This window comes from Phacochoerus africanus, chromosome 12, assembly GCF_016906955.1.
Source record: "Phacochoerus africanus isolate WHEZ1 chromosome 12, ROS_Pafr_v1, whole genome shotgun sequence".
Taxonomy (NCBI): Eukaryota; Metazoa; Chordata; class Mammalia; order Artiodactyla; family Suidae; genus Phacochoerus; species Phacochoerus africanus.
The window spans coordinates 2,175,240-2,247,328 of NC_062555.1; the positions used below are offsets into that span (position 1 = coordinate 2,175,240).

The following is a 72,089-nucleotide window of genomic DNA, read 5'->3' on the forward strand; positions in this document are numbered from 1 at the left end:
ACTGACATCACCCCCTCAGTTACATGCTAGTGTTATCATGTGCTCTATGTCCAGATTGTGAGTACCTGCAGGACACCATTTCTATTATCTTTCTGAGAGATGCCTAGTTAGTTTACCTCACATATTTACAATTTTTGGACATTATTTCTTCTTGATGTCTTAGATCATCTCAGTTTCCTTTTGCCTTGAGTGTATCTTTTAAAATTTCTTTCAGTGAAAGAAAACCCTGCATTCTGGCTTTCATTGTAGCTATTGAGTAGTCCACTGATAGCCATTTCTTTGAAGGTTATTTGGCTTACATCTCTGTTTTTATAGTTTTGCCTTAACATTGTTAATTTCTGTAGTTCATAATGTACCTAGGTATCTATTAAGGTTTTTTTTTTCTCTTATTCTACCTGGTATTTGTCTTATAGGTGTATAGTCTGGCCTCTTCCATCAGTTCTGGAAATTTTTTGGCTACTTTCTTTTCTTAGACATTGCCTCAACCTCTTTTCTCAGCATTAGATTCTAAGTAACTTATTCAAATATAATCATCCAATCACTAATTCTGTCTTCACTTGCTCTTCAATCTTCTGTTAAACCCTCACACTTAGTTTTAATGTCTGGTATAAGGTCATGGACAAACAGTACAGTCCTACCAAGATAAATTATGGCTTCACCTTAATGTCTGGTAAATTTTCTAGTTCTTCTTTTGAAAATGTTTGTTTTTAAAAATAATTCCCCGCTCTTTATTAATACATTCAATTATATCTATACTCTGTTTCTGTGGAAAAAACCTAAACACGCAAGATGGGGAAATTAAAAGCAGGGCTGGGACAGATCTTGAGTCAAAAAAATACCTGGGGTGCAAGATTTAAGAAGATATGCTCACAATGCAATGCAGAATCAACCTGAAAATGAATGAATGGCTCTTACATTATGTGCTTATTTAACTATAGTCTTATCCTACTCTTAGCACTAATGAAAGTAAGGAATAGAAAATGGAAATCATTGGCAAGTTAAGTTTGAATTACTTGTCAATGGGAATGAAATGGGATATTAAAACAATCATCACGGTTTTATAAAATTTCCAAACTTTTATGTTATGTGTGAATACTCCATGAATTCTCTGCCAATACATTTTTAGTATTATCATTTCTCCTCTGTGGTTCTAATAGCAAGAGAACACATGTCTGTGTGGCAAACAGTGGTAAAATTTGGCTACTTCCTTTTGTATGCCTTTTCCTTCACTAGCACCACATGATCTAAAAAGTAAGGACTGACAAGATGTTTCTACCTGGGAGCAATATAGATCTTAGAAAGTGGTTGTATATCTAATATAGTGTTCATAATTTGATTCTGAAATTAAGGAAAGCAACAGACACATTTCAAATGAAGTCATCAGTTTTAACTGGGAAAAAAAGTCAGTTTCCCTCGTGCCTCAGCAGTTAATGAAACCAACTAATATCCATAAGAACACAGGTTCAATATATATAAAGTAAGTGTGTATATATATATATATATATATATATATATATATATATATATAAAGTGTGTGTGTATATATATATATATATAATATAGATAAAGTAAGTATATAAAGATCTATATACTGGCTGATTTAAGTGATTGCTTTCCAATTGTGATTTCCCCAACTCTGTTTCTTCTTCTTTTTTATTTAGAGAATCCCATTCAGTATTTCTTTTAGAATGGGTTTAGTATTGCTGTACTCTTTTAGTTTTTGTTTGTGGAGAAATTCTTTATTTCTCCTTCTATTTTAAATGATATTCTTGCCAGGTATAGTATTTCAGGCTGCAAATTTTTCCCTTTTTGACCGTTGAATATATCTTGCCACTCTCTTCTGGCCTGTAGTGTTTCTGTAGAGAAATCAGATGACAGTTTTATGGTGGTTCAGTTGTAAGTAATTCCTTATTTTTCTCTTGCTGCATTTAGAATCCTCTCTTTTCTTTATCTTTTGCCATTTTTATTATGTCTTCATGTGGGCCTATTTGGGTTCAACTTGTTTGGGACCCTCTGTGTTTCCTGAATCTTGATATCTGTTTCCTTTAGATTTAGAAACTTTTAAGACATAATTTCTTCCAATATATATTCAATCAACTTTTTTTCTCCCCTTTCTGGAATCCCTATTATGTGTATATTGGCACAATTTTTATTATCCCATAGATCTCTTATATTGTTTTCATGTTTTTTTCATTTGGTTTTCTATCTGCTGTTCTGATTGGGTGATTTCCATTATTCTATCTTCCAAATCATGAATTAGTATCTCTGCATTATTAATTCTGCTCTTTAGTGCCTTTAACTCAGTTTGCCTCTGCAAATTAATTTTCTATTTTTCTATGTTCCTACTTATATTTTCTAATTATTTTCTAAAGTAATTTGCCTTACTGTTTACATCCAGTCTTAATTCCTTCATATTCATCCTTAATTACTATCTCCATTTATAACTCAGTGTCTATTACATTGAAGAGGTCTGTTTTGTTGCTTGCTGCTTCAGGTAAATTCTCCTGCTTTTTTAACTGGGAATGGTTCCAGAGCTTCTTTATTTTCTGTGAGTTTAGGGAAACCAAATATTCTAGTCTGGGCAGGCTATTTCTATGCAAAACACCCCTTTGTATTTTGTGGGGTGGGTTACTATTTATTTTTGGTGTTGTATTTTGGATACTTGTTGTCTCTTTCTTCAGTGTGAGCAGTATATCCCCTTGATAGAGTGCTGAGTGTGTTTCCAGGGAGAAGGAAACATAGGGCTAGGAAACATGGGCAGGGCTAGTTGTCAATGCCTTGTTGCTGGGCTCTTGGCAGTAGCAAAGACCTAAAGGAAGGTGGCACAGGCTACTCCTAGTTTCAGGGCCCTGGGAAGTTGTAGTGAAACTCAGGAAAATTTGGGCTTTGCCTGGAGCATTTGGCAGTGGCAGTGGCATGGTGTGTGAGTTGCAGGTGAATGAGAGCAACAAGGGGTGGTGCTTGGTCACAATGCCCCTCTATGGTGCCCTCTGAAGTGATTGGCACTGCAAGTGGTACCTGTTCACAGACCCCAAGTGGTGGCAGCCACACCTACCTCTAGTGTTAGAGATAATTGTAGTGGTTTTTCCCTTCCACCTGCAGACCACTCAAAAAGTACCCTGTCCTATTTAGCCCAGGCAGGAGTTGCTGCACAGGCTGCTTCTAGTTGCAAGGTCCTGGGAAGTGACCATAATCAAGCATGTGTGGGGCTTCCAGGAAAATTTAGCAGTGGCAACAGCTGGGTGGGTGGGTTCAAGGAAGTGAGACCGTCAATGGGTGGTGCTCAGTTGTAGTACCCTCCTTTTTGCCAAACTCTGAGGTGTCTTGGGCTACAGGTGGAGCCTGTTCATAGACCCCTAGTGGTGGCAGGCCATGCCCCTGCTCTGGGTTCTGAGATAACTGCTGTGGTTTCTTCCCACCACCCATAGATCACGCAAGAGGCACCACATTATGCCTAGCCCCCTGCAGCCCTTAACCCACACAAGACAGGAAAGCAGGAGTTGCAATACTCATATCAGACAAAATAGACTTTAAAAAGAAGGCCATAGGAAAGACCAAAAAAGGACGTTATTTAATGATAAAGGGATCCATTCAAGAAGAGTATGTTAACAACCATCAATATATATCCCCATCATATAGGAGCACCTAGATACATACAACAAATACTAACAGATTTAAAATGAGAATTTGATAGGAATACAATAATAGTAGGAGACTTTAGCACCCCACTCACATCAATAGACAGATCCTCTAGAATATCAATAAGGCAACTGAGATCCTAAATGACACAATAGAAAAGTTAGATTTCACTAACATTTTTAGGACATTACATCCAAAAAAAAATCAGAATGTTTATTCTTTTCAGGTGCACTTGGAAAATTCTCAAGGATTGACCACATACTGGTATACAAAACTAACCTCAAAAAATTTTAGAGTATAAGTATTATTTTAAGTATCTTCTCTGACCACAATGGCATGGCTAGAAGTCAACCACAGGAAAAGAAATGAGAAAAAATGACTACACAGAGATTAAAAACATGCTACCAATAGGTCAATGATGAAATTTTAAAGGAATTTTAAAATACCTTGAGACAAATGATAATGAAGAAAAAAATCATTCAAATCTATGGGATGCCACAAAATCAGCACTTAGAGGAAAGTTCATAGCCATACAGGCCTTCCTAAAAAAAGAAAAAAAAAATCTCAAATTTCCAAATTAACCCACCACCTAAATAAATTAGAAAAAGAAGAACATGATTTCCCATTGTGTTGCAGCAGAAATGAATCTGACTAGTTACCATGAGAATGTGGTTAGATTCCTGGTTTTGCTCAGTGGGTTAAGGATCTGGCATTGCCATGAGCTGTGTTGTAGGTCACAGAAATGGCTCAGATCCTGCATTACTTTTTTTGTGGCATAGGCTAGCAGCTATGGCACCAATTTGACCCCTAGCCTGGGAACTTCCATATGCCACAGGTGTGGCTCTATAAAGAAAAAAAAAAGAAAGAAAGAAAAGAAAAGGAAAAAAAAATCCTAAAGTCAAAAGGAGGAATGAAATCATAAAGATCAGAGAGGAAATCAATAAAATAGAGATTCAAAAGACAATAGAAAAAAATCAATAGAAAAAAAAAAAAAACAAGAGCTGGTTCTTTGAAAATGTAAATAAAATTCACACTCCTCTGGTCAGACTCACCAAGAAGAGAAGGGAGAAAACCCAAATAAACAAAATAAGAAATGAAATATGAAAAATCTCAACAGATGCTACCAAAATACAAAAAAAAGAAAGAGAGAATACTATGAACAAATATACCAATAAGTTTTACAACCAAGAAGAAATGGACAACTTTCTAGAGACTTATAGCCCACCAAAACTGAATCAAGAAACAATAGATCAACTTAACAAACCAATCACTAGAGATTAAATTGAATACATAATAAAAACAAACCCTCCAAACAAAAGTTTGGGGCCAGATGGTGTCACAGGTGATTTCTACCAAAAACGCAAAGAAGATTTTATACCCATTATTCTTAAACTTTTTGAAAAGGATGAAGAAGAAGGAGCACACCCAAAGACATGCTATGAAGCCACAATCACCCTTATACCAAAACCAGACAAAGATACTACCAAAAAAGGAAATCAGAAGCCAATATCTTTCATTAATATAGACAAAAAATTCTCAGCAAAAATTTATCCAATTGAATCCAACAACATAAAAATGATTATACACCACAACCAAGTGGGATTCATCCCAGGTTCACAAGGCTGGTTCGACATATACAAATCAAACAATGTCATACACCATATTAACAAAAGAAAAGTCAAAAACCACACGATCATCTCAATAGATGCAGAAAAATCATTGGCCAAAGTCCAATCTTTTTTCATGATAAAAACATTTTACCAAACAGGGTATAGAAGGCACTTACTTTAACATAATAAAAGCCATTTATGACAAACACACAGCAAATATACTTAAAGGAGAAAACTGAAAGCCTTCCTGCTAAATCTGGAACAAGACAAGGATGCACACTCTCACCACTTTTATTCAACATAATATTGGAAGTCCTAGCCACAGCAATCAGATGAATAAGAGAAATAAAATGTATCCAAATTTTAAGAGAGGAGGTAAAATTGTCACTGTGTGCATTTGACATGATACTATATATAGAAAACCCTTAGCACTCCACACAAAAACCACTCAACTGATCAATGAATTCTACAAAGTATCAGGATACAAGATTAACCTTCAGAAATTTGTTGTATTTCTATATACTAACAATGAAATATTAGAAAAGGAATGTAAAACAACAATAGCTTTTAAAATAACACCCCCCAAAAATTCAAATTCAAATACTTGGGAATAAACCTGACTGAGGAGAGGAAAGTCTTATATGCTGAGAACAATAAAACATTAATCAAGGAAATTAAAGAGGATTCAAAAAAAAAGGGAAAGATATTCCATGATCCTGGAGTGGAAAAATTAATATCATAATAATGGTCATACTACCAAAAGGAATCTATAGATTCAATGCAGTCCCTATCAAATTACCCATGACATTTTTCATAGAAATACAAAAAGCAACCCAAAAAATTTTTATGGAACCTTAAAAGACACAGAATTGCCACAGCAATCCTTATGAACAAAAACCAAGCAGGAGACATAACTCTGAGAATTCAGGCAATATTAGAAAGCCACGGTAATCAAGACAATGTGGTACTGGTACCAAAACAGGCATATAAACGAGTGGAACAGAATAAAGAACCCAGAAATAAACCCAATCACCTTTGGTCAATTAATCTTTGACAAAGGGGGAAAGAACATAAGATAGGAAAAGGACAATCTTATCAGTAAGTTGTGCTGGGAAAACTAGACAGCTGCATGTAAATCAATGAAAATGGAACACATCCACCCATGCTCAAAAGTAAACTCAAAATGGCTTAAAGACATAAATGTAAAACAAGACATAATCACTCTCCTAGAAGAGAACATAGGCAAAACATTTTCTGACATCAACCTTACAAATGTTTTCTTAGGTCAATCTCACAAACAAATATTAACAAAGGCAAAATTAAACTAATAAGACCTAATCAAACTGACAGTTTTGCAAAGCAAAGGAAACCATAAAAAAAATACAACCTGTGGAATGGGATAAAATAATTTCAAAAGATGAAACTGACAAGGGCTTAATCTCTAAAATATACAAACAACTTAACAACAACAACAAAAAAAAAACTAATGACACAATTGAAAAATGGACAAAAGGACTGAATAGACATTTCTCCAAAGAAGATATACAGATGGACAACGGGCACATGAAAAAACATTCAACATCACTGATGATTATAGAAATGCAAATCCCAACTACTCTGAGCAGTTCCTATTGTGGTGCAGTGGGAAAAAATCCAACTAGGAACCATGAGGTTACATGTTCAATCCCTGGCCTCACTCACTGAGCTAACTATCTGGCTTTGCCATGAACTCTGGTGAAGTTCACAAAGCAGCTTGGATCCCATGTTTCTGTGGTTGTGGTGTAGGCTGGCAGCTGTAGCTCTGATTTGACCCCTAGCATGGGAACCTCCAAATACCGCAGGTGTGGCTCTAAAAAGAAAAGAAAAACAAAACAAAACAAAAAAACAAAACAAAAAATACTATGAGTTACCAACTCACTGGTCAGAATTGTCATCATTAACAACTCAACAAATAACAAATGCTGAATATAGTGTGGAGAAAAGGGAAATCCCCTACACTGTTGGGGTGTATAAATTGGTTTATCCACTATGGAAAACAGTAGGGCGGGACCTCAGAAAATTAAATATAGAACTACCCTATGATCCAGCAATCTCACTTTTGGGTATATATCTGGGCAAAACTTTCCTTGAAAAATATACATGGCCCCGTGTAGTCATTGCAGCACTATTTACAATAGCCAAGACATGGAAACAATGTGTCCATTGACAGATGATTGGATTAATAAGATGTGATATATATACATAATGGACTACTACTCAGCCATAAAAAAGAACAAAATAATGCCATTTTCAGCAACATGGATGGAAGTAGATACTCTCATACTAAGTGAAGCAAGTCAGAAAGAGAAAGACGAATACCATATGATATCACATATATGGAATCTAATATATGGCACAAATGAACATTTCTACAGAAAAGAAACTCATGGACTTGGAGAAAAGACTTGGGGTTCGGGGGGAAGGGGAGGGAGTGGGAGGGAATGGAATTTTGGGGCTTATATATTCAACTATTTCATTTGCAGTGATCAGCAAAGATATCCTGATATATAGCCCAGGGATCATTATCTAGTCACTTGTGATGGAACATGTGAGAACATTATGCTCCATCATGTTCCATATGTAGTGACCTATATATGACTAGGTCACTTTGCTGTATAGTAGAAATTGAAAAAAAAAAAAACACTGTAAATCAACTATAATGGGAAAAAATCATAAAAATAAATTCTAACAGTGTTTTAGTGGTTAGTTGGATAAAACACAGAGCAAAAGTTGAACTAATTTGTAATGGGGAATCTGCCTTGGTTTGATGTAGGTAAAGTGACCAAAGTCTTATGGAGACTGGAATGTTAGAGTGGATTTCTCATTCAAGATCTATTCACTCACATTGGGAGTGTGCAAAAGACATACCATTCACCAGCAAGGTACAAAATACATTTGAGAAAGGAGCTCCAGCATTCTTAAAAACATCCATGATTGCTCTTCTCTATAGTTTAGATCTTACAAGGGCTGCAGCTGCTAAACTGGGTATTGTAAATACAGTGATATGAATTGGATCTCAGAGTGGCAGGAGCCACCTGGCTGTGCTCAACTCTCAAAAGTAGAGTGGTCGTTGGAATTCCATTGTGACTTGACAGTTTAAGGATATGGTGTTGTCACCACTCTGGCTCTGGTTACAGATTGGGAATGAGTTTTATCCCTGGCCCAGGAACTTCTACATGCCACAGGTACGGCCAAAGAAAACAAACAGACAAACAAACCCAAAAAACTGAGGTGGTCCTAGTTACTGCAATGAACAGCAGAGTCAGAATAATTTGATTCATACACATCTATGACATTGGTTAATTTATCATAGTTTTCTTAGATGTAAAATAGGAAACATTAAATTTTTACTTGATCTACATAAGCAGAAAAGATTCAGATCAAACCAAAGTCTAAGTAACATTATTAAAATGCATAGTCACAGCTCCTTAATTCCCAGACTTGAGCCAGTTCACAGACCTGGAATCCTTTCAATGAATTGTTCCCTGAAGCACCCTAGTTAAATACCCCAAGTTTATATTTGTAATATTTACCCTGACCTTTATTAAATGGAGATAGTTTTTCTGGGGTACCTGCACTTGGGAAAGGAAATTATCACAGTTTTCTGGAACTACTGAGCACTTACACTGACCTGGTATTGATTCCAGTAGAGACCCAAACTATCACTATGGCCTTCCAGTCAGAGTAGAACTTTATGGAGGGCAAGTGAACAATAGAGTTTTAGCTCAAGTCTGTCTCACAGTGAGTCCAGTGGGTCCCTGAACCCATCCTGTGCTTGTTTTATATCAGTTCCAGAAGACACAACTGGAATATATATACTTAGCAATTGTTCACTGAACATTGGAGTGAGTGGTATTATGGTGGAAAAGTCCAAATGGAAACCATTTGAACTGACCATGCATGGGAATATGGTGTGTCAAAAGCAGCACCATATTCCTAAAGGCATTGCTGAGATTAGTGCCACCTGCAAGGACTTAACAGATGCAGGGATGGTAATTCTAACTATATTCCCATTCATCTCTCTTTTTTTGACTGGTGCAGAAGACAGAAGTTGAAGGAAAATAATGATTATCATAAGCTTAACCAAGTGCTGACTTCAGTTGCAGCTGATGAGCCGGATGTGGTTTCATTGCTTAAGCAAAAGACCGCATCCCCTGGAGCCTGGTCTGGATGCAATGATCTTCACACTTGTCTTTGAGATCTACCAGGAACCATTTGTTTTCAGTTAGCAAGACCAGAAATACACTTTCACTCTCTCACCTCAGGGGTGTATAAATTCTCTGACTCCATGTACTGATTTAGTTTGCAGAGCTCTTACTCACCTATCCCTCCTAAAAAGATAATACTTTTCCATTACACTGATGGCAAGATGCTGACTGGTGCCAGTGAGCAAGAAGTAGCAACTACTCCAGTTTATTGGTAAAGTTCTTTCCAATCATAGGATGGGAAATAAATCCAGGTAAATTTCAGGGGCCTTCTACCTCTGGAACTTCTATAGGGTCTGTGATGTGGAGCATGTTAATGTCTCTTCTAAAATGAATAACAATTATGCATGTATGTGTGTGTGTGTATTCACTTGGTTGCACAGCAGAAATTAGCACAATATTGTAAACTAACTATACATTAATTAAAAAAAAATAACAAAAATTCTACATCTGGTGTCTTCTACAACAAAGAAAGAAGCATAACATCCAGAAGGCCTTTCTGGATTTTGGAGGCAACATATTCCATATTTGAATGTGTTCCTACTGCCCATGTACTAAGGGACCCTAGAATCTTCTGGTTTGGAGTGGAGAACACAGCATGAGAAGGTTCTGCAACAGGTCAAGGCTACTGTGCAAGCTACTCTATCACTTGGTCCATATGTTCCTGTAGAACCAATGGTACTCAATGTGTCTGTGGCAGATAAGAGTGCTCTTTGAAACCTTTGGCCAAGCCCTTTAAGGTGATTACAGTTCAAGCCCTTAGGATTTTGGAGAAAGCCCCTTTCATCCTCTGTGGATATATACTCTTCTTTTTAACAGTGACTCTTTGCCTGCCACTGGGCCTCAGTAGACAATGAACACTTGACCATTATCAAGCAAGTTACCATAAACCTGAGTTACCTATTAGGAACTGGTATTATATGATCAAAAAATTAAAATAGGAATTCTTCTTGTGGCCCATTGGATATGAACCTGACTAGTATTCACATCCTTGGCTCATTCAGAGGGTTAAGGATCCAGAATTGTATTGAGCTCTGGTGTGATCACAGATTCATAGATGTAGCTCAGATGTGGGTTTGCTATGGCTGTGGCATAGGCCTGCAGTTGTAGCTCTGATTTGCTCCCTAGCCTAGGAACTTCCATATGCCTCATGTGGGGCTCCCAAAAAATGTTAAAAAGATTTTCCTTAAAGACACATATGTATTAAAATTAAAATAAAAACATAATGTTAGATGTTTATTCTTATAATTACTACATTTTATATTTCTTTAGTTTATTTCTAATTTGAAATTTCTACTTGCATGATGCTACTACAGGCAAAAAAATTTGTTTGACATTATTGGTAGATCAATATTGATAGGAATAGATTTTTTGTGTTTGTTTTCTTTTACTGAAAGTTTCTAATGTTTCTATTTGAAATCTTTAAATTATTTTTAACATTCTGTTAATGTGTAGCTGAAGCATAATAAAATGCACATTGCAAAATAGAAAGAGATTGTTACACTTTTAAAGTCTATGAATAATATACAGTATAGAGAATAATAGAGACATCTGAATAATAGATCCCCAAACTCTTTAAGTATCACTTTGTAAATCTATTGAAATTTCATTACATCTTTATATCATGAGCTTTGTTTTTTGCTCTAGTTCTCTTTCATTGTCAGAAGTCTAGACTGGATTTTTGACAAAGGGATGGAATGATTTCCATTGTTGAAGAGGATAATTTGGAATGATGAAGTGCTACTCATGTTTCTTAATATTCCCTTGGCCAAAGTAACCACATAGATAAATCAAGAGCCAGTCTAGAAAAGATGATTAAAAAACTGGATACAAGAAGAAATCATGTATGTGGGCCTTTATGATATAGATATAACATGATTTTCTAATGAATCCATAAATTTACATTATAATAAAAATAATATTTATTAAAATATTTCTCAACATGAACTTTATTTGCTTTTTTTTGCTTAGAAAAACAGTACAGCTATAAACATTATAATACACATAAGTTATTTGTATTAATACTTTTTTACACTTATATCCCTATACATTTAGCCATTTTTTTCCTGTGAGGGAGTCACTTAGTAGTGAGTCTGCAGCATCTAAGAGTGTTTTGTTTCTTTAATAATGTTATGGTAGTGTATATAAAGGCATTAATAAAATATAAAAATGGCATAATTTCAATCATAGAACATATTGCCTATCACATCATCTGGTTTAATTACACATTTCTATACACTAGCTTACTGTTGGGGGTATTCATCTTTATTTTATTTATTTATTTTTTTAATTTTTATTTTTAATTTATTGTCTTTTCGTCTTTTCTAGGGCCTCTCCTGCAGCATATGGAGTTCCCAGGCTAGGGATCTAATCGGAGCTGTAGACACAGGCCTATGCCAGAGCCACAACATTGCTGGATCTGAGCCACATCTGCAACGTACACCACAGATCATGGAAATGCCAGATTGTTAACCCACTGAGAAAGGCCAGGGATCAATCCCACAACCTCATGGTTCCTAGTTAGATTCATTAACCACTGCACCACGACGGGAACTCCAGAGTGGGGAGGATTCATCTTTAAATTAAAACATTGCCAAATAAACGAACACTTCAGCCTTAAATCTTAGGACATAAGGCTCTACTAAAAGGAAACTATATCAGTACCTTATTAAAAATTTTAAAACATTACTGAAAAGTATATTTCAATTAGGACTACATACTAAATAAATACTTGAAAGAATAATTTGTATTTTCCAAATGTCTCACAATGCCAATAATTTTGGAAGAAATTTCCTCATTGCCTTTCTCACATCTTTGTTCTGCAGATTAAAGATTTGGGTCAAAACTGTATAAAAATAAAGGGCAATTTAACTATTCCTTCATGATGATTTGACTTAGGTTTTAAATATGTGACAGTGGCTGATCCATAGAATATAAGTACAACTATGATATGGGAAGAGCAAGTGGAAAAGGCTTTGGTTCACCCTGTTTTTGATGACAACTTCAAGATAGTGGAAATAATTCTGATATATAACCCAAGAATCAACATAAAAGGAAGAGTGACAAATAATGCAGCAAATATATATACCACCATCTCATTCACAAATATGTCTCCACAAGCCAGCTTCAATAATGGGGGTATATCACAGAAGTGATTGATTTGGTTAGAACCACAAAATGGCAGAGAGAAAAAATCTGGCATGTTTTTCCTATCTCAACTGGAGCTCCACTGATCCATGAGGCAACCACCAGCTTGAAACAGATCTTGGAGTTCATGATTAGAGGGTAGTGTAGAAGGTTATAAATGGCCACATAGCAGTCATAGGCCATCACAGATAGAAGAAAACACTCTGTGACTCCCAGCATAAGGAAGAAGCACATTTGTGTAGCACAGGTTAAAAAATAAATATTTCCTTTCTGGGTCCAAGGCTCCATAAGCATCCTGGGAAGAGTGACAGATACATAACAGATTTCTAGGAAGGAAAAATTCCTGAGGAAAAAATATATGGGGGTCTGAAGAGTGGCATCTACTTTTGTTATTAGAATAATGATGCTACTCCCCAATGGGCTAATCAAATAGATGACTAAGAAAACCACAAAAAGAAACCAGTGAAATTGGGGTCTATCAGCAAAGCCCAAGATAACAAATTCCATCATTATAGTAAGATTTGTTTTGGTAATTTTCAAACTATTTTCTCTCTGTGCATTTATATTTCTTGACTTCATTTTCTTCTTTTATAATTGGATCAAGACATGGGCTTTCATTGTAGTAAATTCTTAGTTACTTTGTCACCTTGTGTTCTGTGATTCTGGGAGATATGTGAAAGCAGAAGCTATAAACTCATCTGCAGAAAAAATAAATTCAATAAATAAATTGCTTAAATTATGTTCCATGTTAGATCTGCAATTTAATTATGCCAGTATGAGTCCTTTTCCTAGATATTTTAATTTAAATTGTGGTATGAGAAGAGAGTATGCAGATGACTTATTTTTTTTGGTCAAAACTCAAATTCAACAATTACTTGGCCACGTTCATGGTTTTCTTTATCAATTATCTGGTCCATAGCATAATATCTGTCCTATAATATCTAATGCAATGTCCTACTGACTATTTACATATCTGTTCTAACCTTGACATTAAATGCAGTGATTCAATCTGTGAAGAACACAGCACAAGGCTCTGTCTAATATGTTACTCCACAGATGCTTCTGAATTAAATTTAAAATAAAAATTACAATTAAATCTAGAAGTGAGAAAGGATTATTATAAATACATAAAAGTCATTTTTTTTTTACTTTTCATCACCCTGTAATTTTCCAGTAATATTATTTTTAATTTTTTGTATTAAACTATATCACATTGCTGAAAAAAACACAACTTTTGGCCTTTACCTAATTTTTATTCTAATAATATTTGGGATAATGTTTTATTTCAAGCCAAAATTAAATGTTCCTAGGGAAAAGTAAAATCAATAAATTGAAGTAAGTACTAGAGAAACAAACTTCCAGCTGGAAATGCAGCTATGTGCCTGTCAGAGAGACAAGCCATATCATTAATTCAGTGTGCCACAGTGGGAACACCAGAACCTGTGAATTTTTAGATTCAAATAATCTTCTACAGATCATAAATGGTGAAAGTCCATCAGAAAAAAAAAAACCCTGACAATTATAAGTATTCTACATGGTTAGTTTCATGCTCTGTTATTACTTTTATCTCTAAATACTTAATCTTTTATTTCCCTAACCAAGATTACTTGATAAATAATCCCTATTTTTGAAAACTTAATGGAAATAAAGAATGATTGGATAAAATATCCATGTTCCCAAATAAACTTGGTAATTTCTACCTAATTACATATTAATTCTTGAGTAATCTTAGAACATGATTACTTAGAAAGTATCCTAATATATTCTAACTATAAACTTGATCTACCATTTGAAAGTTCACTGATTTCATTAATACAAAATTTAGTTCAGTAAACTAACCAAACAGTGACAGAAATGAAGGGACTTTTTCCTAGTAATTACATTCCATAGAGCTTTTTTACTCCCTTATTCCTGAGTCTGTAGATCAGAGGGATCAGTATGTGGATCACCACTGTGTAAAACATGGAAGCTCCTTTGTCCTTATTGAGGGAGTAGCTGGAAGTAGGTCTCAGATAAGTATAGATGGTGGTGGAATAGAACAGAATCATAGCGGACAGGTGAGAGGCACAGGTTGAGAGGGCTTTGTGCCTCCCCTCCTATGAATGCATATGAAATATGGAGAAGATAATGTAAGAGTAGGAGGTGAGGATCACCAGCAGAGTCCCAACCATATTCACATCAGCAAAAGTGGAAAAGATGCTTTCATTCAGGTGTGTGTCAGAACATGACAGTTTAAAAAATGGAGTGATCTCACAGAAGTGATGGATGACATTGGAACTGCAGAATGGCAAGCTGCTTACATAACTTGTATTAAACTTGGAATTAAACAGTCCAGCAGTAAGAGCCCCTCCTGGCATTTTTTTTAATGCAAACTGTCTTGGACATATTCAGGGTGTAAAGTAGAGGTTTGCATATGGCCACATAATAGTCATAGGCCATTCATCCAAAAAGGATGCATTCTGTTGTGGCAAAGTCTATAAAGAAGAACATCTGCAGGAAGCACCCAGCAAAGGAGATGCTTTTCTTTTTTGATAATAAGTCTACTAGCATCTTTGGGGCGATGCTGGATGAGTAACAAATGTCCACAAGGACAGGTTAGTGAGGAAGAAATATATGGGTTTGTGAAGGTAAGAATCCATCCTGATTAATAGGATCATTCCAACATTCCCCCAAACTGTAAGTGCCTAAATCACACACATACAAAATGCATAAATAGGGTAATCTGTAGCTCCAATGTGTCTGATAATTCCAACAGTAATTAAAATATCATTTGTTCTGGCCATTTATTACAAATATCATGTGCTTAAGTTTACATTGGGTGTAAATATTTTATCATCTAAAGTTAATAAGAAAGGTAGAAACGTTAATGATTTTAATCACATAGAAAAAAATTCTAGGATATTAGAGCATAGTAAATAGAATGACTGAAGTAAGAATAAAATTAGTGGCCAAATGAATAAGCATTGGGATTTATTAAGCAATTGTCTGTATTGAATCTGGGTTGTGGGACTCTCAAATCACTGATGTAAGCCCACATATTTCCCTTTTGTGTCTGCAAATGCAAAATATATGTTCTATTATTTCTCTTCTACCCCACATCCAAAATTCAAAGTAGAAATAGCCTTGAAATCTTTCTCATTCTCCCAACAGGTATGTGTATTTAACTCAAATGCATTTATTCTCTTCAAGACCATTCTTTATACTCCCCAACTCCAAACTCCGTGCATTGCCACTCCAAAGTCAAAAGCAGCAAAAATAGCCCATTTCAGATAACTGATATTTTGACATCCATCATGGTTTTCAGAATATTTTTGTAATGTTTTTAACAGTGAACCAAACAACTGTACTCATTACAAAATACACTATCAAATTAATGCCACAGTATCAGTAGCAGACACTGTACCTGTGCGAGGCAGTGAATGACAGCACCAGATATTCAAAATATCTTCCCAGGTCTTACTTGTGTAGCCTTTTATTTTCTTTTTTATTAGAATCAATTATAAATCAGTTGATGTGTAAAAAAATGGAGAAGAAAATTTTCATTTGTTCAATGAAATGAAAATACTGAAAAATCATAATATATTTTTGTAAAAACTTGAGACACCTTCTGAGTAAATACACATGCTGCCCTTTTATTTTGTTTTCCTTAAAGATGATTGGTAAACCAAGGGGACTAGATTAAAGGTTTTAATTGAAGAATCAATATTCTAAATATGGAAATTGCAGTCTCAAAAGGATATAAATACAATCAAATGGAATCAAGCATTGTGTGGGACTTGCAACATAAAGGAGTTCTTAATCTCTAAGGGAATCTCAGTTACTTCAAAGATTTTGGCCAAAATTTTAAAAATAATAATAATTTCAATTGGCTATTTACTTGCACCTTTCTTTGTAACTATCTTCTTCCAAAAAGGTACATAGCCCACTACCAAGTTTTTATCCTCCCCTGTGTGTGCACCTCTGTGTGTGTTTTTATGTGTATGTGTGTATACCCCTCCCTTGTCTGGGTAAATTAAACCTCCAATCCAGCTCATGAGAAGGGGATGCTAATTACATCTATTGTTTAAAAAAATGATAAACTGAGTAATTAAGACAATATGTAAGAAAATCTAAGTTTTTAAATATCATTTCAGAAGTAATGTTGGTTGGATTGTCTGTGATTCTGATCTTACAAGGAGATGAAACTCCTTGTAGCAGTGGGTGAGGAGAACATTCCTAGAAGGGGGGTCAGCATTGACAGAGGATTTCTCCCTAAGCTTCAATGCTGCAGTCCCTCCATACACATAACACAGGGAAATAGGGGTCATTCAGGAGGAGATGCAGTTTCCAACTCGGCCTGGGGCAGGAGAGGGATGGCCGCAACAGCCAACATAGACTATGAGAAATGTTTCAAAAATGCCTTCATCTTTAAGGGATAACTGTCATAATTCTGCTTCATGGAATTATTTATCCCTTGGGTAAGTGTCCTGTCCTCAGAGATTGGAAATGTCACCCAAAAAGCAGAAGCTAACATACCAAACCTGTGGTACTGATAATATGCTTGAGGTGGAAAATGAAACAATGGGAGAAGTGTGACTGTAGCAATATATCCCATGAAAACCAATTTGAACTACATCTGAAATTATAGGTACTTCAAAGTGGGATAATCTTGCTATTATAAGAAGAGTTATCGAGAAATATTTGGGATAAAATTAGGAATACCTGATGTTCTAGAGACTGTTCCTGGGGCAGTAGTAGCAGCTTTCTGCCAGATTTAAGATATTTTGAAATCTATTTGGAAAAGATAACAAATATACCACTTAAAGAATGTTTTTTTAATAAATTTTATTGGAGTATAGTTGACTTACACAGAATTCTTAATTGAAGCACAACACTGCTGCTCAGACTTTTCAGAGGAACATGGAGACAAAGACTAAACCCAAAAGATCCAGTTACTAAAGATAGTTGGCAATAATTTCTTATTTTTTAAGTTGGGAATTTGTCATATCTGTGGACAAATAAGCTCAGCCAATTCTATGATAAATGTTCAGATAAAGATCAATTCTCAGGACAATTTCCTAAACAGTTTGGGGGACAAGCCACACAACAACATCCCATGCAGAGATTAGGGCAACCTGGTTAGTTATCATTTCTGTAGTTTCTACAACCCTTTGGTTAACATGGCACGTAGGCTATCTTCCCACTATTTGGCATGCAATTCAAATTCTAGACTATGTCCAGATCCTTCATGTTTTACCCAGAAATTTTGTAGATTTGCTTGTCATCAAAAAATTGACAAACCACTGGCCAGACTCACCAAGAAGAAGAGAGACAAAACCCAAATAAACAAAATAAGAAATGAAAAAGGAAGAATCTCAATGGATACTGCAGAAATGCAAAAAATTGCAAGAGAATACTATAAACAATTATATGCCAACAAATTCAACAACCTAGACAAAATGCAAAGCTTTCTAGAGACAAACAGCCTGCCAAAACTGAATCAAGAAGAAATAGATCAACTGAACAACTGATCACTAGAAATGAAATTGAATATCTAATACAAACACTCCCTACAAACAAAAGTCCAGGACCAGATGGCTTCACAGGCAAATTCTAACACATGTGCAAAGAATAACTTATACCCATCCTTCTTAAATTTTTTCTAAAGGCTGAAGAAGAAGGAACTCTCCCAAAGACATTCTATGAAACTACCAGAACCTTAATACCAAAACCAGACAAAGATACCACCAAATAAGAAAACTATAGGCCAATATCTTTGAGGAATATTGCCACAAAAATTTTCAACAAAATTTCGGCCAACCGAATCCAATAACATATCAAAAAGATCATACACCATGACCAGGTGGGATTCATCCCAGGTTCACAAGGATGGTTCAGCATATGCAAAATAATCAACATCATACAACACATTAACAAAAGAAAAGTCAAAAACCACATGATCATTTCAAGGCTGGCTGAGAGGCACCAGATTTGGCCTGTGGAGACTTAGCTGGAAAGGAGAGCTGCGCATCCATGTGAGAACTTCTGCAGCACCTGAGTAGCTCAGAAACTTCACACACGCACCTCGCTTTCTTTGATAATAGGTGAGTGTGCTAAAGACTCCACTGATCTGACTCTGTGCTTATTTCTTCCGATTTGTGTAGATGTGGTGTAATGAGAGGCAAACTGCTAAGGGATAGGATCTTTGCACTAGAGTCATGAGTTTTCTTAGATGTTTTGTGCCCTAAAGGAGTTCTGCCCTGAGGTTGAATGTATTTGGAATAGGTGCCCATTGGTAAATCTCAAGGCTAAACATTTGTAATTGTGCTATGACAAAATTTGTCTTTTTTTGGAAGAGAAACTTGTAAGATCTAGAAAGAAAGAAAGAAAGAATGAAGGAAGGAAAGAAAGAAAAGAAAAGGAAGGAAGGAAGGAAGGAAGGAGGAAAGAAAAGAAAGGAAGGAAGTAAGGAAGGAAGGAAGGGAGAAAGGAAGAAAGAAAGAAAGAGATCCTGTTTTTTTCAGTGCTTTTTCTTACTCCAAGTGCTTTCCTATAGGAAGTTAACTTTCTGTTGTCTCTGTAAGATTTTTTGTTCCCATTAATGTGAATTGTGGAGCTTTGGAAAAAAGGACCAATTGTATCCATTAGGAAAATAAACTCATAAATATTTTCTATGCAATTAATTTTTTTAATGTGTCTGAACTATGGTTTTATTAAATGACTTTTGTTAAGCAACTCCCTGGTGCCTGGCAGAGAAGTTTTTTGTTTGCTTTTTGTTGGATATTTATAGTTACTATTAAAATTGGAAGATTTAAAAGACAAATGATCTTCAGTTATTTTTATATCTTTTACAAAAGCTGATTCTTAGGGCTTCATATATTCAAAAATAGGTTTAAGTAGTTTAAGAAGATATCTATCTGCAGGTGTGAAAATTAGGTAATGATGACATTTTTCCAAATTACTCTTAGAGTTGTGGTGCTCCAATACATCCAGTTACTGCAATTACTCATAAAATGTGTTTCTCCAGGTCCGTAGGTTAATTCTGATGTTTGGCTTTGTGCTTTAGAAGGACAACTCTGGTTCCACAAGGAGAATTATTATCCCCCTTTCTTTGCTATGTATTTCAGCTTTATGATGAGTATAAAAGTACTTAAAACATTACATAATTTTTAAAAGCAATTAATATAACTAAGTTATGTTAAACATGGCACTTAATGCAGTCATTGTGTGGTTTGACTTCAATAAAGTGTGCATTTATATATTCATTCCTTGAAAAATGAATATCTTAAATGATACAAATTATTTGTTACTGTGACAGGAAGTGAGATTGTTAGAGAACTTCAGAAAATCTCTCAGGCCACCTGTATATGTATTCATTTGTATCTTTTAATTTCTTACTACAAATACTCCTAGAGCGGTTTCAACATGTTAATAGATATTTTTAATCCATGTTATGGACAGGTGTCAAAGAGGAATCTAAAAATTATGTACATGAGTTCCTGTCTTGGTGGTTAACAAACGTGACTAGTATCCATGAGGACACAGTTTGATCCCTGGCCTCACTCAGTGGGTTAAGCATCTGGTGCTTCTGTGAGCTGTGGTGTAGGTCACAGATGTTGCTCAGATCTGTGGCTGTGTTCTAAGATATCAGCTGTAGCTCTGATTCCATCCCTAGCCTGGGAATCTCCCTATGCCACCATTGTGGCCCCAAAAGACAAAATAAATAAATAAATAAAAATTTTAAAAATTACATGCAAGTAATATTGTTCTTTTCCCCCAGATCCCATGCCTTCCTAGTGTATGACTTTAGGAGTCAACTCTGAAGCAGTCTTTCTTTGAATGTTAGAAGTGAAACGGATATTACAGATTACTTTAAGTCCCTTATCAATTCTACCAACACATGTTTTTTAATCAAGTTTGGCTAGTTTTACATAGAATCAATAAACCTAAACAAATTAGGCCTAATTTGTGGCATCAAGGACCTGAATTCAGCCATAAGGCTAGGTGTCTATTTAATCTTTATGAGTGGGAAACTGCTATAGGTAAGATTTCTTTTGACTAAATTATGCAGATGATGAAGCCAAACTGTGTCTTTTTGTCTCACTTACTTGTTCAATTTGCAAGTGTTTATCCCAAAGCACTAGTAAGGAATTTTTGAAATGAGTGATGGAGGTAATAGCTAAGATCAGAAAACTGTCTTTTTTTCCCCTCTCCTGACTGAGAGAAGCTCTTTATTTCAAAAATATATTCAGGATAAGGGTCAATATGGCTGAGGAGTAAGACTAGTGTTCACCCTCTCCCACAAACACATTGAAAAAACTGAGGAGTAAGACTAATGATCACCATCTCCCACAAACACATTGAAAAATACATCTACATGTAAAATGACTCACATAGAACATCTATTGAATGTTTGCAGAAGAACTTAAACCTCTCCTAACTTTCATTATTTGGAAACAAAGACCATGGAACCACCTGAGCTCCCAGGTAGGCATAACCTGAAAGTAAAGTTTCTTAATGTCCCAGAGGATGAGATTTGAACAATAGGAGATGAGAGCTGTTAGATAAATTATTTCTTTATATCTTACCTCATTGAAAACTGATGATTGGATGATGTGCCTGTGTGGATGATTGATGGAGTCAGTACATCATTTCTCATAAATGGGCAACAAGTGATATGCAAGTACATGTCTATGTGGGTAACATATTAGGAAACTTTGAACCACACATTTCTTGTTTATCTTTCCTTCAAAGGAGGCTTTGTGTATATAGTTTGTTTGGAACAGATTTTGTCACTAAGTAATGCAGAAAGGGTATACAATTCATAAACTTTGGTGAGACTATCTTATTGAGTACTAATAACAAGTGTAAGATTTTAGATTGTCCAATTTCACAAAATATGCCAATATGCATATTTATGTTTTAGATGGAGTGACACCTCCCCCTCATCCCAGGCTGTCAAAGATGTCTAAGATTGAATCCCAGAATCTGTAAACATGTTGCCATGGAAGATAAAATAAAGACACTTGCTGTTGTGACTGATTTATGGACATTGAGATGGAGATGCTACCCTGGATTATCTGAGTGGGTCCAATGTAATCACAAAGAATAAAAGGACACAAGAGAGGAAGAATTAGAGAGGAATATGTGGTAGTGAAAGCTGAGTTAAGAAAGATGACCTTGCTGGATGGAAGATGACACCAGGCATGGGCTGCGGGCAGCCTCTAGGAGAGGCAAAAAAACATATTTTTTTCCCTACACATCCTGAAATGCATACAACCTCCTGATACTTTGACTTTAGCCTGGAAAGACTCATTTCGAACTTCTGCCCTACAGAACTGTGGGATATGAAGTTCTTGTTGGAGTTCCTATTGCAACTCTGTGGTTAATGAACCAAATTAGTATCATGAGGATGCAAATTTGATCCCTGGCCTTTCTCCCTGGGTTAAGGATCTGGAATAGCTGTGAGCTGTAGTGTAGTTCACAGACATTGCTTGGATTCCCAGATGCTGTGGCTGTGGCTGTGGTGTAGGCTGGCAGATACATCTCCCATTTGATCCCTAGCCTGGGAACCTCCATATGCCTCAGGTGAGGCCCTGAAAGGGCCAAAAATAAAGTCCTTTCTGTGGCAAGCCAGTGAGTTAAAGGTGTTTTTTTAATCATTTTGTTTTTTTGTGAAAAAAAAAAACAAAAACTGCAGAAACACTATGAAACCAATACAAGGGACAATGTAATTATTTTTAGAAAAAAATGTATATGTAAACCAAATTAAAAGTAGGAAACACTACAGCTTTCATTCTTAACTTTAATTCATTTTTAAAAATATGGGGAGTGTAGTACCACATTGGCTGGACCCAGAAGCTGATAGTGTCCAAGAGCTCAGGTGCTGTGCCTGGGGGAGGCTGTCAGGGCGTATGTCCCATGGACTGGGGGAGGTGGGGAGGAGGCTCTGAGGCAGCTAAAAGTAGCCCTGGGGGTGTTTGTGCAGGCAACCTCATAGGGCAAGACCCCAGCAGCTATGAAGGGCCCTCATCACAGATTCATGGGTGATGCAGCAGGAAGAAAAGCCACAGGTATCTGAGGAAGGAGAGGCAGCATCTGAGGAAGGCCCACTGACTCCAGTGGACTGCAGGCCCTGTGCAGGGCCCGAGATCTGGTGGTTGACCTGGGAGAGTGAGTGGACCATGGGCAGAGGCAGGAAATTGGAAGGGCTGCCAGCTGGCCCTATGGGTTTCAGAGGGACTGCAATCTCCCCTGGCCCAGGCCCCCTACCCCAGCCCTGGCTAAGAAGCCCCCTGGTAGGTTCATGGGCCATGCAGTCCTTACTGAGCAGAAACAGGTGCTTCTGGTGGTCAACTAGGGGGGAAATCTGGAGATCATTTAGCTGGAGCAGTGCCTTGGCTTGAACAAGTGCAGAAATAAGGGCAAAGGGAGCTCTGTGCTGCTCAGCTTTGTGCATGTTGTGCTTGACTACATTCTGAGAACCCTGGAGTCTGGGAAAAACAGCAGCTTATGTGAAAGTAGTAAGGAGGAGGAAGAGGATGCAGGACAGAGGCACCCCTAAAGTGATGTGGAGAGTGACCCAGAGAACAACAGGGAGCAGGAGGATGTGGAAGAGGAGAGGGAGAGGGAATTGGGGGTGCAGAGTGAGGGTAAGGAGGGGGAGGAGGACAAGGGCATGGAGGAGGAGGACCTGGAAGGGGAGGATGATGACCAAGAAGAGGAAGAGCAAAAAGCCAAAGAGAGAGGAAAGGAAAAAGGAAGGAAAAAGAGAGTTTGTTTTGCTGAAAATGAAGAGAGGAGTGAAAATTCCTCAAAGGACACTGACACAACCAAACAGTCTGAAAATGGTGGAAAGTACACCCTGTCTCATGTGAGGTTAGCAGAGGAGATAGTGGATGCTCAGAAAAAGGAAGAACTGGATAGGTTAAAGAAACAGGTCAAAGATCTGATAAACAGGTTGAGTGACTAAACATGGCCTCCATAAGCAGCCAGCCGGAGGAGCTGTACAGGGCACATAGCAGGAAGGATCTGAAAGACACTGTGACAGGTGTCCTCCTGAGTGCCTATGCCCCAGTCAAAGCCATGCACATAGGGCTGGTGATGGAGCATGTGCTCCTGTTCAGCATCTTTCACCACATGGTCATTATCAAATTGGTGACCACATTTTGGAGGCTGTGGTGAGGAGGTTTGGTGAAGTCTATAGAAGTAGTTGTGATGGAAAGGAGTGTGATAACCTGGGCACCATCATCACCCACTAGTAAAATTTCCACATTGGTGGAGTCTCTCCTCATCTTGGACATTTTGAGGAAACTTGTTGGAATTGTCATGGAAAAAGATAACAAACTGATCCTGTTAATGCTGAAAAATGTGGGCTTTTCATTGAGAAAAGATCATGCTTTGTCACTTAAGGAACTGATCATTGAGACCCAGGCCAAAGCCAACGAGGGAGGTAGTAAGTTCCTGGACCAGACTAGAATTCAGTTCATGCTGGAGTTACTGCTGGTTCTGAAGAATGACAATGTGTGGAAGATCCCAGGCTACAAACCCAAGCCCATGGAGAAGCTGTGGAAGCTGCAGAGAGCCCTAGCATGCAGCACTGACTCAGGGATAGAAACCAGCTACAGAGGAGGACAAGATGGCGGAGAAGTAGGGGGACATGCTCGCCCTCTCCCACAAACACCACAAAAAAAAAGCACATCTACAGAATAAATGACTCGCACAGAACAGCAACCAATCACTGGCAGAAGAACCTAAACTCCAATAATGGCAGGAAGTTCGTGACATTACTGGGCAGAACGGGAGAAAAGAGGAGAGTGAGAGAAGGTGAATCCGACCGGGACGGGCACTCCCGAAAGGGAACTGAAGAGGAGAAAGGGATCCCGCACCCTGGAAAGTCACCTACTCGGGGGAAAGATCAAATGAGCCGGAGGAATCTGCAGATGCAGAGAAGAGTGAAGCAGTAAATTGGAGTACGGAAAAGCCGATCAAGAACCGAACGGACCATCTGAACTACAGGCACAGTCACCAAAAATTGAGATGCCTGGGTGGGGGCTGGGCACCGAGTCCTCGGCTCCAGAGGTTGGTCCCTGAGAAAGGGCCGGGGGAAGCCTGGGTGGGGGCTGGGCACTGAGACCTGGGCTCCAGAGGTTAGTCTCTGGGCTGGGGGGGTGGGGCAGAGCAGAAACTGCTTGGGAGGTCTAGAAACCATTTGACGGGGCAGAAACTGCCTGGGAGACTAGAAAACAAAGCTGTCACAGAGGAAGGGAGCAATACCCTAGGGGCAGGGAAGTGGAAAGCCACATCAGAGGGAACCTGGGAGAAGAGCCTGGTCTGCGCCCGTGCTGGGGAGGGGAGAGAAGAAGAGGTGGGTCCCCATAGAATACCCCCCATGCCACAGCAAGCTTACAGGCCCGCTAGCTAGCTGAAAGCTGTGCTTCCCAGTGCATCCCCTCCCCCCACCCCCACCACCCCCTACGCTCTCGCCCAACCTGGGGCTGCCTGCCATCCAGGAGGGCTGGCCTCCACAACTGCCTGAAGCCTACCACCGCAGGGGCTGTCCCTGCACAGGCCTGCTTGTCCTTTGGAGGGGCTACACTTCCGCAGAGTAGCACCAAACACCACCAGCCACCGAGAAAAGGCCTGCAGCCCAGAAAAGCTAGAACAAGCCTAGCCAGGCAGTGAATAGGTCTGCCTAATTCCTGGATGGTTTTTCTGAGTCGGGCTGCCCCGGGGAGGAGCCTCTTCGGTTTCCAACGGCCCTGCTACCCGCCCAAGCCCCCAGGGGGTGCCCTAGTGGATCAGCTGCATGGGACTGCCAGCTCCAGGCAGGACTCCCTACAGCCCAGAAAAGCTGCAACAAGCCTGGCCGAGACGGGAAAATATCTCAGACGGTCTTTCTGAGTCAGGCTGCCCCAGGGAGGAGCCTCTTGGGTTTCCAGTGGCCCTGCTACCCGCCCAAGCCCCCAGGGGGTGCCCTAGTGGATCAGCTGCATAGGACTGCCAGCTCCAGGCAGGACCCCCTGCAGCCCAGAAAAGCTGCAACAAGCCTGGCCGAGACGGGAAAAGATCTCAGACGGTCTTTCTGAGTCAGGCTGCCCCAGGGAGGAGCCTCTTGGGTTTCCAGCGGCCCTGCTACCCGCCCAAGCCCCCAGGGGGTGCCAAGACCTAGTGAACCAGCTGCATAGGACTGCCAGCTCCAGGCAGGACCCCCTGCAGCCCAGAAAAGCTGCAACAAGCTTGGCTGAGCCAGGAAAACATCTCAGACGGTCTTTCTGAGTCGGGCTGCCCCAGGGAGGAGCCTCTTGGGTTTCCAGTGGCCCTGCTACCTGCCCAAGCCCCTAGGGGGTGCCCCACTCCCACAGAATAGCTGCTCAGCACCACCAGCCCCCTGGAAGAGCCCCTGCAGCCCAGAAAAGCTGCAACAAACTTGGCCAGACTGTGAAAAGATCCGCCTACATTCTCAGGCCGTCCTTCTGAGTTGGGCTGCCCTAGGGAAGAGCCTCTTAGGTTCTCAGTGACCCATATAGCTGCTCCAGCCCCCAGGGGGTGCTGCACTCCTGAGGAACAGCTGCCCAACACCGCCAACCCTTGCAAGAACCCCACAGCCTAAAAACACCAGAGCAAGCTCTGCATGACCAAGTGAATTCTGCTACCACCGTGGTGTGGACCTCCCAGTCCTGTCTGCCCTCAGGAGGTCCTCCTTTGCTTCAAAGAAACACTGTTAGCCCCATCAACACTCCAGAAAAGCCACACTGCCTCAAAAAAGATTGACCAACAATGCCAGCCCTCAGGAAATATTCCCCGGCAGTGACACGGCAAACACTGCCCGATAATGGAGAGTACAACTCCCTCAGGAGAAAGAAAACAACAAGGAAGATGAAGAAGCAGAGAAACAACCCCCAGTCAAACCAACAGGAGAACTCACCTAAAACAGTCAACAATGAAACAGATCCCTGCAGTCTGACAGACCTGGAGTTCAAAAGAGAAATAGTGAAAATACTGAAGGAATTAAGAGAAGATATGAACAGTAATGCAGATACCCTCAGAAAGGAACTAGAAAATATAAGGAGGAGCCAAGAAAAACTAGAACATTCATTTGCAGAGATGCAAACGGAACTAAGGGCAGTAAAAACCAGAATGAATAATGCAGAAGAACGAATCAGTGATATGGAAGATAGAATAATGGAAATCACTCAATCCGGTCAACAGACAGAAAACCGAATCAAAAAACTGGAAAACAATATGAGACCTATGGGATAATATAAAGTGGGCCAACCTACGCATAATAGGAATTCCAGAAGGAGTAGAAAATATAAGGGGATGGAAAATATATTTGAAGAAATTATCGCTGGAAACTTCCCAAATCTAAAGGATACTGGGTTCAAGATACAAGAAGCACAGAGGGCCCCAAACAAATTGAACCCAAATAGACCCTCACCAAGACACATCATAATAAAAATGGCAAAAGTTAGTGATAAAGAGAGGATCCTAAAGGCAGCGAGAAAAACAGAATGTTACCTACAAGGGAACCCCCATAAGAATATCAGCTGATTTCTCTACAGAAACACTACAGGCCAGGAGGGAATGGCAAGAGATATTTAAAGTGCTCAAAGGAAAAAAATACGCAACCTAGAATACTCTATCAGGCAAGAATATCATTTACAATAGAAAGGGAAATAAAATTTTTTTCCAACAAACAAAAACTTAAAGAATACAGCAACACAAAACCCAGGCTAAAGGAAATATTGAAAGGCCTTCTCTAAACCAAAAAGAAAGGAAGGAAAGGGAAGAAAAAAAGAAAAGAAAAAAAAAGAAGAAGAGGAAGAACTAGGACTGAGGAACACACAATCAGAGAGCAGTCACTCAAATAAGCCAGCATACAGATTTAATCATGAACATGCTTCAAACAAAATAAAATTAAAAAGAAAAAAATAAAAAGAGTCATCAAAACCATAAAATGTGGGCAAGGGATGTTAGGAAGTAAATAACCCTTTTTGTTTGTTTGTTTGTATGTTTCTCTTCTTAATTTTAATATAGTAATGAAGTGTTTGAACTTACAGGACCATCAGGCTAAAACACACAATTATGGGAAGGGGTTAGCATACTTAAAAAACAGGGCAACCACAAGCCAAAACCAAATATCGCATTTGCAAAAAATGAAAAAAAATACACTCAAGCAGATAATAACAAGAGACCATCCAACCAAAAAAAAAACAAAAAAACAAAAAAAAAAAGAAAAGAAAGGAAGAATGGAGAACCATAGAATCAACTGGAACACGAGGTTCAAATGGCAATAAATAATCATCTATCAATTATCACCTTAAATGTCAATGGACTGAACGCCCCAATCAAAAGACACAGAGTGGCTGAGTGGATAAAAAGGCAAAAACCTTCAATATGCTGCCTACAAGAAACTCACCTTAGGACAAAAGATACATATAGATTGAAAGTGAAAGGGTGGGGAAAAATATTTCACGCCAATAGACGACAGAAAAGCAGGAGTCGCAACACTCATATCAGACAAAATAGACTTTAAAACAAAAGACATAAAGAAAGACAAAGAAGGACACTACTGAATGATTATGGGATCCATCCAAGGAGAGGATGTTACTATCGTCAACATATATGCCCCAAATATAGGAGCACCCTGATACATACAACAAATATTAACAGACATAAAGGGAGATATTGATGAGAATACAATCATAGTAGGAGACCTTAATACCCCCCTCACATCAATGGACAGATCCTCTAGACAGAAAACCAATAAAGCAACAGAGATCCTAAAGGAAACAATAGAAAAGTTAGACTTCATTGATATCTTCAGGACACTACATCCAAAAAAAGCAGAATACACATTCTTCTCAAGTGCTCATGGAACATTCTCAAGAATCGACCACATATTGGGACACAAAGCGAATCTCAATAAATTTAGGAGCATAGACATTATCTCAAGTATCTTCTCTGACCACAATGCCATGAAATTAGAAACCAACCATGGGAAAAGGAAAGAGAAAAAACCTACTACATGGAGACTAAACAACATGCTACTAAAAAACCAATGGGTCAATGAGGAAATCAAGAAGGAAATTAAAAACTACCTTGAAACAAATGATAATGAAGACACAACCGCTCAAAATCTATGGGATGCTGTGAAAGCAGTGCTCAGAGGGAAATTTATAGCAATACAGGCCTTTCTCAAAAAAGAAGAAAGTTCCCAAATGGACAACTTAACCCTCCAGCTAAATGAATTAGAAAAAGAGGAACAAAAAAGGCCTAAAGTCAGCAGAAGGAAGGAAATTATAAAGATCAAAGAAGAAATCAATAAAATAGAGACTCAAAAAAACAATAGAGAAAATTAATAAAACCAAGAGCTGGTTCTTTGAAAAGGTGAACAAAATTGACAAACCCCTGGCCAGACTCTCTAAAAAGAGGAGAGAAAGAACCCAAATGACCAAAATTATAAATGAAAAAGGAGAAATCACAATGGATGCAGCAGAAATACAAAAAACCATAAGAGAATACTATGAACAACTATACGGCAACAAGTTTGACAATCTGGAAGAAATGGACAATTTTCTAGAATATTACAGCCTGCCAAAACTGAATCAAGTAGAAACAGACCAACTGAATGGACCGATCACTAGAAATGAAACTGAAGAGGTCATAAAATCACTCCCTACAAATAAAAGTCCAGGACCAGATGGCTTCACAGGTGAATTTTATCAAACAGATAAAGAGGAATTGGTGCCCATCCTCCTTAAACTCTTTCAAAAGGTTGAAGAAGAAGGAATACTCCCCAAGACATTCTATGATGCCACCATCACCCTCATTCCAAAACCAGACAGAGATACCACCAAAAAAGAAAACTATCGCCCAATATCATTGATGAATATAGATGCAAAAATTCTCAACAAAATCTTAGCCAACCGAATCCAACAACATACCAAAAAAATTATACACCATGACCAGGTGGGGTTCATCCCAGGTTCACAAGGATGGTTCAACATTCGCAAATCAATCAGCATCATACACCACATTAACAAAAAAAAAAGTCAAAAATCATATGATCATCTCAATAGATGCAGAAAAAGCATTTGACAAAGTCCAACATCCATTCATGATCAAGACCCTCGCCAAAGTGGGTATAGAGGGAACATTCCTGAATATAATCAAAGCCATTTATGATAAACCCATAGCAAATATAATCCTCAGTGGGGAAAAACTGAAAGCCTTCTCACTCAAATCTGGAACAAGACAGGGATGCCCACTCTTACCACTGCTCTTCAACATAGTATTGGAAGTCCTAGCCACAGCAATTAGACAAACAAAAGAAATAAAAGGCATCCATATAGGAAGAGAAGAGATCAAACTGTCACTGTTCGCAGATGACATGATACTATACATAGAAAACCCTAAGGACTCAACCCCAAAACTACTTGAACTGATTAATCAATTCAGCAAAGTAGCAGGATATAAGATTAACCTTCAGAAGTCAGTTGCATTTCTGTATACCAGCAATGAAATATTAGAAAAGGAATACAAAAATACGATACCTTTTAAAATTGCACCTCACAAAATCAAGTACCTCGGAATACACCTGACCAAGGAGGTAAAGGACCTCTATGCTGAGATCTATAAAACCTTAATCAAAGACATCAAAGAAGATGTAAAGAAATGGAAAGATATTCCATGTTCCTGGATTGGAAAAATCAATATTGTAAAAATGGCCATACTACCCAAAGCAATCTACAGATTCCATGCAATCCCTATCAAATTACCCAGGACATTTTTCACAGAACTAGAACAAACAATCCAAACATTTATATGGAACCACAAAAGACCCAGAATCGCCAAAGCAATCCTGAGAAACAGAAACCAAGCAGGAGGCATAACTCTCCCAGACTTCAAGAAATACTACAAAGCCACCGTCATCAAAACAGCATGGTACTCGTATCAAAACAGACAGACAGACCAATGGAACAGAGTAGAGAATCCGGAAATAAACCCTGACACCTATGGTCAATTAATCTTTGACAAGGGTGGCAAGAACATCAAATGGGAAAAAGAAAGTCTATTCAGCAAGCATTGCTGGGAAACCTGGACAGCTGCATGCAAAGCAATGAAACTGGAACACACCCTCACACCATGCACAAAAATACACTCAAAATGGCTGAAAGACTTAAATATACGACAGGACACCATCAAACTCCTAGAAGAAAACATAGGCAAAACACTCTCTGACATCAACATCATGATTATTTTCTCAGGTCAGTCTCCCAAAGCAATAGAAATTAGAGCAAAAACAAACCCATGGGACCTCATCAAACCAAAAAGCTTTTGCACAGCAAAGGAAACCCAAAAGAAAACAAAAAGACAACTTACAGAATGGGAGGAAATAGTTTCAAATGATGCAACTGACAAGGGCTTAATCTCTAGAATATATAAACAACTTATACAAGCCAACAGCAAAAAAGCCAATCAATCAATGGAAAAATGGGCAAAAGACCTGAATAGACTGTTCTCCAAAGAAGATATACAGATGGCCAACAAACACATGAAAAAATGCCCAACATCGCTGGTTATAAGAGAAATGCAAATCCAACCTACCATGAGATACCACCTCACACCAGTCAGAATGGCCATCATTAATAAATCCACAATTAACAAGTGCTGGAGGGGCTGTGGAGAAAAGGGAACCCTCCTGCACTGTTGGTGGGAATGGAAACTGGTACAGCCCCTATGGAGAACAGTTTGGAGATACCTTAGAAATCTATACATAGAACTTCCATATGACCCCGCAATCCCACTCTTGGGCATCTATCCAGACAAAACTCTACTTAAAAGAGACACGTGCACCCGCATGTTCATTGCAGCACTACTCACAATAGCCAGGACATGGAAACAACCCAAATGTCCATCGACAGATGATTGGATTCGGAAGAGGTGGTATATATATATACACAATGGACTACTACTCAGCCATAAAAAAGAATGACATAATGCCATTTGCAGCAACATGGATGGAGCTAGAGAATCTCATCCTGAGTGAAATGAGCCAGAAAGACAAAGACAAATACCATATGATGTCACTTATAACTGGAATCTAATATCCAGCACAAATGAACATCTCCTCAGAAAAGAAAATCATGGACTTGGAAAAGAGACTTGTGGCTGCCTGATGGGAGGGGGAGGGGGAGGGAGCGGGAGGGATCGGGAGCTTGGGCGTATCAGACACAACTTAGAATAGATTTACAAGGAGATCCTGCTGAATAGCATTGAGAACTTTGTCTAGATACTCATGTTGCAACAGAAGAAAGGGTGGGGGGAAAATGTAATTGTAATGTATACATGTAAGGATAACCTGACCCCCTTGCTGTACAGTGGGAAAATAAAATTAAAAAATAAATAAATAAATAAATAAATAAATACCTAGTATATGAGTTTAAAAAAAAAAAAAAGAGAAACCAGCTCCAAGTCCTGGGATCGTGTCCTGAACACCAATTGTACTGGGCACTGGTGAATTGTGGGGTCTGCATGGAGGAGTGCTCCTATGATCAATTGGGGTCAACAGAAGACCCACAGAAGTAGCTTACAGGGATAGTCAGCACAAATTTCTAGAACTTTCCCAAAAGCAAAGAATGAACACCAATATCAAGAGAAACATATTTTGTACAATAATGACTAGAGAAAAATTTTTGGACATGTTTGAGAAGCTTCTGAATCTTGGACTTACAGATTATCAGAAGAGAGAAATCATTCATGTCCTTGTGGACTGTTGCCTTTGGGAGCAGACTTACAACACTTTCTATGCCTTTCTGGTGGGCAAGTTCTGTGACCACAAGAGGAGGTTTCAGGTGACTTTCCAATTCAGTGTATGGGACAAATTTCTGGACTTAGAAAATTTGCCAGCCATTAATTTCTCTAATTTGGTTCATCTGGTGGCCCATTTGTTGAAGACAAAATCACTGTCATTTTCCATCTTAAAGGTCATTGAATTCAGTGAATTGGAAAAATCCAGAGTCCATCTTTTGTGAAAAGTGTTAATGGAAACAGAAGTTGAAGACCTTGGTTTAATTTTTGCAAGGGGGTCCAACAAGCCTGTGCTGGGCCTGTTGAGGGAGGGCTTGAAGCTGTTCATCAGCTACTTCCTTCTGAATGGCAGTCAGGTGCTGGGGAGTGCCAGTGCCTAGGAGGCCAGAAAGCTGGAACTGTGGGAGAGAGCAGAGCTGAACACTAGGGCTCTGCAGGGCAGGGCTTCCCTAAGGATGTAGTCTGGGGCCCAGGAAAGGGGGCCTGCATGAGAGCACTGTGTGTACAACTTGGTGGAGCTATGGCACAGTCTCTTGTACTTAAAATAGTATATTCTGGTCCAAGGTTATATTGTATTTGTGTTTTTAGCCATATTCAAATAACTAATCTCTAGGAGGAGGGAGAGAGGGAGGGAGAAGCAGGCCCTGGGATGGCTTCCATAGGTGATGATACTGGGCAGGGGTTTGCCAGTTTCTCATGGTTTTTATAGACAAAATAGCCCTTTAGAGGGGGTAGTTATAAGGAAATTGATGTGTTTTTATCATTTTTATATGTTGTTTAAAAGTTCAGAAACCATCTTCTAAGCATGCCTGTTGTTACATTGATTATTCCAAGTACCTGGGATATAGTGTTTGGAGAAGCCAGCAAGTGACTCAGGCCTTGGGAGCAGGACATTGGAGGAGTTCATCATAACTCACCTACAGCTCTGATATGGTCAAAGACCTCTTCCCTGTTTGTGTCTGTCACTCACACCTCTTGATGCCAGGTTTAGATGCACTTTCCTGAATGACTTCAAAGTCACCTAGCAAGTACTGGCCACTTAGTGGGTGAGGTTCACTGATCTAGGCTCTGGGAGTTGTAGATATGCATAGAGAAAAACCACCAGAGGGGGGTGAGTGTTTATTTTGTGAAACACCTGACCACCAAACACATAATGGATCAGCACTAAGAAATAAAAAATGCTCCTATACTTCACCATTTGCCACAAATTCACAAAGGTCTTGTTTTTCCTGCCTTAGAATGTGCTTCTCTCTCCTAAATGCTGAGTGTAGAATAATGAGCTCTGTAAATGCTTGTGAACAAGGAGTGTGTGCACTAAACCTCAGGCTGGCTTTCCTACAGAAGATAAACTTCTGTAGATGGAGTCCCATTTTTATATTGTCTTTTATTATTAAAACATTTTTTAAAGTCTTTCTCCTTGTCACAGAATTTATTGGTGACAATTCATTGCCTAGGTTTTACATGTATTATATGGTAGGTCATCAAAAAATATGACCTCTATAGGTGTAAAACCTCCCTTTTACAACAAAATATCATGGATTTCCACATAGAAACTATACTTTCAACTAGCTTGACCTAAAGCTACTGTGAAATCATAATTTCTTAAATATATAGGTTTGTAATTTATTACAATAATTCACATTTGAAAAATATTGCAGGGTGCTTATACAATCATTGCTTGGTGTATATATGAATTTTTGAACTTAATTATGATGCAGGTTGAGAACAATGTACACAGATTTTGAAAAAAATAAGCTGTCTTGGGGATTTATCATTAAACGGGGCATAAGAAATTTTTAATGCATTAAAATGTGTTAGTAAACTCTATTTTATATATTTTTAGAGTGCCAGTGCAGGGTATTTTTAAAGAGGAGGTTTTCTGCTAGTCAAAACACTGCACTTTATCTTTCTATTTTTAGGAAGTTGCCTTATCATATGGTTTAGGCTGCACAGTCTAAACAGTCTCCTTCCCTTGCTCCCTCTTTGCCCCCACACAGAGAGAAGGCACATAGGCAGAGGGTTCTTGTTGGTGAATCTGGGTGAAATTTGTACAGATGAGTATTTTTATAACTTTTTCTCTGTTTTAATTTTTTTCAAAATAAATGTTTTTTTTTTTTTTTTGGCTTTTTTAAGGGCTGCACCCACAGCATATGGAAGTTCCCAGTCTAGGGATCAAAACTGAGCTGTAGCTGCAGGCCTGCACCACAGCCATAGCAAGTTAGGATCCAAGATCTGTCTTAAACCTACACCACAGCTCACAGCAACTCTGGATCCTTAACCCACTAAGGCCAGGAATCAAACTTGCATCCGCATGGATTCTAGTTGGGTTCATTAACTGCTGCAGTATGAAGGGAACTACACTCAAAAGAAAGAATTTTTATAAAGCACACACCAAAAAATATGGAGGACATTGATGAACCTAGAGATTATCGTACTGAGTGAACCAACCCAAAGACAAATATTGCATATCATATCTATGTGGAATCTAATTTAAAAATAGTACAAAATAACTTTTTTATAAAATCAGGACAAACTCACAGATTTCAAAACCAATCATATGGTCACCAGAACTGAAACCACTGGGGGGGAAGGAAGAATTGGGAGGGGAGGAATAACATATTCACACTGCTTTGTAAAGCATATTATTAATGAGAATCTACTATATAGCAAAGGAAAATATACTCAATAGTTTGTAATAACCTGTATGAGGAAAAAAGAATGGATATATTTATATGTATGTCTGATTCATTTTGCTGTAAACCTGAAATTAATACAACATTCCTGAAATTAATACAACATTGTAACTCAATCATAATCCAAAAAAAATTAAAATAACAAATAAAAATAAATTTAAAAAATATAGAGTATTTGTAGCAATCAAATTCAATCTGTTGTTCCAATTCTTTACCTAAGAGGATCATTTTCTGCTGGGGATTATACATGTCTAAGTGCAAGTGCCTAAGCTGGTGAAGGCAAATACAACCATAATAAAGTAAAAACAAATAGACAAAATAAAATTATACTTCATGTACTTTCATATATTTATAAATAATACAAAATAAAAATCCCAAAGGCTAATGCTATCAAATGATTGCTACTTTTGTCCCTGAAGACCAGAAATTCCCATCATATAGTGTAATATGTCTCTTTTCAGCTATACTGATTATTTGGGACTAATGTTAGAAATTACCACATGAACCTGAGTCTCATGGTTCCCATGTTTGATTTATTTCCGACCTTGCTGACAATGTCATCAATAATTTATCTTTTGATGTTGTCTACCTCCCATGACATGCTCACTCTCCCCCACTCCACTATATGTCAGTAGCATTTTATGTGTACAGAGATAGGTCACAAAACGACATAATTATTTCATTTTTTGCAATGAGAGCTTTTGAGGATTGGTGTCATTTGGAGAACTGTGATCATTTTTTGTGTTTGTAAAAATATTTCAATCCAAAACACACTGAATAAAAATGTTAAAAGAAGTATTCATGGTTATGATTTTATAAAAAATAATTATTTTCACAATTTTTAATATAAGAACATGGCAGGTAAAATTATTCTATGTCATATTTGGTTGAATATGAAATTTTGTTTTGTGTATGTATGCCAAGAGTGAGAAGTGAAAACTCTTTTATAATCTTTTTTTTTTCTTCAGTCTGTTATGCCACATGGACTATTTTCAAATATATCTAAGCATTATATGTTTAGTTTTTATTTTCCCCAAAGGTTTATTTCATTCTCTGTGGTATAAATTTATTTTATTTTATTTTATTTTATTTTATTTTATTTTATTTTATTTTATTTTATTTTATTTTATTATCCCACTGTACAGCAAGGGGGTCAGGTTATCCTTACATGTATACATTACAATTACATTTTCCCCCCACCCTTTCTTCTGTTGCAACATGAGTATCTAGACAAAGTTCTCAATGCTATTCAGCAGGATCTCCTTGTAAATCTATTCTAAGTTGTGTCTGATACGCCCAAGCTCCCGATCCCTCCCGCTCCCTCCCCCTCCCCCTCCCATCAGGCAGCCACAAGTCTCTTTTCCAAGTCCATGATTTTCTTTTCTGAGGAGATGTTCATTTGTGCTGGATATTAGATTCCAGTTATAAGTGACATCATATGGTATTTGTCTTTGTCTTTCTGGCTCATTTCACTCAGGATGAGATTCTCTAGCTCCATCCATGTTGCTGCAAATGGCATTATGTCATTCTTTTTTATGGCTGAGTAGTAGTCCATTGTGTATATATATATACCACCTCTTCCGAATCCAATCATCTGTCGATGGACATTTGGGTTGTTTCCATGTCCTGGCTATTGTGAGTAGTGCTGCAATGAACATGCGGGTGCACGTGTCTCTTTTAAGTAGAGTTTTGTCTGGATAGATGCCCAAGAGTGGGATTGCGGGGTCATATGGAAGTTCTATGTATAGATTTCTAAGGTATCTCCAAACTGTTCTCCATAGGGGCTGTACCAGTTTCCATTCCCACCAACAGTGCAGGAGGGTTCCCTTTTCTCCACAGCCCCTCCAGCACTTGTTAATTGTGGATTTATTAATGATGGCCATTCTGACTGGTGTGAGGTGGTATCTCATGGTAGGTTGGATTTGCATTTCTCTTATAACCAGCGATGTTGGGCATTTTTTCATGTGTTTGTTGGCCATCTGTATATCTTCTTTGGAGAACAGTCTATTCAGGTCTTTTGCCCATTTTCCATTGATTGATTGGCTTTTTTGCTGTTGGCTTGTATAAGTTGTTTATATATTCTAGAGATTAAGCCCTTGTCAGTTGCATCATTTGAAACTATTTCCTCCCATTCTGTAAGTTGTCTTTTTGTTTTCTTTTGGGTTTCCTTTGCTGTGCAAAAGCTTTTTGGTTTGATGAGGTCCCATGGGTTTGTTTTTGCTCTAATTTCTATTGCTTTGGGAGACTGACCTGAGAAAATAATCATGATGTTGATGTCAGAGAGTGTTTTGCCTATGTTTTCTTCTAGGAGTTTGATGGTGTCCTGTCGTATATTTAAGTCTTTCAGCCATTTTGAGTGTATTTTTGTGCATGGTGTGAGGGTGTGTTCCAGTTTCATTGCTTTGCATGCAGCTGTCCAGGTTTCCCAGCAATGCTTGCTGAATAGACTTTCTTTTTCCCATTTGATGTTCTTGCCACCCTTGTCAAAGATTAATTGACCATAGGTGTCAGGGTTTATTTCCGGATTCTCTACTCTGTTCCATTGGTCTGTCTGTCTGTTTTGATACGAGTACCATGCTGTTTTGATGACGGTGGCTTTGTAGTATTTCTTGAAGTCTGGGAGAGTTATGCCTCCTGCTTGGTTTCTGTTTCTCAGGATTGCTTTGGCGATTCTGGGTCTTTTGTGGTTCCATATAAATGTTTGGATTGTTTGTTCTAGTTCTGTGAAAAATGTCCTGGGTAATTTGATAGGGATTGCATGGAATCTGTAGATTGCTTTGGGTAGTATGGCCATTTTTACAATATTGATTTTTCCAATCCAGGAACATGGAATATCTTTCCATTTCTTTACATCTTCTTTGATGTCTTTGATTAAGGTTTTATAGATCTCAGCATAGAGGTCCTTTACCTCCTTGGTCAGGTGTTATTCCGAGGGGTACTTGATTTTGTGAGGTGCAATTTTAAAAGGTATCGTATTTTTGTATTCCTTTTCTAATATTTCATTGCTGGTATACAGAAATGCAACTGACTTCTGAAGGTTAATCTTATATCCTGCTACTTTGCTGAATTGATTAATCAGTTCAAGTAGTTTTGGGGTTGAGTCCTTAGGGTTTTCTATGTATAGTATCATGTCATCTGCGAACAGTGACAGTTTGATCTCTTCTCTTCCTATATGGATGCCTTTATTTCTTTTGTTTGTCTAATTGCTGTGGCTAGGACTTCCAATACTATGTTGAAGAGCAAGTGGTAAGAGTGGGCATCCCTGTCTTGTTCCAGATTTGAGTGAGAAGGCTTTCAGTTTTTCCCACTGAGGATTATATTTGCTATGGGTTTATCATAAATGGCTTTGATTATATTCAGGAATGTTCCCTCATATACCCACTTTGGCGAGGGTCTTGATCATGAATGGATGTTGGACTTTGTCAAATGCTTTTTCTGCATCTATTGAGATGATCATATGATTTTTGACTTTTTTTTTTTGTTAATGTGGTGTATGATGCTGATTGATTTGCGAATGTTGAACCATCCTTGTGAACCTGGGATGAACCCCACCTGGTCATGGTGTATAATTTTTTTGGTATGTTGTTGGATTCGGTTGGCTAAGATTTTGTTGAGAATTTTGCATCTATATTCATCAATGATATTGGGCGATAGTTTTCTTTTTTGGTGGTATCTCTGTCTGGTTTTGGAATGAGGGTGATGGTGGCATCATAGAATGTCTGGGGAGTATTCCTTCTTCTTCAACCTTTTGAAAGAGTTTAAGGAGGATGGGCACCAATTCCTCTTTATCTGTTTGATAAATTCACCTGTGAAGCCATCTGGTCCTGGACTTTTATTTGTAGGGAGTGATTTTATGACCTCTTCAGTTTCATTTCTAGTGATCGGTCCATTCAGTTGGTCTGTTTCTACTTGATTCAGTTTTGGCAGGCTGTAATATTCTAGAAATTGTCCATTTTCTCCAGATTGTCAAACTTGTTGCCGTATAGTTGTTCTAGTATTCTCTTATGGTTTTTTGTATTTCCTGCTGCATCCATTGTGATTTTCTCCTTTTTTCATTTATAATTTTGGTCATTTGGGTTCTTTCTCTCCTCTTTTAGAGAGTTGGCCAGGGGTTTGTCAATTTTGTTCACCTTTTCAAAGAACCAGCTCTTGGTTTTATTAATTTTCTCTAGTTTTTTTGAGTCTCTATTTTATTGATTTCTTCTTTGATCTTTATAATTTCCCTTCCTTCTGCTGACTTTAGGCCTTTTTTGTTCCTCTTTTTCAATTCATTTAGCTGGAGGGTTAAGTTGTCCATTTGGGAACTTTCTTCTTTTGAGAAAGGCCTGTATTGCTATAAATTCCCTCTGAGCACTGCTTTCACACACCCATAGATTTTGAGCGGTTGTGTCTTCATTATCATTTGTTTCAAGGTAGTTTTTAATTTCCTTCTTGATTTCCTCATTGACCCTTGGTTTTTTAGTAGCATGTTGTTAGTCTCCATGTAGTAGGTTTTTTCTCTTTCCTTTTCCCATGGTTGGTTTCTAATTTCATGGCATTGTGGTCAGAGAAGATACTTGAGATAATGGTCTATGCTCCTAAATTTTTGAGATTCGCTTTGTGTCCCAATATGTGGTCGATTCTTGAGAATGTTCCATGAGCACTTGAGAAGAATGTGTATCTGCTTTTTTTGGATGTAGTGTCCGAAGATATCAATGAAGTCTAACTTTTCTATTGTTTCCTTTAGGATCTCTGTTGCTTTATTGGTTTTCTGTCTAGAGGATCTGTCCATTGATGTGAGGGGGTATTAAGTCTCCTACTATATTGTATTCTCATCAATATCTCCCTTTATGTCTGTTAATATTTGTTGTATGTATCAGGGTGCTCCTATATTTGGGGCATATATGTTGACGATAGTAACATCCTCTCCTTGGATGGATCCCATAATCATTCAGTAGTGTCCTTCTTGTCTTCTTATGTCTTTTGTTTTAAAGTCTATTTTGTCTGATATAGTGTTGCGACTCCTGCTTTTCTGTCGTCTATTGGCGTGAAATATTTTTCCCCACCCTTTCACTTTCAATCTATATGTATCTTTTGTCCTAAGGTGAGTTTCTTGTAGGCAGCATTTGAAGGTTTTTGCCTTTTTATCCCCTCAGCCACTCTGTGTCTTTTGATTGGGGCTTCAGTCCATTGACATTTAAGGTGATAATTGATAGATGTATATTTATTGCCATTTGAACCTCGTGTTCCAGTTGATTCTATGGTTCTCCATTCTTCCTTTCTTTCTTTTTTTTTTTGTTTTTTTTTGTTTTTTTTTGGTTGGATGGTCTCTTGTTATTATCTGCTTGAGTGTATTTTTTTTCATTTTTGCAAATGCGATATTTGGTTTTGGCTTGTGGTTGCCCTGTTTTTTAAGTATCTAACCCCTTCCCATAATTGTGTGTTTTAGCCTGATGGTCCTGTAAGTTCAAACACTTCATTACTATATTAAAATTAAGAAGAGAAACATAACAACAAACAAACAAAAAGGGTTATTTACTTCCTAACATCCCTTGCCCACATTTATGGTTTTGATGACTCTTTTTATTTTTTTCTTTTTAATTTTATTTTGTTTGAAGCATGTTCATGATTAAATCTGTATGCTGGCTTATTTGAGTGACTGCTCTCTGATGTGTGTTTCCTCAGTCCTATTCTCTCCTCTTCTTCTTTTTTTTCTTTTTCTTTTTTCTTCTTCCTTTCCTTCCTTTCTTTTTGGTTTAGAGAAGGCCTTTCAATATTTCCTTTAGCCTGGGTTTTGTGTTGCTGTATTCTTTGTTTTTGTTTGTTGGAAAAAAATTTTATTTCCCTTTCTATTGTAAATGATATTCTTGCCTGATAGAGTATTCTAGGTTGCGTATTTTTTTCCTTTGAGCACTTTAAATATCTCTTGCCATTCCCCCTGGCCTGTAGTGTTTCTGTAGAGAATCAGCTTGATAGTCTTATGGGGGTTCCCTTGTAGGTAACATTCTGTTTTTCTCGCTGCCTTTAGGATCCTCTCTTTATCACTAACTTTTGCCATTTTTATTATGATGTGTCTTGGTGAGGGTCTATTTGGGTTCAATTTGTTTGGGGCCCTCTGTGCTTCTTGTATCTTGAACCCAGTATCCTTTAGATTTGGGAAGTTTCCAGCGATAATTTCTTCAAATATATTTTCCATCCCCTTATATTTTCTACTCCTTCTGGAATTCCTATTATGCGTAGGTTGGCCCACTTTATATTATCCCATAGGTCTCATATTGTTTTCCAGTTTTTTGATTCGGTTTTCTGTCTGTTGACCGGATTGAGTGATTTCCATTATTCTATCTTCCATATCACTGATTCGTTCTTCTGCATTATTCATTCTGGTTTTTACTGCCCTTAGTTCCGTTTGCATCTCTGCAAATGAATGTTCTAGTTTTTCTTGGCTCCTCCTTATATTTTCTAGTTCCTTTCTGAGGGTATCTGCATTACTGTTCATATCTTCTCTTAATTCCTTCAGTATTTTCACTATTTCTCTTTTGAACTCCAGGTCTGTCAGACTGCAGGGATCTGTTTCATTGTTGACTGTTTTAGGTGAGTTCTCCTGTTGGTTTGACTGGGGGTTGTTTCTCTGCTTCTTCATCTTCCTTGTTGTTTTCTTTCTCCTGAGGGAGTTGTACTCTCCATTATCGGGCAGTGTTTGCCGTGTCACTGCCGGGGAATATTTCCTGAGGGCTGGCATTGTTGGTCAATCTTTTTTGAGGCAGTGTGGCTTTTCTGGAGTGTTGATGGGGCTAACAGTGTTTCTTTGAAGCAAAGGAGGACCTCCTGAGGGCAGACAGGACTGGGAGGTCCACACCACGGTGGTAGCAGAATTCACTTGGTCATGCAGAGCTTGCTCTGGTGTTTTTAGGCTGTGGGGTTCTTGCAAGGGTTGGCGGTGTTGGGCAGCTGTTCCTCAGGAGTGCAGCACCCCCTGGGGGCTGGAGCAGCTATATGGGTCACTGAGAACCTAAGAGGCTCTTCCCTAGGGCAGCCCAACTCAGAAGGACGGCCTGAGAATGTAGGCGGATCTTTTCACAGTCTGGCCAAGTTTGTTGCAGCTTTTCTGGGCTGCAGGGGCTCTTCCAGGGGGCTGGTGGTGCTGAGCAGCTATTCTGTGGGAGTGGGGCACCCCCTAGGGGCTTGGGCAGGTAGCAGGGCCACTGGAAACCCAAGAGGCTCCTCCCTGGGGCAGCCCGACTCAGAAAGACCGTCTGAGATGTTTTCCTGGCTCAGCCAAGCTTGTTGCAGCTTTTCTGGGCTGCAGGGGGTCCTGCCTGGAGCTGGCAGTCCTATGCAGCTGGTTCACTAGGTCTTGGCACCCCCTGGGGGCTTGGGCAGGTAGCAGGGCCGCTGGAAACCCAAGAGGCTCCTCCCTGGGGCAGCCCGACTCAGAAAGACCATCTGAGATCTTTTCCCGTCTCGGCCAGGCTTGTTGCAGCTTTTCTGGGCTGCAGGGGGTCCTGCCTGGAGCTGGCAGTCCTATGCAGCTGATCCACTAGGGCACCCCCTGGGGCTTGGGCGGGTAGCAGGGCCACTGGAAACCCAAGAGGCTCCTCCCTGGGGCAGCCTGACTCAGAAAGACCGTCTGAGATATTTTCCCGTCTCGGCCAGGCTTGTTGCAGCTTTTCTGGGCTGTAGGGAGTCCTGCCTGGAGCTGGCAGTCCCATGCAGCTGATCCACTAGGGCACCCCCTGGGGGCTTGGGCGGGTAGCAGGGCCGTTGGAAACCGAAGAGGCTCCTCCCCGGGGCAGCCCGACTCAGAAAAACCATCCAGGAATTAGGCAGACCTATTCACTGCCTGGCTAGGCTTGTTCTAGCTTTTCTGGGCTGCAGGCCTTTTCTCGGTGGCTGGTGGTGTTTGGTGCTACTCTGCGGAAGTGTAGCCCCTCCAAAGGACAAGCAGGCCTGTGCAGGGACAGCCCCTGCGGTGGTAGGCTTCAGGCAGTTGTGGAGGCCAGCCCTCCTGGATGGCAGGCAGCCCCAGGTTGGGCGAGAGCGTAGGGGGTGGTGGGGGTGGGGGGAGGGGATGCACTGGGAAGCACAGCTTTCAGCTAGCTAGCGGGCCTGTAAGCTTGCTGTGGCATGGGGGGTATTCTATGGGGACCCACCTCTTCTTCTCTCCCCTCCCCAGCACGGGCGCAGACCAGGCTCTTCTCCCAGGTTCCCTCTGATGCGGCTTTCCACTTCCCTGCCCCTAGGGTATTGCTCCCTTCCTCTGTGACAGCTTTGTTTTCTAGTCTCCCAGGCAGTCTCTGCCCCGTCAAATGGTTTCTAGACCTCCCAAGCAGTTTCTGCTCTGCCCCACCCCCCCAGCCCAGAGACTAACCTCTGGAGCCCAGGTCTCAGTGCCCAGCCCCCACCCAGGCTTCCCCCGGCCCTTTCTCGGGGACCAACCTCTGGAGCCGAGGACTCGGTGCCCAGCCCCCACCCAGGCATCTCAATTTTTGGTGACTGTGCCTGTAGTTCAGATGGTCCGTTCGGTTCTTGATCGGCTTTTCCGTACTCCAACTTACTGCTACACTCTTCTCTGCATCTGGAGATTCTTCTGGTTCGTTTGATCTTTCCCCCGAGTAGGTGACTTTCCAGGGTGCGGGATCCCTTTCTCCTCTTCAGTTCCCTTTCGGGAGTGCCCGTCCCGGTCGGATTCACCTTCTCTCACTCTCCTCTTTTCTCCCGTTCTGCCCAGTAATGTCACAAACTTCTTGCCATTATTGGAGTTTAGGTTCCTCTGCCAGCGATTGGTTGCTGTTCTGTGCGAGTCATTTATTCTGTAGATGTGCTTTTTTTTTGTGGTGTTTGTGGGAGAGGGCGAGCGTGTCCCCCTACTCCTCCGCCATCTTGTCCTCTCCCGTGTAAATTTATTTTAAGTCAATGATAACAGTCCAAAAAGTTGATAAACTGATGGGTAAAATGTGGCAAAAAGTTGTACAACTTTTAACAGTTGTAGAAAAGATATTAGTGACAAGGAAGTTGATTTACCTGACTTTTGACAATCATCCAAGAAATGATTCCTGCATGCATTCCTCCATCATGAGCTACAATGCTTTCTCTTCCATATTTAGCAATTCTGGAAACCCTTTACTAACTCTACTAACTCATATACTAAAAATAATTTTATTGATATATAATTGATTTACAAGGCTGTGTAAGTTTTATGTGTACAGCAGTGTATATACATACTGCAGTCTGAACCTAAAAAGCCAAAAAAAAAAAAAAGCAAACAATATTGAGTATAGTTTCCTGTGCTGTAGTGTAGTAGGTCTTTGTGGTTATCTATATATATAGTGTGCATATTTTAATTTCCAAATCCTACTTTATCCATTCTCTTCCCCACAAATATTTTTCCTATCTCTATGAGTCTATTTCTGTTTTGTAAATAAGTTTGTTTGTTTATTTTATTCTTAAGGTCACACCTGTGGCATATGGAGGTTCTGAGGCTGGGGGTCAAATTGGAGCCACAGCCACAGCAAGAGCAACTGGTGATTCTGAGCCCCTTCTGCAACCTATACCAGAGCTCAAGGCAATGCTGAACCCTCCACCCAACAAGTGAGGCCAGAGATTGTACCCACATCCTCATGGATCCTAGTAGTATTCATTTCCATTGTACCACAATGGGAACTCCAGTTTGTAAACAAGTTCATTTGTAAACATGTTACTCTAAAATGTGTTTACATTCAAATGATTATTTTTTACTTATATCAGTGCATTTTCTTTTTACAATGAATACATTTTTCCACAGGGAAATTTAAATTTGGTATGAAGAGCATTAATGGTTTTTTTTTCCATTGAAAATAATTGATTTTAAAAACTATTGCCCTTTCACTTAGCAGGAGAAAATAAACCCTTAAATAAGGGGAGGTGTCATTTAAAATTTTCATTGATTTGAATGATTGACAGAGAATATCCAGAAATCTCTTCAATGTTACATCTTTGTTCCTTAAGCTGTAGATGAGGAGGTTCAGCATTGGTATCACTAGGGTGTAGAAGACTGAAGTCAACTTATAAGTGTCTAAGGACAGGTTGGTCCTTGGTTACAAATACATGAAGAGAAGTGTCCCAGAGAGCCCAGTGACAGCCATCAAGTGAGAAGCACAGCTGGAAAAGGCTTTTTGTCACCCCTCTGAGAAACGTATCCTCAAATTGGCAAGGACGATGTTGAAAGAGGATGTTAGAGTGATAATCAGAGAGAAAAACAAGTTCGCCCCCAAAAAGGTAAACACTGCTCTTTCTGGAATGTATGTATCAGAACAGGACAAGGCTAACAAAGGGACATTATCACAGTAAAAATGGTTGATCACATTGGACGAGCAATACCACACAGAGAACACACAGGAAGAGAGCGTCAGGGTGGTGGTCAGACTGTAGAGGTGGATAAGGGACAAGAGGAGAAGGCAGATCCGTGGGAAAAAAACACCACCAAGTAGATCAGGGGCTTGCAAATAGCCATATAGTGGTCATAGGCCATGGAAGCCAGCATGAAAATCTCACCCATGATAAACACTAAGAATCTACCTAGCTGGGCTGAACACCCATATTAAGATATGGTTTTGTTTGTAACCATGAAGTAAACAGCATTTTAGGGGCAATGACAGTAGAATTACCAAGGCTGATGATAGCCAAATGCTGGAGGAAAAAGTTCATGGGGGCTTAAGATGAGAGTCAGCACTGGTGAGGGTGATGATGCCCAAGTTTCCTGCCAAGGTCAGAGCATAGATCACCAGGAAAATGCCAAAAAGGATGATCTGGAGTTCTGGGCTGTCTGAGACCCCCAGAATGAATTCAGTCACTTGAGGGAGATTCTCTGGAGTCATTTATTTTGTTGCTTTTTATCTTCCAATGGGGGAAATGGCAAGAGAGTAATAGATGGTAAAACGTTTTTGTTTTTGTTGTCTCCTGTTAGATACGAGATTCTTTTTTTCCTTTTTTTATAATTTTACTTTCCCACTGTACAGCAAGGGGGTCAGGTTATCCTTACATGTATACATTACAATTACATTTTCCCCCCACCCTTTCTTCTGTTGCAACATGAGTATCTAGACAAAGTTCTCAATGCTATTCAGCAGGATCTCCTTGTAAATCTATTCTAAGTTGTGTCTGATACGCCCAAGCTCCCGATCCCTCCCCCCCCCCTCCCCCTCTCATCAGGCAGCCACAAGTCTCTTTTCCAAGTCCATGATTTTCTTTTCTGAGGAGATGTTCATTTGTGCTGGATATTAGATTCCAGTTATAAGTGACATCATATGGTATTTGTCTTTGTCTTTCTGGCTCATTTCACTCAGGATGAGATTCTCTAGCTCCATCCATGTTGCTGCAAATGGCATTATGTCATTCTTTTTTATGGCTGAGTAGTAGTCCATTGTGTATATATATATACCACCTCTTCCGAATCCAATCATCTGTCGATGGACATTTGGGTTGTTTCCATGTCCTGGCTATTGTGAGTAGTGCTGCAATGAACATGCGGGTGCACGTGTCTCTTTTAAGTAGAGTTTTGTCCGGATAGATGCCCAAGAGTGGGATTGCGGGGTCATATGGAAGTTCTATGTATAGATTTCTAAGGTATCTCCAAACTGTTCTCCATAGGGGCTGTACCAGTTTCCATTCCCACCAACAGTGCAGGAGGGTTCCCTTTTCTCCACAGCCCCTCCAGCACTTGTTAATTGTGGATTTATTAATGATGGCCATTCTGACTGGTGTGAGGTGGTATCTCATGGTAGGTTGGATTTGCATTTCTCTTATAACCAGCGATGTTGGGCATTTTTTCATGTGTTTGTTGGCCATCTGTTAGATACGAGATTCTTAAATGTTTCATTTAAAATCAGTTTACTTAGGTTCACAAACACTTAAAAGTTTCAGACCTCTTTAATTTTTTTTTCCTCTCCATCTTTTCACAATGCTGAGAAATACAACTCTCCAGAGAACCATTTCTGGATCTTAGACCTGCTTGAACAAGTTATTAATGTATTTATACATTGCAAGATATATCTTATATTGGATAAATATCCATTAATTTATTATATTTTTATATATAGGTATTTTATGCATATGTAATTTATTAATATAAATTTCAGGAATATATACATGCATGTATATATATATATGTATGTATTTACATATACATATGCATGCCTACATGTGTGTTTGTATTTCTAATGATAAAGCAGTGCTACCTATAAGGTGATGATGACTGCAGTGATATCTAGCTGTTGTTTTTTTTCCCCTTAGGTGCTTCAGACCTTCCTTCCAGCTCATCCTTTGTCATCATCCTTGTATTTCCCCAATACTTTTTTTCTAGTATACAGCATGGTGACCCAGTTAACACAAACCTGTATACAATTTTTTTCTCACATTATCATGCTCCATCAAAATTTACTAGACATATCTCCCAGTGCTACACAGTAGTATATAATTGCTAATCCATTCCAAAGGCAATAGTCTGCATCTATTAACCCCAAGCTCCCAATCCATCCCACTCCCTCCCCCTTCCCCTTGGCAACCACAAGTCTATTTTCTTACTTCTGTGGGAAACTCTTTCAATATTCTGGGTTTTTCCTTAACAGTCATTGCATCACCACTTTGATTCAGTTTCCACCCAGGAGACTTACACTTCAAACTGTTCTTTCTTATAATCTTTCAGAAATTCTGAATATGCTTTTATTAAATAACATTTCCTTTCTTTGACCAAATGAAACTCTTCTATCCTTGTTCTATCCCTCTATCTTTTAGATTCTTAGACACGTTTTAATTTTTTTCCATAAGCACTTTCTTTTCTTTTTTCTTTTCTTTGCTCTTTCTTTCTTTGCTCTTTTCTTTTTCCTCTTTCTTTCTTTCTTTCTTTCTTTCTTTCTTTCTTTCTTTCTTCCTTCCTTCCTTCCTTCCTTCCTTCCTTCCTTCCTTCCTTTCTTCCTTTCTTTCTTCCTTCCTTTCTTCCTTTCTTCCTTTTTTCCCTTTTTAATGGCCACACCTGATGCATATGGAAATTCCTGGGCCAGTGGTTGAATCTCAGAGCTGCATCTCTATCCTATGCCACAACCACAGCAACACAATCTAAGCCAACAGCAAACAATACCAGAGTTTGCAGCAACACTGGTTCCTTAGTCCACTGAGTGAGACTGGAGATTGAACCCAAAACATCACAGAGACAACATCGAGGCCTTAACCCACTGAGCCACAACAGGAACACCCACTTTCTTTTCTTAATTAAAACACAATTTACACCTCTCTTCTTTAAATAGGTTAAAGCCTGCTTTGACTTTTTAAAATGTGTAAGGTGTAGGTTGATCTGATTATTTTGCTTCTAGAGAGAAATGAGTGGAGGAGGGGCTATCATTATTTAGCATGCAATATACTCTGTGTCCAGAACATACCAGAATCTTTGAAATCATGATTCATTATTCTGCAGAAGTGACCTAGAAGGTGGATATAATTATTTATATGTCTGATGAGACAATTTAGACCCAATGAGATTTACTTTCTCAAGGAGTCTGTAGAGGATATTTGTTAATGGCATGGTATTATGATTTTGTTTTTTTTTGTGTTTCTTACACATAAAGCAACTCAGTGCATGTTTCATTCTGAGATAATATATTCAATAAATATATACTTAATTTAAACAGATGAAAAATATCATTGATAGCATTCATTGTATCTAAATTTGTGCAAATAACTATTGAATATGAGGGCATTTGTATGTATCTTTATCTGTTATTAATTGCATTTTGTGAAATGTAACTGATGACACAATGAGGACTCTTTTTAATTTGGTCAGTGTATGCCATTGAGATGAGCTTCTGCAGAACAGCCCCAGTTTTCTCCTATTTCTTTAGAATTTTGTTTGATTTAGCATTTTCTTTTTATAAGAGCTCTTTTAATTTTTCCAAATAGTGTTTTTGTTTTGTTTTTGTTTTGCTTTTTTAGGTACACACTTGAAGCATATGGAAGTTTCCAGGCTGGGGTGGGGAATCAAATCAGAGCTGTAGGTGCCAGCCACAGCCACAGCCATAGCAATGCCAGATCTGAGCCATGTCTGTGACATACACCACAGCTCATGGCAATGCCAGATCCTTAACACACTGAGTGAGGCCAGGGATCAAACCCTCATCCTCATGGATCCTAGACAGTTTCATTATCACTGAGCTATTATGGGGACTCCTCCAAATAGTTTCTTATTTGCTTTTGAAAAAAATTAAATGTTTCCTAAAATAATAAATTCTGAGTAAATATCATTTTAAAAGATACATAATGTTAATCATTTATGTCATTATTTACCAGAAATTAATTTTAATAGCTTGTGATATGATTTCAAGACTATGGTCTATTGGTCTCTATAAAAATAGATGTGTATTGTGATAGGGACAAACACAGCAACTCAATATGGATTCTCAGCATCCATTAGCAATAGAGAGACTGACTGTTGACACCAGGAAATCTTTTCATCCCAGGGTTTATCACCCTGGACACTACAGAAAGCAGGAAGGGGAGAAAACATGTTTTTGTTGGCATTAAATAACTAAGAAGTATTTCCAGGAGACACAGAATCCTGTATTTCAAAGACAGTTAAGAAGATTCTGACCTGGGTAGAGCACCTGTAAATACATCCATCAATTCTGCCAGTTCTATGGCAGGAAACATTCTTTTTTAGGTTAAGGGGAAATATACTCCCTGTGATGTCTGGTCATCACTCTGTACAAAGGCTCAACCAGTCCAATTTATCAATAGAGATGATAGAAACTCTTGCTTAAATTGTATCACCACCACTTCCACTTAACACTCAGTGGACAGAGATGTGAGTGACTTGGAAAAGAGAACAGAGTAGATACCATCTCTGTTCTGAGTCTGATTTGAGTTGATAGTTTGCCAGATACTTACTGGCTCTTCTCATCCATAATTAGTAAGAAGTAAGGAAGTAAGGTATTTGGTATTACATACCTGAACACAGAGATTGGCTGAGACTGCTCCTAAGGGGCTTTGTGTGAAGGGTGATAAGGAGTTTTTAAAGTGTCTGAAAGTCCCTGAAGATCTTTACACTGAAACCTCTGCTCATGACCCCAGTCCCTGAACATGAAAGCATGAATTCCTAGCTATAGGTCTGAATTCCCATGGAAAGAAAGACAAACTGAAGGCTCATTAGTCAAATATCTATACAAAAATATTACTCAAAGAGTGAAAACGTGGAGATAGCCTAGGAAGGTTCTTAGGTAATATATTGAGTAACTTAAATGCAATGACTCCACCCTTTTTTTGAATGTTTTCAGTTGTACCCTATATTTTCGAGGAGCATTGCTGAAGGCCCTGGGATGGAAAAAAACCCAGCAGTTATAAAAGCATGTGATTCTGGCCCCGATGTTTGGTTTAATGTAAATATTGGAATTACTACTGAATGCAAAACCTCCACTCTTGTGTGAATTACAAACATTGGTGTATTTGTCATAAAAGTCAGATGATGTACAACATAAAGGCAAAATTGAATTTGTAGTATTTACACTGAATAACAATATTTTGATAAAATTATTAGGACACCTGTCATATACAGGGTACAATTTCTAGTTTTATTTAAAATTATTTAGATGGAAAATTTATTTTTTCACACAATCCTGTAAGCTTTCTTTCAGCATACGAGAATGTTGTCATTAAATACTGATAACACTTAAGTTTATGTTTGTATGGTATTTTCTAGTCCATCACTTTATAGAAGAAAGAATATGTCTAAATAACTTGCTTTTGTATGAGTACCTTTTAAAATAAAACCAGGAAAGAGCAGATGTTTGAAAGTTATTCGTTTACTGACCTATTGATGGGATGAATGATGCATATGTGAATAAATAAATGAGTAAACATCTATTCTAAAATTATGAAATTATTATGTTTTCAGTTCCCAGGACCATAGTCTTGCTTTAATGTAATTTTAACTTTGATAAAGAATCAATAATAAGTTGCATAGCATCCTCTATTATATTTATTACTTTGAGTAGGGGCACAATGTTCTTAGTGTTAATATCTAAAAATGTTGCAGAACTTTTTGACTTTACAATAAAGTAACAGACACATTGTGGAGAATAAGAAGAAAATTACAAAGTTTTTTTTTTTTTTTTTTACGAACTCTAAGTTACTTGCTACAATAATTTAAATCCTTGAGTTTCATTCTAGAGATCAGATATACTTTTTTTAGAATGATTTTTATTTTATCCTTTATAGTTGGTTCATCAATTTTCTAATACACAACAAGGTGACCCAGTCACACAAACAGGTATACATTCTTTTTTCTCATATTATTATGCTCCATCACAAGTGACCAGACATATTTCCCAGTGCTGTAAAGCCTGATCTCATTGCTTATCCATTCTGAAGGCAATAGTTTGCATCTATTAACCTCAAATTCCCAGTCCCTCCCACATCCTCCCTCTCCCTCTTGGCAACCACAAGTCTGTTCTAAATGTCCATGTTTTTTCTTTTCTGTGGAGTTTCCTTTGTGCCCCATATTATGTTTCAGATATATGTGATATCATATGGGATTTGTTTTTCTGTTTTTGCCTTACTTCACTCAGTATTAGTCTCTAGTTCCATCCATGTTGCTGCAAATGGCATTATTTTGTTCTTTTTATGGCTGAGTAGTATTCCATTGTGTATATATACCACATCTTCCTAATACAATCATCTGTGGATGGACGTTTGGGTTGCTTCCATGCCTTGGCAATTGTGAATAGCGCTGCAATGAACATATGGGTGCATGTGACTTTTTCAAGGAAAGTTTTTTCTGGATATATGTCCAAGAGTATGATTGCTGGGTCATATGGTAGTTCTATGTATAGTTTTCTAAGGTATCTCCATACTGTTCTCCATAGTGGTTGTACTAGCTTACATTCCCACCAACAGTATAGGAGGCTTCCCTTTTCTCCACACCCTCTCCAGCATGTTATTTGTGGACTTATTAATGATGGCCATTCTGACTGGTGTGAGGTATTACCTCATAGTAGTTTTGATTTGCATTTCTCTAATAATCAGTGATAATGAGCATTTTTTCACATGTTTGTTGGCCATCTGTGTATCTTCCTTGGAGAAATGGCTATTTAGCCCTTTTGCCCATTTTTCAATTGGGTTGTTGGCTTTTCTGCTGTTGAGTTTTATAAGTTAATTGTATATTTTAGAGATTAAGCCCTTGTCAGTTACAACATTCAAAAAGATATACTCTTGAAGGTTATGTTGTTCCATCTTCTGTAATGTTCATTGTATGTTGTCTTATGTGACCAAAGACACTGCCAGACTCAGCTGACAATACTGTCATTCCCCATTTCCTTATCAACTCTGCCAAATATCAATTTAGCATTCTATAACATAGGTAAAGATTTTTAAAAAAAATATTTAGTTTACCATTTTCATTGTTATTGATGCTTTATTTTACAACTTGATCTCTCATTTGTAGCTTATTACTTATTGATCAAGAGGTATTTTCTATTTCCCACGTCTTCAATATCCTATTTAGTTAACATACATTGATCAACCAGACAAAACTCTAAACACTAAACATTACTGGATCACTAAATTTCACTTTTCAAAGTATTTGTAAGACATTCACACACATAAATAAATTTGCTGAAAAAAAATGGCTGACACTGTAGTTCCATCACACAAACAACAGATTTGTCTTAGGGTTCATTATTTTCAAGTATCTCAGTTATATATAAATTAAATATACATACATATACACATACACACACACACACACACATATATATATACACACACACACATATAAAATTATCATAGGAGTTCCTGCTGTGGCACAGTGGGTTACGAATCCAACTAGAGCAACTCCGTTCTCTGCAGAGACTTGGGTTTGATCTCTGGCTAGGTGCAATGGGTTAAAGGATCCAGTGTTGCCACAGTCATGGTGTATGTTGCAATGTCTCAGATTCAATCTCTGCAGGGGCAGACATAAAAAAATAAATAAATGTAAAAAATGAAAATTTATCAACACTTTAGATTTAATATCTAATTAATGTATCCAATTGTTAGTTATTTTTTTAAGTTTAGGGTACCTATTTTACACCAAGAACTGTGTTATCTGTCAGTTCACATTTATTAATAAATTGGGGAAAATATGTAATAGATTTTTTCCTGCATGGAATTTATATTCTCATGATAGAGTCAGACACAAAGAAGGAGACAGTTTAATAAAGTAGGGGTAGTCTTATTCACCATTTATAAGGCAACAAATAGGGTACTGGACAGGAAATGAGGGAAAATTCTATTATGGATAAAGTAATCAGAAGACCTTTGCTAAAAGGTGATATTTAAGCTGAGATTGAAAAGCTAAGAAGTGGCTGCCCCTGGAAGCACTGTTACAGACAAAGAAAGTAAAATTAAGTAAAGTTACCACACTTCAGAGATCAGCATATATATGTAGAAAACTCAAAGAATTTCATGGAAGTTTTTATTACAGTAACTCATTAAAAAGAGTGAGGAGAGTGTGCAGTCCTGTCTTGTATCTGATTTTAATGAGAAAGCTTCCAACCTTACAATGTTGAGTTGAGGTAAGCTGTGGATCTGTCATATATAGTCAAATGATGTTGAACCCTAAGAACATATTAAGAAAACAATTCCAAACCTGAACTCCTACTAAAGAAAGTTTAGTTTTCCCTCCAACCCCATGAAAGAAATCTATTCCATTTATAAAAGCATCAAAATAATAAAATACTTAAGAATAAATTAAACCAGGGGGTTCCCATCATGGTTTGGTGGTTAACGAATCTGACTAGGAATCATGAGGTTGCAGGTTCGATCCCTGGCCCTGCTCAGTGGGTTAAGGATCCAGCGTTGCTGTGAGCTGTGGTGTAGGTTGCAGACGTGGCTCAGATTCCAAGTTGCTGTGGCTCTGGCGTAGCTACAGTTCCAATTAGACTACTAGCCTGGGAACCTCCATATGCCATGGGAATGGCCCAAGAAATGGCAAAAAGTCAAAAAAAAAGACAAAAAAAAAGAATAAACTCAACCAAGGAAACAAAGTCTTGTATGATGAAAACCACAAAGCATTGCTGAAAGATATTATGGAAGACACACATACATGGAAAACATTCATGAACTGGAATATTTAGTGTTATTGACATGTGAATACTCCCTAAATTGATCGACAGATTCAATGCAATCCCCGCTAAAATCCCCTCAAAATAAATTTTAGGATAGATTTTCCTATTTATGAAAAAAATACCTCAAAATTGTTTTTTGCCAAAACAGAAAAATCCATCCTAAAATCTATGTGAAATCTCAGAGGATTCCAAATAGCCAAAACAATCTTGAAAAACACCAAAGTTGTTAAACGTATACTCCCTGATTCCAAAATATTATGCAGCTATGATATTCAAAACAATGTGGCCTTGGCATATGAGGTGAGTGGTTAAAGAGGATGCAGTAGGAATACCCTGAGCTCACCTCCTCCCCAAGCTACAACTGTTTACATGGAAACCAATCATTGAGAACAATCTGAAAATGAGCAGAAAAGATCCCTCACAACTAAAAATATTTTTTAAAAAGTAACCACAACAAGACAGGTAGGAGTGGCAGACACATGGAATGGTCAAATCACATCCTCCAGAATCAGTGACCCACAGATGGGAGAACAACTACAGTTTGTTTAGTTTCTCCCTAAGGTGTCTGGGGCCTGAGCCTCACATTAAGCTCCCCAGTCCCATAATTACTGCACCAGGAAGATAAGCCCCCAAAACATTTACCTTTGAAGGCCTTCATGGTTTACTTTGGGGAGAGCCAGAAGACTGTGCAAAATAGAGATTCCACTATTAAAGGCACACACAAAATCATACATGTTCCAAGACCAAAGGCAGAAGCAGTCATTTGAAAATGCCTGGATCAAAATCACTTGTTGACCTTGGAGCATCTTCCTGGAGAGGTAATGAACAGCTGGGGCTCACCTGGGGAGATAGATGCTGGCAGCATCCATTTTGGGGGGCTTACAAAAAAGGACACTGGTGCTAAGAAGCACCATTTTTGAATCCTTCCGCTAGCTTTTTTTTAAATGATTTAAAAATTTTTTTTCCATTATAGTTGGTTTACAGTGTTCTGTCAATTTCTATTGTACAGAAAAGTGACCCAGTCATATCATATTTTTTCTCACATTATCCTCCCTTATGTTCCATCACAAGTGACTAGGTATAGTTCCCTATGCTAATCACAGGATCTCATTTTTTATTCACTCCAAATACAATAGTTCGCATCTATTAACCCCAGACTCCCAGCCCATCCCAATCCCTCCCCCTCCTCCTTGACAACCACAACTGGTAGCCCAACCAATGGCCACCAGCCCTGCCCAGCATCCAGTCAGCATCATTCCTAGGAAGCCTCAGGCCAAACAAGTACCTGGACTGTGACATAGTCCCAACCACCAGCAAGCCAGCTAATAATGTAGGAACTCTTGAACCTTTAGATGTCCCTGGAACCAGGCTCCAATCACCAGTGGGCCAGCACCAAATCTAGGATTGGCCCCACTCAGAGGTGTAGGCACTGGCCCTGGGAATAATTGGTCCCTGAACCCATCCTCCTACAGGCATGTATCAGCTCCAGGACCCAAGGACCCCAAAAGCAGAGACTCTAGGACATGGCTCCACCCATGTGTGAGGCAACCCTAACCCCAAGACCCATTGAACCACTGCCTAAAACACCACTAGACACCAGGCATGGGACCATCAAGGCTCTTCAGCCAGCTATGTTAAGATCAAGTCCACTCACTCGTAGGAAGGCACTAGCTTCAGAATGCCTGCGATCTAGCATCATCCATCAATGAGACAACACAAGTTCTGGGACCCCTGGCCCCACAGCCAGAGACCCTAGAACCTGGCTCCACCATCAGTGGGCTAGCACCAGTACCAAGTTCTGGTCTCATCAACTAGTGGGAAAGCACCAGCCCCAGGATGCACTGAGTTAAAGCTTCCTTCCCCCAACAACAGCCACATACCATCATGGCCCTGCTGCCAGTCCTTTCAATCCCACCCACTCACTGGGCCAGCACCACCCTGGCCTGACCCTTCCCACTGGCAGAATGACACCAGCTCCAGTACACACTGCTTTGTGACTAGACTACTTTAAACTTACTTTTTGGTTGTTGTAACATTGTTTTATTTTGCTTTTTGAGAAAGAAAAGTGAGGACTTATTTGAGTAAGAAAAACACCTCTTAAAGAGAGGTGGGCAGAGAGCTAAGGCACTGTCCTGCATTTCTCTGGAACACCAGTTATGGGGGCACCCAATTGCATAGGCAGAATATTCACTGGGAAGGTGGAGTTTGAAAGTCATATACCTTAATTTTCAATAATCATATTCCTTAATTTCATTTCAGCTCCACCTTCCCAAAGGGAGGAGGGATTTTTTTCGCCCTTATTTAAATTTGATCTGAAGTGCCATGGTATCAGTGAAGGATGGGTACTTCTTATCTGCATAGCTAATTTTATTATAATTTTATTATAATGAGGGCTTCATGAGTTTAACATAACTGTAAAATTATTTTGATTTTAAACTACTCTATTTAACTTATTTAAATTTAAACTTATTTTATTTTTAATAATTTTGAACCACAAATATGCAAGACTAGGCATAATTCTGAAAAATAATAGTAACGAAGGACTGCCAGTCATATCATGCATCAAAATTTGTTATATATCAAAACAATTATATTATGTATCAACCCACACATGAATAAAGAGATCATTGAAACAAAATAGAGGTCTGAATTGGATCCAGATATATTGGGACTTTAGTATTCAATAGCCAGGGTTTCAAATCAATGGCAAAAAGATGATGATGCAAATTTTTTTTGTCTTTTTGTGTTTTTAGGACTGCACCTGCAGCATATAGAGGTTCCAAGGCCAAGGGTCTAAGCAGAGCTGTAGCCACTGGCCTATGCCAGAGCCACAGTAACTCGGGATCCAAGCTGCATCTGTGACCCATACCACAGCTTAAGGCAATGCCGGATCCTTAACCCACTGAGCAAGAATTTCAGTATTTATCAGGTACTAGTAGTTGAGAATGTGAACAAAAGCATTCTCACAGACTGTGGGCAGGAGCATGGCTGTACTTACTACAACTTCAAGATGGCACAACTATGAATACCCACAACTTAAATGCATATATTATCTGACAATTGATTCAAATATGTATATCAACTGTTCCATTTCCAGGAACCTATACTTGCACATGAAAATATATATACTTACTGTGAAATTTTATGTAATTGAAAAAATTAAGGAGCAACATGAAAAGGAATGGTGGATTAATTTTATTGTACATTTATAAGGGAGTATTGTGCAGTATCAGAAAAACTAAGAATTAGACCTACATGGACTGCTATTGAAATATCCTCCAGATATTGCACACACACACACAAAGTAACTTTACATATACAGAATAAAATACATATATTTAAGCAAAATTACATTCACACAGATTATTACATCATAGATCTTAAGAAACAGATTAAGTGACTACCTCTGGAGAAGAGAATGGAAAATATGCTGAGACAAATAGGAAATTTATTCTATACTTTATCCCATTTTGTATGGCTTTCATCTTTACTATTTATTATTATCTATTACATTTCAATTTTTCTTTAAAAATTAGCATTATATTAAAATTGTGTATATTAAGCAACTAAAATTTATAAAGAAGATAGCCTTATATACCATTAAATATTTCATATAGCATAATAAAAAGAATAACTTTACTGGTAAGAATAACAAAAATAATACAGCCTCTGAAAATAAGTAAAATATAAAATGCATAAATTGGTTAAAAAAGTGTAACTATATAAATATATCCTCACAATTTGTTACATCTTATTGATTCTTCGGTATATGCATTACTCCATTCTAGGTGATGTGGTAAACAAGACATTATAGACCTTACATTGTACAATGGAGAGAAATGGTTATTTACAATACAATTGTAGAACTGTATTCTTTAATTGTACAGTTGCATTATTAATTATAATTATTTGATGGAGAGGAAATCAGAATCAGATCTAAGAAGACTTCTGCATTCCAAAGAATGATGTCAAATGACCCCTTTCATGATGGATTATGCACTTATTTACAATGAGATAAATCTCTTCTCCAGAGCTTCCTCATAGCATTTGTCATCTCTGAATTTCTCAGAGTACAGATTAATGGGTTCAGCATGGGGGTTATGACTGTACAAAACACACTTACTGACTTGTCAATGGAGAAGGTCTTATCAGGTCTTCCACACATGAAAACACAGGGAACAAAGAAGCAGACAATCCCATTGATGTGGGAACCACAGGTCTCAAGGGCCTTCTGCCTCCCTTCCGGACTCAGGTTCTGTAGAGAGTGCAAGATAACTCCATAGGAGATGAGTAAGAGCAGAAACACAAAACTTCAGATCAGTTCTCCACTGGATGCCACTAAGAAGCCAATGATAGAAATGTCAGTGCAGACAAGTTTCAATAAGGGGTACATGTCACACATATAGTGATCAATGACATTGGGGCCACAGAATGGAAGCCCATAAATAGTGCTAAGTTGAATTACTGAGTGCATAAAACTTCTAACCCAGGACACCACCAGCAGCATGACACACCCATTGCCTCACAATAACCAAATAATGCAAGGGCTTACTGATGGCCACAGAGCAGTTGTAGGCCATCACCAACAGAAGGAAGACCTCTGATCCACCAAAAAACTGTTCAGTAAAGAGCTGCATCATACAGGATTGGAAGGATATGGTATTTTTTCCCAAAGAACAAGCATGAAATCAAGTTGGGAGAAACAGATGTGGAATAAATGACATCCATAAATGATAAAGTAGCAAGAAAAAACTGCATCAGTGAGTTCAGGGTCTCACTGAAAGTTACAGTCACTACAATAAGCAGGTTGCCCACCATAGTCAATAAATAGAAGAGCAAGGACATCAAAAAAGGACTTTCTGTTCCTTTGAATTCTGTGTGAGGCCCAATAGGATAAAGTGACTCACAATGTTCCTTGTTTCCATTTCTTTTGTTCTATCTATTCTGCGTAGGAGCTGAAGTCAGATATTAGAAACAGTTTACCTATAAACCAAATGATTTTTTAAAATTGCATGCATTATAAGCTTAAATTCATTTGATCAAAAATGTACCTAGCAAATCTATTTGCATCAAACCTGTCATAGACATTATGATTACCAAGTTGAATATTGTTCTCATTGATAAGATATATAATAAGGAGTCAGCTCATACAGACTAGTTTTATAAGTTTCAGTATAGAATATTCACATGGATATGGGGTCACAGTTCAAGAACATTTAAATCAACTCTAGGATCTGGGACTGCTTCCCAAGGAAAGCAGTACTTCAGCTGAGTTTTAAAGAAGTGACAGAACAAGAGTGGATGGAAAGGGCATACCATGAAAAGATGCACCATGTATAAAGTCACTTAAATTAATTGACATATTTGAAGTGAGAAGAACAAGTGGCGAATTGATCTATGTATACAACTACCCAATTGACATCTCTAAAGGGATATCAATTTAATGGTTGTTAAAATAAATTTTTAATTTTCTAAAACAAATGTATTCTTTCCTAGGTGTTCTCCATCTCATTACATGGTAAAGAACAGTTTCATGAAAGAGAAAGTTAATATTGCAGGAATATCTACCAATTTAATGCAAAACTATATGTCATATTCTATGCTCATACTTAAATGCTATATATATATATATATATATATATATATATATATATATATGCAGCTATCTATACATATATATGTGCATCTATATAATATATATACTTATAAAATCACATGATGTATAACATTTAATCTTTAGCAAGTATTACTATCCTCAATTTTTTATGGAAGAAACAGGCTTAGAATACATAATTTTATCAAAGTCATATTTTTCAGTGAGAGAAATGGAATTATAAACTTACTTCAAAATGTCTATCATTCCAGAAACAGGTTTTCAATTTTTCAATTGTTATAAATCCTAGTTTATAATTTCCTACATTTTGAATTAATTTACACAACAGAAAAGCCTGGCATCCACTATTAACTGTTATAAATTTATCCTTTGGATTCTTGTTCACAGTTAGCAGGGAGTCCTTTTAACTACCTCATAAGGATCTGGAAGTGTCTTTTCAATCCAGTGCAACCACCAAGGATAAAAAGCTGTATCAGTTCTTAAAGACATACTTGATTTCACATGATTCTGTCTGCCCATTTTCTTCAGAGTCTTCTAAATATTTCAGAAAATCGTTATTACTCACATTGTAGATTTATCTTAAAAGAATTCCACAATGCACACAGGAAAAAAAATCCCCATTAGGGAAATTAATCCAAAGGGCAAAAAATCTTTATCATATAAGAAGCTAACTACCAGATATTTTAAAAGGGAAATTGTTCTCTGGTAAGTAGCTTTTTTCCTGATCTCTTCAAAAATTTAAAATAAATAAAAAACTTACCATGAAGTTTTATTGGCCATCTCTTTCTATGTGTTACTAAGGCAAAACCCACCTTACTGAGATTTTAAGAAGACACTTTTAAAAAAACTCACATTTCTGAAGAGGATGAAACCTTCTCTCTGAAGGAGGCAAAGATTCTGGGTCATCTTGTACCTTCTAACCATTTATAGCAACTCATGCACTTGGAGTGTGTCCAAGACTGATTCTTGCATAATTATATTCACTGTGATTTCCATCAACTCTTAAAAGAACATATCTGTGTAAAAAGACTGTTAGATCAGTCACATAATTAGAGTCAGGAAGATGTAATAAAGAGAAAAACAAAGCTTCAGAACCAATGTCAAACTTTTGCCAGTAGAAAATAAAAACCAGCCCTGTTATTTTGTTCCAAAGAAAATGAATTTATCACTTATTTCCTGACCTAGCCATAGGAATATGTCTTTAGTTTTATTTAATACTCATTTTCCCCCATAAGTGAGGGCTTGAATATGTTAAAATTATATCTCCTATTTAGATGCAATAACAGTATTTGTGCATTTTAAAAATTTTATCGAGGACCTACTTTGTGTCAGGCTTTAAGCTATGAACTGGAGAATAAAGCACTTAGTAAACATAGAAAAAATTAGGATAAAAGTACCTCCTGCATTGAACTTATAATACAGTCAGTCATTTAAAAAGTGAACAATTTAATAAGGTAATTATAATCTGATCATGCAAATAAAACAAAACACAGGGTACTGTAAGAAAATAAGAGGGCGAGTCTACTGTGGATAATAATTTAGTAAAGAAGAGATCTTTATAAAAGGTAGTATGTTAGCTGAGATCCAAGACATGAAAAGCAGTCACCATATGAAGCACATGGTTTAAGCTCCAACATCGAAAAGAGCCTGGAGAGTTCAAGACACTGGAAGGTCATTGTACCTTAAGGAAAATAGGAAAGGGAGAGAGAGGAACAAACTGAGGTTGAAGAGGTGGGCAAGAATGGAACTCTGCTGAGTAGTACAGATCTTGGTCAGGAGTATGGATTTCACTTAATCTTCCTTTAAGATTAGAGAAAATAAAGCTAGAAAAGCACATTTTTTTTTAGTGATGGAAAGTGTCCATCTACTAAAATACCTCAAAATTAATTTAAAAGCGCTCCTTGAATTTTCTACCAAGTCCTCTGTTACACTCTGCTAAGTGCCAGAAGGTAAAGGACTATTCCATCATTTGTTTCTTTATCATCACTAAACATAATTACTACACTGCAGATGTTCCATAAAGATAAATAAATATAATAATAGCTTTTGATGGTATCCATAAATTTCCTCTCTGTAGATTCTTTGTGGTTTCTTATCTGTGTATTTCTTTTTGTCTGAAATTTTCTAGGGATGAACAACTAGTTATTAGATAAAGGAAACTCATTTTTAAGAGATGCTAAGCCCAACTGTAGTAAACATTGAGAGTGAGTGACTACCCCAAAATTTCTTAAATGAAATCTGCACAGACTATTCATTTCCAAAGTGTGAATCCATTTTCCCAAAATAAAAGCCAAAGAACTACTTTCTCTATATCCCTGAAAATTGGGTGAAGACATGTGATGGTGTCTGACCACCAGGAGCATTTTGCAAGTCTTTGTGTGGATATAGTATTCTTAGTCTAAAGAGTTCTGAGAATCAGAGTGGTTCCAAGGAAAGTGGTGACACCTCTACAGTTTAGCCAATGGCAGCCCGATCTTAACTCCAACAGGACAGTATCTCCCTGAGCAACACTCTCCTGATGGAGAGTGTAATACTTAACTGTAGCTCACACTAAAATCTGTGACTCAAGTACTTCCAAATCTTCTTCAAGCCAAGTAATTACATATACTAAATACCTTCTACTAAGCTAAATAGATGTGATTCTGTGCCTTCAGAGGAGAACCTTCACATGTACCAAACAGACCTAAAACTATCCATTTCAATTTATTACCATTAATGTAATGTTATCAATTTCAGATGTATTCCAGTTAAAGAATAACCCCACTAAAAAAATAAAATGGGGGGTTCCCATTGTGGCTTAGCAGTAAGAAATCCAACTAGTATTCATGAGGATGTGGGTTCAATCCCTTGCCTTGCTTAGGAGGTTAAAGATCTAGTGTTGCTGTGAGCTGTGGTGTAGGTCACAGACTCAACTTGGATCTGGCCTGGCTGTGGCATAAGTTGGCAGCTACAGCTCCAATTCAACCCTTAGCCTGGGAACTTCCGTATACCATGGGTGTGGCCCTAAAAAGACAAAAAAAGAAATGTCCCTCCTTTTTTTCTTACAAAAGAAATTACTCTTAAGAGGGTTAAATAAAGATGATAGTCATTAACTCAATAAATGTTTTTAAAGCATTGATTCTGGGCCAAGCCTTTTTTCTAAGTTCTGGACATGTGACATTGAACAAAGCACACATTCTATTTCTCTTCTGAATAAATAACTTCCTACATTTTGTTTTACATATTCAGCTTGCATGCTAAATTGACTTCACATTCTCAGTAAAATAATGTTTTGACACACACATACTGGTCGTGTCAGGGGAATGAGACCTACACCTAGATCATGTCTGTGTTTTTGGAAGTACAAGGCCAATGTATAGCAGAGAACAAGAAAGAGGGATTCCAGTAAGGCCAGGGAGAAAGGGAACCATTCCAGCACTAAGAAAGCTCATAAGGCCAATTAGCTTTCAGAGTGTTCTTTCTCTCAGAAAACACAGAGGAATTAGACACAACCTTTTATAAAGCTAAGTATATGTATTAGCTCAACACTCAGACAGGCAAGTAATTCTATTACAATTTAAAAAAATTCCAATATGTTCATTATAGTTACATTTATGAGCATTTCATTGTCTAAAAGCTTATACAGATTATTTTACTTGATCTTGAAAATTTTTTCCATCATTTCCACTCACTGAAACTTAGTAAAGCTGTGTTTTCCAAAGTTTACATTGTAAGTGGCAAAGCTAAGAGCTGAACTCAAATCATCTTCCTCAAACACTATGCTCTTTACCATTATAGTCCACTACACCTTATCACCCATTCCTCAAAGATGTACATAAATTATATGGTACATAAAATCCCAATAAACAGTCAAAACTGTAAAAATGAGGTTCTTAAAATAAAAGACTGCTATAATAATGATTTTTTACACAAACAATAGAAAAAAATAGATTGTAGACTTTATCTTTTGGAGGAAGAAATACAAAATAGAGACTCTGATAAAATGTGCCAGTAAGTTAAGTGCCAGTATGTGCCAGTATGTTAAGTGCAAGTCTAAAATTTGTATTTTCCCAAAATGCTTTATTTTTGCTTTATAATTTCATAGGTAGTAAAAAATGCCTTTTAACAAGAAATCATACTGGTTCTGAGAGCACTCCAACATTTAACCAACAAATAGGTGATAAATACATCTACATGGTATATTTTTATAATGATGATTTCTTATTAAGACCACTTTTCAGACTGCCTAATGCCAGCATCAATATATTTTTGACAAATAGTGTTCCCTTGGCCCTGAGAAATAGAAATTATCCTCAAATTTTCACCATTTAAGGGATAAATGTTATTTGCATTGTTCTCATTATTTCCCCATTAAAGTCATCTTTTGACTCAGAGCTTCTTCACATCTTTTTTTATCTTCTGCAATTCTGAAGGTATAGAATAAAGAATTTAACATACGAGTTAGCATAAAATAAAATATAGCTATGGCTTAATTGATATGAAAGTTAATAATTTTAGGCAGATACACAAATACACAGTGCACAGAGAATAAATTGACCAGAGTAATGAGAGATTTAGATGAAGAGGCCTTTTCACCCACCATTCTAGCTTTGAGATTTCATTGTATATAGCATCACATTAAGAGACCATCAAAAAGAGTAATTTCAACAGGAAGATGAACCTGTGTTGGTAGCAACAACAACAACAACAAAATAAATGTATGAGTGTCCTTGATGAGTTTCAACAGAGTTCAAATCACACATGAACAGATCTGTATCATTGGTACCAAAAAAAGGAAGCCAGTTGGTGAAAAGGATTTCAAGTGTGGCATGGACAAAGCTTCCACCCGAGGTGACTCCTGGGAATGGCCACATCTATTTCAACTTATGATGGTCAGGTAGTACAGATGGGCACATAGTAGTTAGAGGCTATACCTGTCAGCAGAATGATCTCAGCAGCACAGAAATGTGATCAGCAAAGTTTGGAATCATGAACTTCCAAAAAGAGAGGATTTTTCCATCAGTAAGTGTGTCAGTTAACATTGAAGAAGTCAGGGAGGAAGAGCCACAGCTACCTGTAAGAGATAAATAACACAGAAAGATGGAGTTCCCATTGTGGCTCAGAGGTTAATGAATCTGACTAGGAACCATGAGGTTGTGGGTTAGATCCCTGACCTTGCTAAGTGGGTTAAGGATCCAGTATTGCCATGAGCTGTGGTGTAGGTTGTAGACATGGCTCAGATACTGCTGTTGCTGTGGCTCTGGCATAGGATGGTGGCTACAGCTCCAATTTGACCCCTAGCCTGGGAACATCCATATGCCACAGGAGTGGCCCTAGAAAAGGCAAAAAGACAATAAAAAAAAAGAGAGAGAGAGAGAAATAACAGAGAAAGAATATGTAAAGCACCACCAAGGACCTAAAAAAGACTAAATGAAAACACCTGCTTTCCTCATGGATAGGAATTGTGAAACTGCTAAAGATATAAACCCTTGAAAAATTAATCATGCTAAATCAAAACAAATGGAAAAATATTTGTGACTAGCTTGGCTTATTGTAAATTTAATTTGACAACATGAATATGCAAGAACATACATACTTCTGAAAAAGAAGAGTAATGAGGAAATATTAGGCTTGTTGAATTTTAAAATGTATCATAGGTGATTTATAATTATGTCATTCACCAAGTGGTTCATCACTGAAGAGAACAGTGGAACAAAATAGAATCCTGAATTGCATCCAAATATATATGGAGCTTTAGAAACAATGAAGTTAGAATTTCAAATCAGTGGTGAAAGGCAATTATGCAACTACAAAAAATTAGTTCATTCAGAAAACAACAAAACAATCTGTATCTCACTCCTAATATATCAAAATAAATATATTATGGCTCATAAATTTCATATAAAATATAAAATTACAAAAGTGCTAAAATTATTAACTTCTAAAAAGACATGGGATCTTGGTGTTAATAGATACAGACTATTGCCTTTGGAATGGATTAGCAATGATATCCTGCTGTGTAGCACTAGGAACTATGTCTAATCACTTATAATGGAGTGTGATAATGTGAGAAAAAAGAATGTATACATGTATGTGTAACTGAATCACCATGCTGTAGAGTAGGAAAAAAAATGTATTGGGGAAATAAAAAAAGACATGGGAACTAATTTGGTTAGGGGGAAATGAGAAAGATCTTTAACGATGATATAAAAACCACATAAAATATTCATAAAACTTACTAGATCAATAACCAAAAAAATATATCCAAAAAATTCCATATTGATTAAGAAAGCCAAAATCAAGCAACATACCAGAAAATTAAATACATAATGATTTTTGAAAGATTATTTTCTTAGTGTGCAATTGCTCATGAAAATCAGTATGGAAAAGACTAGAAATCAAAGAAACCAAGTTAAAAAACATTAATACATAATTCAAAGATAAATACATTTAAATTTAAAATGGGAAAAGTGGCTTAAATAAATTATATTTTGAGAATTTCAATTAAAGTACCCAAAAGAATTACAATTGGTTTAATAAGTTATATTGCTACATACAAAAAATGTTTAGCACTGATTGTTGAGAAAATGCACAAGCATATATTCTCAAGGCCTATGGGCAGTAATGTAGGTACAACCTCATAAATCACATTTTGGCAATAAATGTGACTATCAATATTTTAAATATGTATTCCCTGTGACCCAAAAACTCTACTTCTAGGAACAAACATTTCTAGGAACATATAAGCCATAAAGAATAGATTTGTTGCAGAATTATATGTGACAGTAAAAGTGAGAATGAGTTAGATCTACATAGACTGGTATGGAAAGATCCACAAGAAGGTGTAGAGTAAAACACAAAAGTTTACATGAAGACATCTATTCACATACCCATATGTAAATATGCCTGTATTTACAGAGATTAACACTCAAAGAATCATAAAACAGAGAGTTTTGTGTATACTCTGGGGAAGAACACTGGGAAGCACTAAAGAAGATGGAAAGGAGGTTTGGTGTGGTTTAATTTACTTTGGTTTCACTTGGTTTGGTTTGATTTCATCTCATTTTACAAGAGGTTTTTCTAAGCTTTCATGGAACAAATCATCCCAACTTTCTATGAACACATCCTATCAATTTCAATTCAGTTTGTAATTGACTTTTTGCTTTCTATCAGTTGTGTTTGTTGAACAAAGTTTCTTAATATAGTTGAATTTATCATTCTTCTTAGCTTTTTTAGAAATATTTTTCAGAAGGCTTTTCACTCACACTATTTCATTTGATTTCCATTTATATATTTTTTTATTATTGAGCTTTCTTTGTGTTTTGTTTGTTCTGTTCTTTTGCCAGACCTGTGTCATATGGAAGTTAGTAGACTAGGGGTGGAATCACAGCTGCAGGTGCCAGCCTATACCACAGCCACAACAATGTGTGATCCAAGCCACATCTGGAACCTACACCATGGCTCATGACAACACAGAATCCTTAACCAACTGGAAAAGGCTAGGTTGCTTCCTCATGGAGCCTAGTCAGGTTGGTATATGCAGAGCCACAATGGGAAATCCTTCTTTGGTATTTTAAAAAGAAAACTGTCATAGACAGAATATTTTGTATGTAATGCAATTGAAAATGAATACAGAGACCATTCCATATATAATACATATATATGTGTGTATATAATAAATATAATTAAATATACTTAACTATAGAATTAATATTTTCAATAGTAAAATAAAAAGAATGGACAGGAGAAGGATCAAAATGGTGGAGGAATAAGGTGTCACACTCACCTTCTCCTACAAACACACATAAAAAAAACCCTACATGTAGAATGATTCACACAGAACATCTACTGAACACTGGCAGAAGAACATAAACCTCCAAAAGGTGCAAGAACCCCTCCACATAACTGAGTAGAACAAAAGAAAAGAGAGAGAGAGAGAGAGAGAGAGAGAGAAAGAATCAGGACTGGACTAGCATTCCTGAGAGGGAGCAGTTAAACAGAAAAGGAAACCATACCCTGGGAAGCCACCTAACCAACAGGGAGATCAGCCAAGATGGGAAGTAGCCAAGAAATGTGCATCAGCTGGACTGAGGAGGGAAAATAAAGGTGAGAACCACAAAGACTTTGTCTGTACCACTACCCTAGATAGCACCGACAGAGATGCTAAGTCAGGGGGTGGGTGCTGAGTCTTGGGCTCCAGAGGTCAGTTCCAGGGAGAGGATTGTGAGGAGACAGCTTGAGAGCATAGGGAGTAGTGTGCCATGGACTGGGGAGCAGAATGCCACAGCCAAGGGAACCCAGGAGGAGGTCTGGGCCCAGAGGAGAAGCAAGGCACCACAGTTGGAGAGGGCGAGAGGAGGAGGGGTAGACCATCATAGGACACTCTCCCTGTATGAACACAGACCCTTGGAGGGTGGAGCACCTCTGGCACAGGGTATGGGTGACGAGAGACCACTTGCTTGGGTTATGGGAGACTGGGTGCCACTTGTGTGGGCTAAGGGCAGCAGAGGGCTAAGAAGGACACAGTGTTTCTTGTGTGATCTCAAGGCAGCATGAACAAACCACAGCAGTCATCTCAGAAACCAGAGGTGGGTGTGGCCCACCACCACTAGGCCTCTGTGAACAGGCCTTGCCTGCAGCCCCAGTCACCTCAGAGTTAGACAAAAAAGAGGGCACTGCAACTGAGTACCACCTGTTGTTGCTCTCACTCCCCTGGGAATACACCTGCCCTGCTGCTTCCACTGCCAAAAGCTCCAGGCAGCACCAACACATGCCTGATCACTGTCTCTTCCCAGGACCCTGCTATTAGGAACAGCCTGTACAGCATCTCCTGCATGGGCTAAGAGAAATATGGTGCTTCTTGTGTGATCTACATGTGGCAGGGCAAACCACAACAGTTATCTCTGACTCCAGAGGTGGGTGTGGCCTGCCACCACTAGGGACCTGTGAACAGGCACCACTTGAGGCTCCAGTCACCTCTGAAGGCACCACAGAGGAGGGCATTGTGATTGAACACCACCAGTCATTGCTCTCACTCCCCTGGGAACATGAAGGCCCTGCCTTTGCCATTAACAAATGTTCCAGGCACTACCAAAATCTGCCTGAGGCTCAGAACCACTTCCCAGGCCCATGCAACTAGGAGTAACCTGTGCCACCTTCCTGCAGGTCCTTGCTGTCAAGAGCCCAGAAACTGGGCACAGACTACTTGCCCTGCACATTGCCTCATTCTCCCTGGAAATACTGCTCACACCGAAGAAAGAGACAGTAAATATCCAAACACACATGCCAAAAAAAAATAGCAACCTCCCACAAAATACAAAGGGGTGCTTTTGCATAGAAATACCCCTCCCAGACTACAGTAGTTGGTTTCCCTCAACTTAGAGAAAAAGAAAAATATAAGTGAAATGAATAAGCTCAGGAAATATTCCCAGTTAAAACAACAGGAGAATTCACCTGAAAAAGCAAACAATGGAACAAACCTATGCAGTCTAGTAGACACTGATTTTAAGAGGAAGATAGTGAAAATACCGAAGAAATTAAGGGTGAATATCAAGAAAATAAGAGCAGATATAAAAATTAAAAGTAATATGGATTACTTTTGAAAGGAACTCGAAAATATGAGGAGCCAAGAAAATTTTAAAAAATCATTTTAAAAAATGTAAACTGAGTTAAAGACACTAAAGAGCAGGATGAATAATGCCAAGGAACAAATTAGTGACTTAGAAGACAGAATAATGGAAACCACAAATCAGGACAGCAGACAGAAAAACAAATGAAAAAAACACCTATGGCCAATTAATCTTTGACAAAGGAGGCAAGAACATAAAATGGGAAAAAGACAGTATTTTCAGCAAGCATTGCAGGATACCTGGACAGCTGCATGCAAATCAATAAAACTAGAACACACTCTCACACCATGCACAAAGATAAACTCAAGATGGCTTAATGACTTAAACATATTCAAGACACCATCAAACTCCTAGAAGAAAACATAGGCAAAACATTCTATGACATCAACCTTACAAATGTTTTCTCAGGTCAGTCTCCCAAAGAAACAGAAATATGAGCAAAAATAAACCAATGGGACCTAATCAAACTGACAAGCTTTTGCACAGCAAGGAAAACCAAAAAGAAAACAAAAACACAACTTACGGAATGGGAGAAAGTAATTTCAAATGATGAAACTGACAAGGGCTTAATCTCTAAAACATACAAGGAACTTATACAACTCAACAGCAAAAAAAAACCCAAACAACCCAATTTAAAAATGGGAAAAAGACCCAAAATGACATTTCTCCAAGGAAGATATACAGAGGGCCAACAAGCACATGAAACAATGCTCAAAATCACAAATTATTAGAGAAATGCAAATAAAAACTACCATGATATACCACCTCATACCAGTTATAATGGCCATCATTAAGAAGTCCACAAATAACAAATGCTGGAGAGGGTGTGGAGAAAAGGGAACTCTCCTGTACTGTTGGTGGGAATATATGATGGTACAACCACCATGGAGAACAGTATGGAGATACCTTAGAAAACTATACATAGAAATACCATATGACCCAGGAATCCCTCTCTTGGACATGTATCCAGACAAAACTTTCCTTGAAAAGGACACATGCACCCATACATTCACTGCAGCACTAATCACAAATAGCCACAGCATGGACACAACCCAAATGGCCATCAACAGATGATAGAATTAGGAAGATGTGGAATATATACACAATGGAATACTACTTGGCCATAAAAAAGAACAAAAGAATCCCACTTGCATCATGGATGGAACTAGAGAGTGTCATACTGAGTGAAGTAAGTAAGTCAGAAAGAGAAAGGCAAATAACATGTGATGTCAGTTATATCTGGAATCTAATATATAGCACAAATGAACCTTTCCACAGAAAAGAAAGTCATGGACTTGGAGAATAGACTTGTGGTTTCCAAGGGGGAAGGGCAAGGGGAGGGAGTAGGATGGACTGGGTGCTTATGGATAAAAAATGCAGACTATTGACTTTGGAATGGATTAGCAATGAGATCCTGCTGCAAAGCACTGGGAACTACTCTGGTCACATTTGATGGAGGCTGAGAAAAAAGAATGTATGTGTAACTGGGTCTCCTTCTTGTACAGTAGAAAACTCGACAGAACATGATAAACCAGCTATAATGGAAAAAGCAAAAATCATTATATAAAAAATTTTCAAAAAAAGAAAAACAGGGCAACCACAAATCAAAACCAAACATTACATTAACAAAAACTAAAAAGTACACAAGCATAAAATAAAAGCAAATCATCCAAACACAAAAATGGAACAAAGAGAAACATAGAATCCACTGGAAAACAATGTTTAAAATGGTAATAAATACATATTTATCAATAATTACCTTAAATGTCAATGGACTGAATGCTCCAATCAAAAGACACAGAGTGGCAGACTGGAAGAAAGCAAGAGCCTACAATATGCTTTCTACAAGAGACTCACCTCAGGGCAAAGGACACGTATAGATTGAAAATGAGGGGCTAGGAAGAGATAGTTCATGCCAATGGAAAGGACAGGAAAACAGGAGTTTCAATAGTCATATCAAACAAAATAGACTTGAAAATGAATATCATAAAGAAAGACAAAGAAGGACACTCTTCAAAGATAAAAGAATAGCATGTAACAATCATTAATATATACACCCCTAATGTAGGAACACCAAGATACATACAACAAATACTAACAGACATAAAAGGAAAAATTGATGGGTATCAATAATAGGGGACTTTAACACCCCATTCACATCAATGGACAGATCCTCCATATAGAAAATCAATAAGGCAATAGATATCCTAAATGACACAGTAAAAAAGTGACACTTAATTGACATTTTCAGGACATTATACACAAAGAAAATAAGAATATACATTCTTTCCAAGTACACATGGAGCATTCTCAAGGATTGACCACATACTGGGGCACAAAAATAACCTCAACAAATTTAAGAGTATTTCAAGTATCTTATCTGACCTCAATGAAATGAAACTAGAAATCAACCACAAGAAAAGAAATGAGAAAAAATAATAACTACAAGGAGACTAAACAACATGATACTTAAAAAAATGGGTCAATGAGGAAATAAAAAGGATATTAAGAAATATATCAAGACAAATGACAATGAACACACAACCATTTGGAATCTATGGGATGCCACAAAAGCAATGCTTAGAGGGATATTTGTAGCAATACAGGCCTTCCTCAAAAAAGAGTAAACATCTCAAA

General features: G+C 38.0%; 5 pseudogenes; 1 reads left to right on the forward strand and 4 right to left on the reverse strand.

Moving 5' to 3' along the window:
• Positions 1-12,255: 12,255 nt before the first annotated feature.
• Positions 12,256-13,219, reverse strand: LOC125113075 (olfactory receptor 10AG1-like; annotated as a pseudogene).
• Positions 13,220-14,461: 1,242 nt separating this feature from the next.
• Positions 14,462-21,308, reverse strand: LOC125112981 (olfactory receptor 5F1-like; annotated as a pseudogene).
• A 1,360-nt stretch (positions 21,309-22,668) lies between these two features.
• Positions 22,669-32,895, forward strand: LOC125112982 (nucleolar MIF4G domain-containing protein 1-like; annotated as a pseudogene).
• An 11,121-nt stretch (positions 32,896-44,016) lies between these two features.
• On the reverse strand, positions 44,017-45,959 carry LOC125112983 (olfactory receptor 8J2-like; annotated as a pseudogene).
• Positions 45,960-52,409: 6,450 nt separating this feature from the next.
• Positions 52,410-58,923, reverse strand: LOC125112984 (olfactory receptor 4A47-like; annotated as a pseudogene).
• Positions 58,924-72,089: the final 13,166 nt, after the last annotated feature.